The sequence below is a fragment of the Rana temporaria genome, chromosome 7 (genome assembly GCF_905171775.1).
Source record: "Rana temporaria chromosome 7, aRanTem1.1, whole genome shotgun sequence".
Classification (NCBI taxonomy): Eukaryota; Metazoa; Chordata; class Amphibia; order Anura; family Ranidae; genus Rana; species Rana temporaria.
The window spans coordinates 10113160-10165903 of NC_053495.1; the positions used below are offsets into that span (position 1 = coordinate 10113160).

The window sequence follows — 52744 nt, forward strand, 5'->3', positions numbered from 1 at the left end:
CATAGAATCAGTTACGCATAGATATCCTTAAGATCCGACAGGTGTAATTGTTTTACACTGTCGGATCTTAGGATGCAGTACCGCGGCCGCCGCTGGGGGGAGTTTGCGTCGTAAACCAGCGTCGGGTATGCAAATTAGGAGTTACGGCGGATCCACGATGGATTTTCGCGTTCGCTACGTCGCCGCTAGTCTAGTTTCCCGTCCCAAAGTTAGTCGTCGTTTTTGGTGCCCTAACTTTAGTCAGCAAATGTATTGCTGTCTAAAGTATGGCCGTCGTTCCCGCGTCACAATTTAAAAAATAACGTCGTTTGCGTAACACGTCCGGGAATACGGAATTACGCTACATTCGTCGCCGTTCGAAAAAATGACGTCACGGCGCGCAAAGCACGGCGGGAGTTAAGAAACGGAGCATGCGCAGTAGGTCCGGCGCGGGAGCGCGCCTAATTTAAATGGCACACGCCCATTTGAATTGGCCCGCCTTGCGCCGGAGGCCGCCGGCGTAGTTTTCATCGCAAGTGCTTTGTGAATCAGGCACTTGCGATGAAAACTTGCGGCGGTGTAACGTATCTACGATACGTTACGCCGCCGCAGTTCTATGTGAATCTGGCCCCTAATGCCTGGGAGGTCCAACTTGTATTGATTGGATCTCTGTTTTTGGATTGCCCAGATCTTTGGTAATCTTTGCTTGTGGTGTTAAAGTAGAGCTATAGGCAAAACGTTTTTTTTTATTTTTTTGGATGAAGTAAGAGAGGGTTATAACCCCTGGCAGATTTTTCTTCTCCATCTGTGTCCCATTGCTGAGATTATAAGGTCACCAGAACTAGCGTCCCCATTGAGGATGTCCCCTTTATTATTTTTGCATCTTTGGCGTCAGTAAAAGGAATAGTGTCCATCATTGGTATCAGTGGGTGGAATAGTGCCCCTTCATTGGTATCACTGAGAGGAATCGGGCCCTATTGTTGGTATCAGTGGGAGGAATAGTATAGGGTATGCAGTACCGCATGTGGCCAGAGGTGCGGGGGCACTGGTGAGTGGTGACGCTCGAAGACACTTGGAGACATTGAGAAACACTCAGGCCCGGATTCACAGACAGCGGCGCATATTTATGCTGCCGTAGCGTATCTCCTGTACGCTACGCCGACGCAGCGCAGAGAGGCAAGCACTGGATTCACAAAGCCGGGTGCTGCCAAATCTGCGCTGGGTTTCCTAGGCGTAAGTCGGCGTATGTGGAAGTGGGCGTGAGCCATGCAAATGAGGCGCGACCCCATGCAAATGATGGGCCGAGTCTCAGACAGATACGTATAACGAACGGCGCATGCGCCGTCCCGTGGGCACATCCCAGTGCGCATGCTCAGAATCACGTCGGAACTACTCCCTAAGATACGTCGGATCACTGCCTACGGCGTGAACGTAACCTACGCCTAGTCATATTCATGTCCAGCGTAAAATACGCCGGCTTGTGTTCCCTTTGCATGGATACTGCTGAGTTACACCTCCTTTATGGGGCATAACTTTGCGACGGACGTATGACTTTACGCGCACTGCGTCGCGGCGCACGTACGTTCGTGAATCGCCGTATCTCCCTCATTTGCATTTTTGAATAGAAAATTAATGGGAGCGCCAAATGCGTCCAGCGCAAATATGTGCCCACTCTACGCCGGCGTAGGCAAGTTACGTCGGTGGAATGAAGCCTATTTTTAGGCGTATCTTTGTTTGGGGGCCCGGCGCACAGATACGACGGCGCATATTTGCACTTACGCGGCTTTTTTGGAGATACGTCGGTGTAAGTGCTTTGTGAATCCGGGCCTCAGTTTCCGAGTGTCTCCTAGCGCCCCCCCCCCCCTACCTCTGGTCACATGCGGTACTGCATATGGAATGAATTATCTGAGCTTCCATTGATTCCTATGGGGAAAGTCGCTTTGATATACGAGTGCTTTGGATTACAAGCATGCTTCTGGAAGGAATGAAGCTCGTAATCCAAGCTACTCCTGTATTTGGTTCCTTTTTATGTTTTGGGAAGCTGTTTCGGGAGGTGGCACTGTACAGGGGTTTTTTTTCCCCATAAGATGATTGGTTGTTTCTTTTTTGGCGGAAAGTAATTTTCTTCTTTTTTTTTTTCTTCTCGGACATCAGGGAACTCTACAGAAATTCCTGGACGATCTGTTCCGGGCCATCCTCACCATCCGGGAGGACCGGCCGCCTCTCGCCATCAAATACTTCTTCGACTTCCTGGAGGAGCAGGCGGAAAAACGCGGCATCTCTGACCCGGACACCCTGCACATCTGGAAGACCAATAGGTACGAATGAATAATTCCTTCGTTATTTCCAGGATCGGTAGCAGCAGATATTCAAGGTTGGGGGCAGTGTTGGTGCGTCCATAAAAGGCGCAGGAGCGCCGCCCCCTCTCTCCTGTCACCCCTCTATCACCATAGATAGATTCATGCACTGCATGAATCGATCTATGGTCGCTGCTGCCGCCCCCTATTCAGGTGTCATGCCCCCTGTCGGGCACCAGTGTAGTGTAGTTGTCAGTCAAACAATCACAGCACTGAAAACTGAAACATGGCCTGGCAGTGAAGCGGCATCACAGGCTGGTCCTGAAGGGGTTAAAGTAGGGATCGTTGTGGACTAAATGGTTTCTTTGTACACATTATTATTATAATTTTTTTTATTTTTGGGTGGGTCCAATTGTTGCTCATTTGTTTCATTTTTATTTATTTTTTTCACCCTTCACCTCTCTCCCGCCACCTCTGCAGCCTTCCTCTGCGTTTCTGGGTGAATATCCTGAAGAACCCCGAGTTTGTCTTTGATATGGAGAAATCGGACCACATGGACGCCTGTCTGTCTGTCATCGCTCAGGCCTTCATAGACGCCTGCTCCATCTCCGACATGCAGCTTGGAAAGGTTTGTGATCATAGACACTTCTATCTCAAACAGGGGGACCACCCCACCCCCCTGGACCCTGCTGTACACCTACCTTCTGTGGGTGATTACCTGTCACTGGCCACCCCAGCTGGTGGCCAGTGACAGGTAATCACCCACAGAGGTAAGCTCTGCTCTTTCCTTAGGGCTTCTGGGATAGAGCAGAGCAATTTTGATTGGTCATGTGCAGGCACGTGACCACTTTGACCAATCGTTTGATCACTCCGATCCGTCATCAATGTGCTGTACAGAGAGTGGAGCTGTAGGAGGGGCCCAGCAGGCCCCACCCACTACAGTCTGCCTGTAGAAAAGTACAGGAGGGGGCGGAGACAAGACCAGTCACCCTGCACAAGGAGAGAGCGCAGAGCGGTGGGAGGGGCCCAGCAGGCCCCACCCACTACAGGCTGCCTGTAGAAAAGTACAGGAGGGGGCGGAGACAAGACCAGTCACCCTGCACAAGGAGAGAGAGCAGCAGTGATTGGTCTTTATTACAGGAAGTCTCACACTGGATTACGGCACAGATCTGGAAGAAATACACAAATCTCACCGAGATTCAGAAAGAAGACACACAAGGAATAGAATTAGATGATTTTTGCTTATCCAGGAGTTCAGCTTTAAAGGAACTGGAATGTAAATGGCCGTGTTCAGTATAGTTTCCTAATTTCTGAAATTGATGGAGTGACTCCGGGCAGAACAGGTCGTCCCGGCTTTTATTCCCACACAAGATAAAAAAAGACACATGCTGTACACAACACCAAATGTTTACATTTTTGTCCAAATACTTTCTGTGGGAAAATATTGATTCTGCCATTTCCCTTCTAAATGTATTCTATAAATCATAAAGCTGGGATCACATGAACACAGGGGTGAGAATCTCTGGGGTGCTGGAGTCACATGAACACAGGGGTGAGAATCTCTGGGGTGCTGGAGTCACAGGAACACAGGGGTGAGAATCTCTGGGGTGCTGGAGTCACGGAACACAGGAGTGAGAATCTCTGGGGTGCTGGAGTCACAGGAACACAGGAGTGAGGAATCTCTGGGGTGTTGGAGTCACGGGAACACAGGGTGAGAATCTCTGGGGTGCTGGAGTCACATGAAACACAAGGGGGGGAGCACCTGGGAATCACATGAACACAGAGTGGGAGCACTGGGGTGCTGGAGTCAAAGGAACACAGGGGTGAGAATCCTCGGGGTGCTGGAGTCACAGGAACACAGGGATGAGAATCTCTGGGGTGCTGGGGGTCACAATAACACAGGAATGAGAATCTCTGGCTACTGGAGTCACATTAACACAGGAGTGAGAATATCTGGGGTGCTGGAGTCACAGAACACAGGAGTGAGAAATCTCTGGGTGTTGGAGTCACAGAAACACAGGAGTGAGAATCTCTGGGGTGCTGGAGTCACAGGGAACACATGAGTGAGAATCTCTGGGGTGCTGGAGTCACATGAACACAGGAGTGAGAATCTCTTGGGGTGCTGGAGTCACAGGAACACAGGAGTGAGAATCTCTGGGTTGCTGGAGTCACAGGAACACAGGGGTGAGAATCTCTGGGGTGCTGGAGTCACAGGAACACAGGAGTGAGAATCTCTGGGGTGCTGGAGTCACATGAACACAGGAGTGAGAATCTCTGGGGTGCTGGAGTCACAGGGACACATAAGTGAGAATCTCTGGGGTGCTGGAGCCACAGGGACACATGAGTGAGAATCTCTGGGGTGCTGGAGTCACAGGAACACAGGGGTGAGGAATCTCTGGGCTACTGGAGTCACAGGAACACAGAAGTGAGAATCTCTGGGGTGCTGGAGTCACGGGAACACAGGGGTGAGAATCTCTGGGGTGCTGGAGTCACAGGAAACACAGGGGTGAGAATCTCTGGGCTCTGGAGTCACAGGAACACAGAAGTGAGAATCTCTGGGGTGCTGGAGTCACAGAACACAGGGTTGAGAATCTCTGCGGTGCTGGAGTCAACGGGAACACAGGAGTGAGAATCTCTGGGTGCTGGAGTCACAGGAACACAGGGGTGAGAATCTCTGAGGTGCCGAAGTCACAGGAAACACAGGTGTGAGAATCTCTGGGCTACTGGAGTCACAGGAACACAGGGGTGAGAATCTCTGGGGTGCTGGAGTCACAGGAGTGAGAATCTCTGGGGAGCTGGAGTCACAGGAACACAGGAGTGAGAATCTCTGGGTGCTGGAGTCACAGGAACACAGGAGTGAGAATATCTGGGGTGCTGGAGTCACAGGAGTGAGAATCTCTGGGGAGCTGGAGTCACAGGAACACAGGGGTGAGAATCTCTGGGCTACTGGAGTCACAGGAACACAGAAGTGAGAATCTCTGGGGTGCTGGAGTCCACGGAACACAGGGGTGAGAATCTCTGGGGTGCTGGAGTCACAGGAACACAGGGGTGAGAATCTCTGGGGTGCTGGAGTCACAGGAACACAGAAGTGAGAATCTCTGGGGTGCTGGAGTCACAGGAACAGAGGAGGGAGAATCTCTGGGGTGCTGGAGTCACAGGAAACACAGGGTTGAGAATCTCTGCGGTGCTGGAGTCACAGGAACAGAGGAGGGAGGAATCTCTGGGGTGCTGGAGTCACAGGAACACAGGGGTGAGAATCTCTGGGGTGCTGGGATCTGATACCCCATTGGTACGGGGTTATAGCGGCTCGCTCTGGTGCCCACTTCGCACCCTGTTTAGGTTTGTTGGCCGGCAGGGCTCGGCACACAGCTGGGAATGTTTCTGGTAATGGACGGTTCATCGACACCGTCCACCGACTCGCAGCAAACTGCCTTTAGGGGACAACTTCAAAGAGAGAGAAATGAACTGTACTAATGGGGCCACACACACAGCTTATCAGGGGGAGACGCTGAGAGCGAGGAGGAGTACAAGAGCATGTCAGCAACTGCGCCAAAACTCCTATTCAATGTCATGAAACAAATCACCTCCATTTTAAAAATGTCATTATAGCACAAGACTGGCCTGTGATTTTGTTTTTGAATTCCTTTTTTTTTTTTTTTAGGCTTAGAACTGCTGCCAGGATTGTATTGCTATCTGGGGCTCTGTTTGAGAGATTTTCCATTACTTCCTGTCAGAGCTTTTTTTCTCAGAAAATAGGTGCAGGAACTCAACCACGACCTGTTCAGATTTCACAAACAGTAGAAGGGTATCAAAGGGGCATTAAATACCAGGATGCATTACATACAGAGTGCAGAGTTCAGGGGGGGTTACACACATAGTGCAGAGCTGCCACTTGTAAACACAGAAAACCAGACTTCTTGTGTTTACAAGTGATTGTGGTGAGCAGGCACCAAAGGGTCTGAGCCAAAGGTGGTGGAACTGAGTTCCCCCAAGTTCCCCCTGAAACAAAGCCCTGCTTCCTGTCTGGTGACAACATTTAACATGACAGAAAGTGAGGGAAACTCTCCAAAAACCAGCACAAACCCAAATAAGAACACTCCTTTTTTCTTGGGAAGCCTAGAAACTTCCTGTTTTGGTAAAATAAATCTCAATACATTTCTATGGACGACATCATGTCTTACATCCAGCGTCTCTCTCCCTGCTGCTCCTGCCCACCTTGTTATTACCAGCTGTAAAAATGACAGCCAGGAATTGCTTTGTAGGACCCAGAAAGAAGCAAAAAGTCGCCGATCCTGTGTAAAACGACACCTGCAGATAGTCCACAAGTGTCAGTAAATACAACGTAGCAATCTATTGTTTTCATTATAGTTACTCTTTCATTCATTGGTGGATCAAAGGGCGACGACCTGTATATGACATTAGTTAAAAAAAAAACTTGTATGTTTATTTAACAGATGATAAAAAAAAAAGATGGAAAAAAAAAAAAAGCAATAAAATAAATAAAAAAATAAAAACTGTATTGCTTCTTTAACTGATGTCACTGCAGACGATAAAAAAAAAAGATGGAAAAAAAAAAGCAATAAAATAAATTTAAATAAAAAACGTTATTGTTTCTTTAACTGATGTCACTGCAGACGATAAAAAAAAAAAAAGATGAAAAAAAAAAAAGCAATAAAATAAAATTTAAATAAAAAACTTTATTGTTTCTTTAACTGATGTCACTGCGGCGATAAAAAAAAAAAAAAAAGCAATAAAATAAATAAATAAATAAAAAAACTGTATTGCTTCTTTAACTGATGTCATTGCAGATGATAAAATAAAAAAAAAAAAAAAAACATAAAAATGAGAAGGGGATGAAGGAGTTAATTAGGGCTGGTTATGGTTAATTAAATAATGGGTTAATTAGAATTAATTTTACCTAATCTTTTTTTCCCCATATAATTAATGTATTTATTATTGTATTTAAATATTTTTATTTTATTACTTTTTATTTTTTCATCTTTTTTTTATCGTCTGCAGGGACACAGTTAAAAAAAAACAAATACAAGTTTCTTTTAAATACAATTTTTTTTTTTTTATATTTTATTTTATTGCATATTCTTTTTTTCGTCTTTTTTTATCTTCTGCAGTGACACCAGTTAAAAAAACACGTTTTTTCAAATAGAATAAAAGTTTTTTTTTAAAATACGTATTATTTAACCCTTTATTTACCCTTAGTTAACCTTAATTGGCACTAATTAGCTCTATCACCCCTTAGATATTATTTGTCTGCTTGTTTTTCTTTTTTTTTTTTTACCATCAATACCAAATTTTTCATTTGCTTTGTTTATTTTTTCAGTGTCGACTAAGTTTTACTAAGCAATGTGCTTTGCAGGGAAAAAAAACAGCACATTGCCTGCCGTCAGAAGAGAGACCGGTGTTTGCTTACAAGGCTCTCTTCGGTAGTTACCGGAGCCGATCGGCGGGTGCACGCGACCAATCAGCAGCCGGCACCCGCTGATTGGTTTGTGCTGCAGCAAATTGGGGCGGCTAGTGAGCGCGCCACACCGCCTACCCTGGCGTGTGGATCACATACTAGGTACGTGATCCTGCGCAGAGCAGCCAGCGTGCCGCAAGTATATTTACGGTGGGCGGTTAAAGTCTACCCCGATTTCTAGATGGCGGAATGCAGCCTGTAAAGCCTGCTAGGAGGTAGTGACATCATCAAACCCTAAGAAGATAATTTGATCTCTATATTTATTTTATTTTCAGACTCCCCCACCAACAAGCTGCTGTACGCCAAGGAGATTCCGGAGTATCGGAAAATCGTGCAGAAATATTACCAGCAGATCAAGGAGATGAGCCCGCTGAGCGAGCAGGAATGAACGCCCACCTCGCGGAGGAGTCGCGGGGTAAGATGGCGCAGACAATACGCCCGCTATCACCAGCCTTACCTCCACCTCTACAGCAGGTGCAAGTCACTCCATCTTCTCTAACTTGTACATTTTTTTTTCCAGAAATACCAAAACAAAATCAACACCAACGTCGCTGTTGCAGGGATTACAAATACGCCAAAAAATATCGCTCGCAGGTAAGCATCGCTTTCCGCCAAATTCGATTAGAATCGATTAGAATCTTAAAGCAGCCATCCCCCCTAAATTAATTTTAACCACTTGAAGACCAGACCTTTACTGCACTTTTTGTTACAAGTTTAATCAGTATGTTTTTGCTAAAAAATTACTTATAACCCTTAAACATATTTATATATATATCCACATATTATTATTACAAAAAAAAATATATATATATATATATAATTATTATTACAAAATATATATATATAATATATATATATATATATAAAAATATATATATATATATATATATATATATATACACATTTATTATTACAAAAATATATATATATATATTATTATTATTACAAAAAAAAAAATATATATATATATATATATATAAAAATATATATTATATAAAACAATTTTTTTTTTCTGTAGAAACCCTAGGAACAAAATGGCAATTGTTGCAATTTTTTATGTCACACGGATATGCCCATCGGTTCTTTATAACGCAATTTTCGGGAAAACATTCTTGTAATGAATTGGAAAAAAAAAACACAATATATTCCCCCAATTTTTTGGTATAATATGACAGATGATGTTAGGCCGAGTAAATAGATACCTAATTTGTCACGCTTCAAAATTGCTCACGCTCTTGGAATGGGTGACAAACTACAGTCCTTAAAAATTTTCATTGGCGACGCTTTTAATGCCTTACAAGTTACCTGATTAGAGTTACAGAGGAGGTCTGGTGCTAGAATTATTGGGCCATATCCACAAAAGAGATACTCCGGCGTAAGCCGTCGTATCTCTGGTTCTAACTTTGGAACTGATCCTCAGAAGCAGTTTTCCTAAGTTAGGCAGAAGATACGACATCTGTAAGGGACTTACACTGCCGGATCTTAGGATGCAGTACCGCATCCGCCACTGGGGGCATTTTCGAGTCGAAATGCCTCTGCTAGTATGCAAATTAGCACTTAGGGCGATCCTCAAAGCTTTTGTGCCTAGTTTTTTCGCCGTAAGTGTTAGTTTGCCTGGTGTAAAACTAGGGCTGCTTTTACAAAGTGTAAAGTTAGTCACACCTGTAAAGGCCCATTCAAGCGACGGCATTTGGTATGCATTCCCGAGGGAGAACTCCACGGCAATTTGTAAAATCCAAACCGGCATGGGTTCCCCCCCAGGAGCATACCAGGCCCGTAGGTCTGTTATGGGTTGTAAGGAGACCCCCCTCCGCCGAAAAATTGACGTAGGGGGTCCCCCTACAATCCATACCAGACCCGTATCCAAAGCACGCTACCCGGCCGGTCAGAAATGGGAGTGGGGACGAGCGAGCGTCCCCCCCCCCTCCTGAGCCGTGCCAGGCCGCATGCCCTCAACATGGGGGGGTTGGGTGCTCTGGGGCAGGGGGGCGCACTGCGGGCCCCCCACCCCAGAGCACCCTGTCCCCATGTTGATGAGGACAGGACCTCTTCCCGACAACCCTTGCCGTTGGTTGTCGGGGTATGCGGGCGGGGGCTTATCGGAATCTGGGAGTCCCCTTTAATAAGGGGGCCCCCAGATACCGGCCCCCCACCCTAAGTGAATGGATATGGGGTACACACAACACAAGGGTTTTTAAAATAATTTATTATTCTGCTCCGGATGCCCCCCTGTCTTCGTTATTAGCTCAATTACCAGGGGGGGCTTCTTCTTCCACTCTCCGGGGGTCTTCTCCGCTCTCCGGGGGGGTTTCTTCTCCGCTCCTCCGGGGGGGGGGCTTCTCCGGACTCCGGGGGGCTTCTTCCATCTTCTCCCCTCTTCCGCTGTTGACTCGGCGAACCCCGGTTCTTCTGCAGCTCTCCGGTGCTTCTTCTTCAGCGCTGGCTGCCTGCTATGTTTGTGTGTTAGCTCAAATAGTAACAGGCAGCCGGCGCCGGTCTTCTGTGACGTCATCTTCTCTTCTGTTCTTCTCCCCTCTTCCGATGTTGACTCGTCGCCTGTTGTCGCTGTAATGATGGAAGCGCGCCTTGCATCACATTTATACCCACGTGGTGGGTGCCTACCCACGTGCACCCACCACAGTGGGTACCTACCGGAGCATGATGGGACGGGATGCCTATATAAATGTGATGCAAGGCGCGCTTCCATCATTACAGCGACAACAGGCGACGAGTCAACATCGGAAGAGGGGAGAAGAACAGAAGAGAAGATGACGTCACAGAAGACCGCGCCGGCTGCCTGTTACTAATTGAGCTAACACACAAACATAGCAGGCAGCCAGCGCTGAAGAAGAAGGCACCGGAGAGCTGCAGAAGAACCGGGGTTCGCCGAGTCAACAGCGGAAGAGGGGAGAAGATGGAAGAAGCCCCCCGAAGTCCGGAGAAGCCCCCCCCGGAGAGCGGAAGAAGAAACCCCCCCCGGAGAGCGGAGAAGACCCCCGGAGAGTGGAAGAAGAAGCCCCCCTGGTAATTGAGCTAATAACGAAGACAGGGGGGGCCTCCGGAGCAGAATAATAAAATATTTTAAAAAGCCTTGTGTTGTGTGTTATTAACTTTTACTTTTTGCCTCCAGGTGAATGGATAGGGGTACGATGTACCCCATATCCATTCACTTAGGGTGGGGGGGCTGGTATCTGGGGGCCCCCTTATTAAAGGGGACTCCCAGATTCCGATAAGCCCCCGCCCGCATACCCCGACAACCAACGGCAAGGGTTGTCGGGGAAGAGGTCCTGTCCTCATCAACATGGGGACAGGGTGCTCTGGGGTGGGGGGGCCCGCAGTGCGCCCCCCTGCCCCAGAGCACCCAACCCCCCCATGTTGAGGGCATGCGGCCTGGCACGGCTCAGGAGGGGGGGGGGGGCGCTCGCTCGTCCCCACTCCCATTCCTGACCGGCCGGGTAGCGTGCTTTGGATACGGGTCTGGTATGGATTGTAGGGGGACCCCCTACGTCGATTTTTTCGGCGGAGGGGGGTCTCCTTACAACCCATAACAGACCTAAGGGCCTGGTATGCTCCTGGGGGGGGAACCCATGCCGTTTTTTTCATTGAAAATTGGCATGGAGTTCTCCTCAGGAATGCATGGCCGAGCGACGCTGTCATTTTTTTTTTTAATTATTTTGTTTTCCGGCGCGTCTTTGTTTTCACCCGTCGCAACTTTAGTGTCCCGTCGCAATCCACAAAGCCGCCGGCGTCAATTACGTTCGCGCGATGCACGTCGGGAAAATTACGTCACACGCATGCGCAGTACGGCCGGCGCGGGGAGCGCGCCTCATTTAAATTGTAACGCCCCCCGGAGAGGAGGAACGCCTTACGACGGCGGCACTTAACTTACACGGGCTTGAAATTTTTACGTAAGTGCTTTGTGGATCAGGCACTTAGGTAAAAACTTTAAGTCAGTGTAACTTAACTGCTGAAAGTTAAGTTACGCCGCCTGGCTGAGGATTTGGCCCATTGCTCTCACTCTAATGTAAAACATTCCTTGTAATTAAAAATAAGTAAGACAGGTTCTCTTTATGAAGACATCTGGGGTCTAAAAAGACCCCAAAACTCTCCTTTACCTATAAAAGCAAAATATCCCCCCCAAAAAGTTTGTTGATCTTTTGCTTTAAAAAAATAAAAATATTGGTTGATTCTTTAGCCATAATCCCGGAAAGTGGTTTATCTAGCACTGTCCCCCACCCTCCTTCTCTGTGTTTGGGTATTAATTGAAAAAGTTTTATGAATTTTTTGTGCCTCTACTACAAGGGTGTCAAACTCAATTTTATCGTGGGCCGCATCAGCATTATGATTGCCCTCAAAAGGGCTGGTTGTATCCGGGGAAGGGCTGGCAGCCTTAGGCCAGGGGGACAAGTCCAGTCAAGTGGCCCATTGAACCGCCGAATAAGCTCACCATCCATGGCCCACCTGTTTTTTTAATGCAGCCTCACCAGTGCCCATCAGTGCAGCCAACTCCCAGTGCCCATCAATGCAGCCTGATCACTGGGGCAGGTTACATGGGGTGTATGGGGGGGGGTCAGCTAGGCGTGTCATGTCAGGGTCTCTCACCTCAGTGATCTTAGCTCAGCAGGTCCCTTGCACGCCATGGCCTCCTGGGGGGGGGGGGGTAATGCTCCTGGTCCCGGGGTCAAGTTGCAGCCAGCGCCCAGCCCTGCGTCCCGACTCCCTGGCACTGCCTCTGCCTGTTTCCAAGAAACCGGTCCCAGGGAGTTGTAGTTTCTTCTACACTGCTCTGTTTTCCCACCCACCGGGAGGGAGTTGTAGTTTCCTCTGCGCTGCTCTGTTTTCCACCCACCGGGAGCTTGAGCGTGGACTACAACTCCTGGAATGCAACAGCTAGTGGTCAGCCGCTGTGGCCTCCTAGCGCAGAATAAAAAAAAAGAAAATGGTAGAGGGCAGCGGCTGCCGGGCCATTTTTGAATATAAGTTAGAGCGGCCTGGGAGGCAATTTCCACCCTGCCCCCTGGCCCAGCCCTCCCCTGGTTGTATCTGTAACATTAGATGTCAAGAGCCACCCCACCATCAGAAGTTGAGTCCCCCACTCTCCCTTACATCACAGTGCACCCCCCTTACTTTATGCTGCTGCTGCTGGGAAGAAGATGGATGCATTGCTTGAAAGCAGAAAGTAAGGGTCTCAAAGAGGACCAGAGGAGGGCTGGAGCTCTCCGGCAGCTGCAGGAGAGGTGCGAGGGCCACATGAAATGGCCTGGAGGGACGGATTCGGCCCGCGGGCCTTGTGTTTGACACCTGTGGCTCTACTAAAAGTATTGATACTTGGTCTTAAAAAACTGGTATTAGCGCAAATGAAGTTCATTGTTGGGGACCTACCTGCATAAATGATTAATCAAATCTAAAAATCTGTCTCCATTTCAACAGATTGTCAGCGCTCTAGAAACCAACCCTGTCACCAGACGTGGCCAATTACAGCACAAGTTCGAGCAAATGATAATCCTGATGGAGGACGATATCTACACGTGTAGCAGCGAGGCCTAGCAGAGCCCGGGTGGGGGGAGCCTACAACAATTTAATTGGCTTAGAGAACTCTGAGTCGCCCCAGAAAGGCGGTCCTCCGAAAACGACATGAACCACAATTGCACTCTGCAAGCCAACGGACAGCTCAGCCTCCAAAAAAAATAAACTTGGCTGACCTAGATGGCTTGGGCGAGGATAGGACGCTGGGCGGCTTGTGGCTCCTTTTGTTACACCCAATGGGTCTTGGACGTTCTTTGGGTCAGTCGCAGGATTGGCCGACTGTAGTCATGCGACACATTTACCGCAGACGGGATTTTGCACTGTAGACGGAACTCCTTGTCCTGTTTAGAACTGGCATAGACCACGAACAGGACGGCACTGCATAGGGGACAACCACTTGCTAAAGATGAGTTAATGCGCTAGCTTGTCCGCCGCGAAGCTTGAATGCCGCGGCAGCACCCGGCTACACCGCCCACCGCTCTGCGAGTGCCTTAATACCAGCTGTCTCAGGATATTATAAGGGAGTACAGTGCTCTCTACAGAAACCTGCGTCTCCGTGGGGGAATTTTGAAACGCACGGAGTGCCGGGAGTGAGCGCATTTCGAGTCCATTCCAGAGAGTTCTAAAAAAAAAATGAAATATGTTTTTGTATAATGCACTTTTTTTCCTTTAAGTAATTAGACAATCCTTGGTATAGATTTGCCACCAATCCTCTGCTTCCTCATCAGCTTGCAAAACACGGTGGGGGCTTTAAACTAGCAGCATGTGATAGGAGAACCTGTCCTGATGGCAATACGGGTGCTGCCATCATCATGTTCATCACCTGGCGAGGCAATTAACCTGGAACAAGCATGTAGCCAGTGAAGATACCTCAGCTGCTATCAATTTCTTCAAAACATGGGCAATGGTAGTCATCCATGTGTCAGTCATGACAGGTTCTCACCTTCAAATGATCTAAACTGGGGAAATGTACAACCTCAGAGAGATTTAAAAGAGAACGCTAGAAAAAAAAAAAAATATTCATTTAAGATATCTCCAGCAAAGCTGTGCTTCTATACCTTGTTAACAACTAGCCTTTACACACAATGCAGTTCAGTCCAACAGCAGCCGACTGTAAAACCGTTGGCAGTAGCAGCACATAAAAGTGCAATTGACCTGCAGTTCTTTATTACGTTTTCTGAAGGTGGTAACCGACCTCAGAGTTACTTGAGGTCATCATAAATAATTACTGTGACAAGTATTAGGGCTCCTTCACACTTGTGCAGGACCATTAACATACTCGAGTATGTTAATGGAACTGATCCATGTGTGGGGTGTTCCAGTACCATTCATTGTGAAAGGCATCCCAATTCAGCGTAGAGGGCAAGGCATAAGGAACCTTAAGGTCACCGGCTTTTTGTTTACATTTAGTTTGGTGCATTGGGTGCCCACTCATAATGAGTGGACTGCATTCATTGGCCACCCATTTGGAATCAGTGGACTGCATTCATTGGCCACCCATTTAGAATGAGGGAACTGCCTATATTGGCTATCCGTTTAGAATGAGGGAACTCCCTATATTGGCCACCCATTTAGAATGGATGGACTGCCTCCAGTGGCTGCCCATTCGGCATGAATGGACTGCCTCCATTGGTCTACCGTTCGTAATGAGAGGACTGCTTCCGTTGGCCACCCTCTCGAAATGAGTGGACTGCCCCTGTTGGCCACCCGTTCGTAATGAGTGGACTGCCACTGTTGGCCACCCGTTCGAAATGAGTGGACTGCCTCCGTTGGCCACCCTTTCAGAATGAGTGGACTGCCCCCATTGGCCACCCCTTCGGAATGAGTGGACTGCCCCGTTGGCCACCCGTTCGGAATGAGTGGACTGCCCCCCGTTGGCCACCTGTTTGGAATGAGTGGACGCCCCTATTGGCCACCCGTTCGGAATGAGTGGACTGCCTCCGTTGGACGCCCATTCCTACTAGGTGGACTGTCTTCACTGACCACCCATTCCTAATGAGCAGATTGCCTCTGTTGGCCACCCTTTCAGAATGAGCAGATTGCCTCCATTAGCCGCTTGTTCAAAATAAGTAGACTGCCTTCCTCAGCCGCCCTTTCGGAACGAGTGGACTTCTTCGGTTGGCTGCCCATTCATAATGAGTAGACTGCCTTCGTCAGCTGCCCTTTCGCAATGAGTGGGCCTCCTCTCCTCTGTTGGCTCTTCCTTCAGAATTAGTGGATCTCCTCTCCCCTGTTAGTCCTCCTTTCAGAATACGTGGACCGCCTTCGTTGGCTGCCTGTTCAGAATGAGTGGACCTCCTCTCCTCTGTTAGTCCTCCTTTCAGAATGAGTGGACCGCCTTCGTTGGCTGCCTGTTTGGAATGAGCAGACTCCTCTGTTGGCCACCCATCCCAAGTATACTACCCTCGTCGGCCACCCATTCCTAATGAATGGACTGCTTTAATGCATATTAACACACACCACAGCTTGCATTAACACTCCACAACAGATTGCTTAAGTATGAATGTGCCCTTAAACTCCATGTGTTACTGAGGGAATCTATCACATGCCATCCGATTAGCTGTAAGTCACAGTGGCCACCTATAGAGTCACCTCTCTGCTCTGGACTGCAGAACAGAATTGCTTTTAACTTAATGACCATTTGCAGCTGGTGTGTTTTTTTGACTCGTTACCATAATAGTATGTTGGGGTAACCAATATCTGAAGAGTATGGGTGTCAAAGTAACAGGTAGCTGGCTACCACATACTTTATAGCCAACGCCGGCCACAAAGATGTAAATTTAATATATGATATATGACATAGTATGCAAAGCTGTGACTATCTGCTGAGCAGAAGCGTTAGATATTAAAGCCGTCCTGTCACCTACATACAGTTCAGTCAACATTTAGCAAGGTGAGCCAATGTTCGGAGAAGGCAGCCAATCAGTTCACTAGGAGCTAGTGACATCAGAGAGGCAGCCATTTTATCAGACAGGCCCATAGGCCACAGTGGACGTTCCTTTGCAGAACATTGGCCAATACAGTTCAGAATGCAATGTTGCACTGGCCTTTGGTGGGTCTCAAACCAAGAGTCAACGCCATAGGATTTCAGAGAATATGGACTCTTTGCAGTCAGATCATGGATCTGGGATTTAGCCAGCTGTAGCGATGAAACCATTTGCAGTTCAATATACTCTAGGTATCTACCACTATGAAAATTGTATCACCCTCGCTGTTCACCTGCCGTGGGAGATCCAAGCGTGAAATTCAGAACCAAACCCTTAAGCGCCTCTGATGGTAGAGGGGGCCCTCCCACACTCCCTATGAGAAGTGGAAGATGCACACTGTATGTAGATGTATATAAGTGAAATCTTGTTCCAATTGGGTTCATATGTTCTATTGTGAAATGTTTCATTTGTAATAAAATATATTTAAACTGTTGTGACTTGTTTGTGTGACCTTTCTGATGTATGCGGCTTCATTCAGACGAGGCGCACTCCGTTGCTACAGAGTCCACCTGCCCACCGAGTGGGGGGGGCTTGTCGAGCGCCGCTGTCTCCTATGGAGATGAAAACGGACACACTGTCCGTTTTCCTCAGCTCTCACCCCATCCGCCATGGTTGGATGGCAACGAATCGATTGATTTTAGCAGATGTCAGTGGAAACGTCACCGCTGACATTCAACGCTCCATAGGCCTACAAGGAGCGGCCGTTCAGGTACGCCGACAAAACTGACAGGTAGACCTGAACGGTCCGACCGTGTGAAAGGGGCCTGAAGGCTCCCCTTGAAAAAAAAAAAAGAAAGTCTTGTGCTTTATAGCCAGATAACAGTTAGTAGTTTTGCTAGCATTCATCATCTATGAAAGTAATGGATCTTATGAAATAAGGCTAAAATCCAATATTTGGTCTTGGATAGATCGGAGAGAGAAAGAAAGTTCCACTCCAGGTGGATTGTGTTAGGATGATCAGTATGGTCTCAGGAGATCAAGGGTGCTGGCAATGCACAAGGCAACAAATGGAAATGAAAATATGGACAGCTGCACTCAATAAACCTTGATGTTGTCTTTATTTAAAAAAGAAAAAAAATGCACTACAAGTCACAGCACACAACACGGGAGTAAAACAGCTGACACGTTTTGCACTATAAATTAGTGCTTATTCATAGCTGATTAAGCACTAACCATCAAGGTTTTTTGGAGTGCGGCTGTCCATATTTTCTTTTTCCATAGATCGGAGAGAGTTAGAAAAAGTTTGTTGCCCTTCTAAGGTGATTCATCCCAGGGGCCATTGACAAAATCCAAGGTTCTGATGTTGATACTTTAACAGTGGCTAAGGGGGAATCTTTGAAATGGACATACCCGTTTAACCAGCCATAAAAGATGGCATTTCGCCCGACTTGGAAGGATTTTCTGTTGTGCGACAAGGGAAATCTCTGCCGTGGATCCAACCATTTCATACGCTTAAGCCTAGTAAACACTACTAGTTTTCTCAGGTCGGAGCCACTGTACTAACAATCTGGTGTTTGGCACGGCAATCTGCTTTGCCATTGTGTTCTGACAGCGGGACAGCCCCCTTGCCAGAACACTCCAGTCAGTGCTCTCAGCCATTGGGTGAGTTCAGTTCAAGAAACTGTTTTTGGTCTTGACCCCTTTAACAGAGACCAGCATCCTTTAGATTGACTACTAAAAGGCCCATTTCAGTAAGAAGGCATTCATTCTTACCACATTCATCATGGAGACACAGGTCTAGATTGTAACACGTTATTGCATGCATGGAACCAGGGGAGTCTTCCATATTGATTGGACCCTGGGCAAACATTTTCTTGGCCACCTGCTCTGAGACATACAATAAGTAGCATCTAGATTCAAAAACAGCTTACTGCAATTGTTTGCCATTTCTGCTCACCGATTGGTTTCTAGAGCTCACTGCACATCATTACCAGTCACCAGGCAAAGAGACCACCAGTCCACCACTTAGTGCTTCCATTTCCCTGCATCTGTACTATGTGACAGGGAGAGAAGATTTAGGATGTTGAGACCCTCAATGAGGTTGCCCCTACCTTAAAGACATGCCCTGCATGGAAACACCACCACTTTCTGAAGCTCATGATCAGAGATAAAAGGCTCAAGATGCTGCCCGCCACCCAGATAGGAAAAGTGTCAGACTGGCAGTGCAAAGGGGGTGGCAGTTTGCTGCCGCCCCTGGAGAAAAAAAAAAAAAAAAACCCTCAACCAGCAACCACTGTGAATGACAAATGGACTTTAAGTGCCGGTTTACACAGGGGCAACCCGACTTGCAGCACAACTTCAAGTTGCCTCCAGGACAGTTGACTTTGGCCAATCACAGACTAACCAGCTCTGTGGGAGGGGGGTTTGCCTGAGTAAACCATTTTCTTTTCCAGTAAAGTTGCTTGAGTTAAGATGGAGATCCGACTTCCATTGAAATCTATGGGTACAAGTTGCCTTGAAGTAGTACAGGAACCTTTTCTGAAGTCAGAGCGACTTCAGTAGGGTATATTAAGATGGCTCTCATTGACCAACATGGGATTTCTGATGTCAAGCATTTTGGATCCCAAGTCGCTGTAGTGCGAACCGGCACTTAAAGCGGGGGTTCACCCTATCGACGGGAAAAAAACATTTTTTTTTCCTTTTACCTTTAAATCAGGCATTGTAGCGCGAGCTACAGTATGCCTGTCCCGAATTTTTTCCCCCCATACTCACCTTGTAGTCGTCCATCGAAGATACCGGGGAATGGGCGTGCCTCTGGAGACGGAGGATGATTGACGGCCGGCTCTGGCGCGTCAAGCTTCTCCGGAAATAGCCGAAATAGGCTTGGCTCTTCACGACGCGTGCGCATAGCCTGTGCGCACGCGCCGTGAAGAGCCGAGACCTACTCCGGCTGTCTTCGGGGAGAGTGACGTGCCAGGGCCGGCCGTCAATCATCCTCCCTCTCCATAGGCACGCCCATTCCCCGCGGGAGCCGGAATCTACGATGGACGACTACGAGGTGAGTACGGGGTTAAAAAAAATCGGGACAGGCATACTGTAGCTCGCGCTACAATGCCTGTCTCGATGGTAACATCAAGTACGAGAGGGTGAACTACCGCTTTAAGGTCGAGGTTTATTGTAATATTACAAATACTGGATTTTGTCATCTGTTGCAAGTATTTTGTGCTGGGACTCCAATAGAGGAATCTCTGGATGATGAGAGTTGCTGCGGGAAGAACACCAACTAACAATTCTCAAGCATTATTCCTACAACCATCACAACGTTGGTGCCGTGACTCTGATCACAGCACCAATATAGTTGTAGGGATTAGGATAATGCAAGTTATTTCTGCAACTCCGTTTATTCAGAGAGATACATTTGAGTCCCAGCACAGAATAAAGTCCACAAGATACTCAGACAAAATCCAACAGAGCTGTTTAAGGCTGAAGTTCAGTCCCATTTGACACTACAATCTAGCATGTGTCCAGTCTATAAACTGCACCTCAAACCCCCCCCCCTCCATGAAGCAGCCAGACATACTTTAAAAGACCAAGTTTTGTGCGCAACCCCCCCCCCCCCCCCCCCCCCTTTACAATCTTAAGGAAGGTTGTACAGTTACAACAATCTAAGGGTGGGATGAGTTGAAGGAAGAGATAAAGTTCAGTTAGCTAGGGGGGGCACAATAGGCTTCCCAGAAGACTGGAGTTTTCAGGGATCGGCTAAAGGTAGCCAGAGTATGGGGGGGGGATATTTATATATATATATATATATATATATATATATATATATATATATATATATTATATATATATATATTACACACGTTTAATTTTTGTCATCTCTCATCACACGGGAGAATGGTCACCTAGGCACTCTGAAAACTTCCAGTAGCTCACCCACATGCACTTTCAGATTTTCCAGAAAAGTCCAAGATAACAGTACATTTTAGTATTAAATACTTTATTCACATTAAAAATCCATTTTATAATTACATATATTTGCATTCCACAAACTTCTAGTAGCTCAGCCAAAAGCATCTGATGGGACCCAACACATTCATTTTTTTCCAGAAGAAAAAAAAAAGCCACATGATAAAAGTTAACTTTATTCCAAATAAATTAAAATACTTAATCTGTTGCCATATCAAGTCACTTCTTCGCTTTCTTGCTGGCTTTGGCAGCGCCATTTTCTTCAGAGTCCTTTAAGGATTTTGTTGGCCCCTCAGCTGCCTCCGCTTTTTCTTTCTTAGCTGGTTCTTTCTTGGATTTGGGCTCCCCATCTGCCTTCTTGGCTTTGGGCTCCCCATCTACCTTCTTGGCTTTGGGCTCCCCATCTACCTTCTTGGCTTTGGGCTTTTTGGCTGCTGCTGGGCCCTTTGACGGTGCCTCAGCATCTTTCTTGGGTTTAGAGGCCTTGGGCTTCACCTAAGATGGTAGAGAAAAAGACCAGTCAACAGGCTGCAGAGGCAATCAATGGACGCCAAGATCTTCTGGTACAGGCATTACGTGCAGCAATTTATCCCTTTCCATTGGTTCCCCCTCCCCAAATAAAAGTGGTATGAGAAATATGGACTGCAACTGCCAAGCCAAATTTTCTCATGCACAGGAGCTCTCAGAACCCTAGGATTCCTCCACATAGAAGCCCTATGACCTGTGTATGGTTGATCTCATCTGACCTCCCCCACCCCGGTCACCTGAAGCTCAGGAACCATATACATGTCTTACCTCAGCAGGTTTTTCCTTCTTGGTGGCCGCTTCTACTTTCTCGCCTGCAAAATAAGGCAGATTGAAGTAAGCTTTGGTTTTACACTACGAGGGAAAAAAAAAAAAAACAGTAGAGATCAACTTTGTAGAAGAGCCTTGAAGCTTGGTAGTCTTTACCCATCTTCAACTCTAGTGTTTAAACACGGACTTTAATTAATGTCAGGACAAGGTCATCCAGCACCCAGGGCAATGCAGCCAAACCCCTGAAAGTTGTTTGGGTACAGTGTTGCATGACCATGCATTTGTCAAAGTGCGATGGCACTGAATGCTGAAAAGTTGGCCTGGACAGGAAGAGGGGGTGAAAGGGTCCAGTAGGCAAGTGGTTAAAAAGTTAAAACACAATATATTGTATACATCAGTTCTTAAAGTAGATCTGTAAGCAAAACTCATTTAAGATACAAAGAATTATAACCAGACTTTTCCAGCCAAACAGGAAGCTAGGAAATCCCTACAAAATTAAGTGAATACCTTGAGGACCCCCAGAACTAATGTCCCCCACTTCTGGGGACAACCCAAAATTTGGGTTCCCTTTTACTCACTTCCAATGTGAATGGTAAATAAGACAGAGGGTGAATCTCCCCAATAGGGGCTAAAACAATAAAAGGCAGGCGTTTCAAACACCTGCAAGACAAAGGCATAATAAGCCAGTATGTATAACATACTAGCTCATTATGCAACATGCACCCGAGATCGAAGCCCTTGCTGCGGTGCCCAACAGCACCAGCCAGTGACATCACTCCTGGGGGTTACTTCCAGCCAGGGATGGACTGGCCATTGGGACTACAGGGAATTTTCTGGTGGGCCGATGGCTCAGTGGGCCGGCTTCCTACTCCAAGTAGAACGGCTAGTGAAGGGGGAGAGGGGGCCGGGAGGTGCAGGAGTTATCCGGCCGCCATGGGAGAGACCTGTCAAAGTGGGCCAGTCTGGATGAAGTCCAGGGCCAAATTTTTGTCCCAGTCCAGCCCTGCTTCCAGGTATCGCGGCTCTGGCGTCATGATTGGCTGGAGCCACGATGACATCACCCCTGCGCATTCACAGCTGGTAATGGTACATACGTACCATTGCTTCAGTGCCGACGACATTGGCAAATGCAGGAGATGGTTTAGGAGGTATCCCCTAAACCGTTCAGGTGATGAGGCTTGCCTGTAGCTACCATATTATAGGCTTGCCTGTAGCAAAAAGGTGTGTTGTAAGGGTTTACAACCACTTTAATGGGCGAGGGGAAAAAAAAAAAAAAAAAAAAAAAAAAAAACTACTTTGTGTATCCAGGTCAATTATACTTAGTTTTCCTGGATAAATTGGGCTCATGGTGATGCATGCAAAGAGAAAAAAAAAAAAAAAAAAAAAAGCCATCCATTCAGAGGAGAAAATGGGTGCTGCATGGTGACCGATAGCCAGAGATCTGGCAACTAGAAACCTGGAGTCCCAGGTCCCCATAGTTGGTATGAAACACAGTGGCTCTTGGCAAAAGCCCAGTCTCGGCTGGAAAAACCAGACTGTGTCCCCCACCGTGCTGCATGGGTGTAAAATTTTTTTTTTTTTTTTAATATATAAATATATATATATATATATATATATATATATATATATATATATATATATATCCCCCCACCCCCTTTTCTAAATGAACATTAACTCAACTAGGTTTACTTTGCTTCAGGTTTCTGAATGAACAGAAAGCCGCTCAGCACAGAGCACTTCCCATTCATTCCCTGTCCAGTGCAGCTGAGGCTGCAGAGAAAGGCATGCGTTTGAGCTTGGGGGGGGTGCTCACCCTAATGCACTAGGCTGTGTACCCCTATGATGTCAAGTACATGGGGCCACACAGATAAAGCCCAATTTCTGTAAGGATGCATACAGTCAGTACCAAGGGGTGGCTACATTAAGGTTATGCTCCACCCTCCCCCTGGAGAGAAGTGGTTTAGGATTAAAGAAAACCTTAGCTCCAAAACATTGAAGATTAGGGTTTTAAAACCACACAAAGCCAATAACTCTGCAGCAGAGGAAGACTGTGCAGAAGTTGGCCCATTGGATTTCTGATCGGACTTTTAGTCCACCTGAGCCACTTGCCTTTCGACGCTGTAGGCTTCACTTTCTTCACAGCCTCTTTCTTGGGCTTCTCCTTTGGCTGATCATTGGGGTCCACATTCTCAGATTCTGTACTTTTGCCACCCTCCTTGGCCTTTGGTAGAGGTTTTGCCAGCTGGGGGTAAAGAGTAAACAAATTTCACCAACCCCAACCATGAAACATTCAGTGGAATTTTATTTCTGACCTACAAACCCCCCCCCCCCCCCCCCCATCTATACCAGCAAGCCATAAACTGGCCCTGTAAGGTTTGAGAACCCATCACTTTACGCTGGAGTCAAATTAGTTTTATCAGGACAGTCTCCCTCCTTCTGGGAACCCACTAGTGTTGAACTTCAGAGTGCCATTTGCTTTCCCACTTTCCAGGAAAAAAAACAATTCAGACTTCTACACACCTTAAAGCGCCCAGTGGCTCCAGTAGCACTGGAGTTTGGTGGTCGGACAAGAATTCCCTTCTCTATCCCCTTGTTCAGAGCAGCCTTAAGAAGACCCTTAAGCCTCACAACATCCACAGTAGGATGGGCAGCCAGAATCCTAGCGCGTATGGCCGGCACAGAGGTCCCCTTCCTCTCAGAGTCCTTCTTCAGGGCCTCCACCACCATGGCCAATGTAGTAGGGTGACCCATAGTCTTCATCTGGGTTGGCTTTGGGGCCTTGGTTTCAGTAGCAGCTGCCAAGATATAAATTGTAAGGACATAAAAATTAAAAACACTAAGTGATGGTGGGGCAAAAACTTAGTTTCAGAGCATTACAACATACTAGCGCTTATACAGTTTCATGGTTACACACACGGCCCTGGACTTCATCCAGATTGGCCCACTTTGACAGGCGACAGGTCTCTTCCATGCCAGCTGGACAAACCCGTCCCTCTTCACTAGCCATGTTATATCATTTCTCGTATAGGCAGTACCAGTGGGGAAGCTAGACATTTCACCCCCCCCCCCCCCCCGTAATGGGACGAGATTAGGCAGGAAAGTGAGAAACTCCCAGGCCATAGCTGTTGGGTTAGCCGTCTGTCCCCACCCCCATGCTCCTTCTGGTCCACCCCACACTCCTCTCCCCGCCCCCCCTCATATGCTGCTCTGGTCTCCATATGCTTCTCTCCCCACCCTGGTCCCCCATATGCTCACCCCCCCCCCCCACAGACTTCTCTGGTCCCCCATATGCTAGTTTGCACCCAGCACTCCTCTCCCTGGCTTAGTTATGCAGCGTCGTAGTCCAAAAAATAAAATAACCCACCCCATTTTCATGACAGGAGATGCCCCCTTACCAAAAGGGACTAAAGCAGCAAGTCCCTAGGCAAGGTAGCAGCGCCCTCAGCCAATCGCCATTAACTGACTCAAGGCTGCAGTGAGCAGAGAAGCCACACAACTTGGTAATCTGGAGAAGCCAGTACAGATAATACGATTGCCTACAGTGCCAGTGGTCAAAGCTGTGCACCTGCCAGTTAAGGCAGGCGCTTTTAATACTGAAGTTAAAAATTAAATAGGGTCTTTGGTGCTCAGATGCAGTGAAGATCCACTTAATCAGAAGTGCGCATGCAACACCGGGTTGTTCGCTTTCATCTAACAAGCCATCCTTCACTGGTGATGGACCTCACTATACAGAGATGGAAGCCTTCAGCTGTGTAGTTTGTGGCCTTCAGCTCTAATGGGTAGGCTTTTGACCAAGAGTGAAGAACCATGGACCACCACCATTGCGCAATAACCACAGCCAGTACACGCATTTTTTTTTTTTTTTTTTAAATACAGAGTATAACAGAGAGGCACCTCTAAGTTTAGCAATATGTTGCTAAATGTTGTACCTTCATTAAATGTAACCATATTCTTACACTTAGAGGCTCCTCTCTTTTTTATATATACTCAGTTGTGACATGATGCTACTCTTATATCAAGACAATTGCTTGTATATCAAGGCAATATAGGGGGGTCTGCACTGAGGGGGGAGTGTATATACTGCTAGGGGGGGTCTGCACAGAGGCAGGGGTGTCTGCACTGAGGGGCAGGGGGGGGGGGTCGCACTGAGGCAGGGGTGTATGTACTGCTGGGGAGTATGTACTGCTGGGGGGGGGTCTGCACTGTGGTGGGGGGTACCTGTACTGCGGAAGGGGGGGGGGGGGGGTCTGTACTGAGGAAGGGGCATCTATACTGCGGGAGGGGGTCTGTAGTTAGTGGAGGGGGGGGGTGACACCATTTTTTTCTCACCGGGCGACACCAACCCTAGTGACGCCACTGCATGTATTGCTGCAAAACACATTTTATCTACAACATTGAGACTATAAAAATAAAAAAAGGGGGCAAGCTAAATTACACCCCATAATTCACAGTCCAGCCACTGATCTTACCGGGAACTTCTTCCTTGTCCTTGCTAGCTGCCGCAGCCTTCTTTGGAGCCATAACTAAATCAAATGATCAATTCCTGACCAAATCACAGACACTGACTATACCCAAGGACACCTCCTCATCAATGCTTTATACACCTGCTGATCCTCCTCCATAAGGTGTGTAACGAGGATCACCTGATCACATTGCCTGTCTATGGAGAGCCCCTGGTCTAAATGTTCCTCATTAACTCTCACCTGCCCTGGTAAAGCCAAAAGCTGGCCACAAATTTATACAATTTTCTTATTCAATTCCCTTTAAATGATTTACCTTCAACCATGTAGTGCAATGGCGTGCCCGATTACATACATGGTAAATCTTTTTTTTTTTCTTTTAATACTTTTTATTGAGTTTTCTTTAAAAAAAAAAAAAGGGGTTACATAAGAAAGCCTCTGGGCGTTCCCCGGATTATGGTTTTGGTAAATCGAAACAATTTTTTTTATAATACATGGGCAGCCTAAAGCTTGATTCAAACTTATGCATTTTTAGTGCTTTTTACATTTTGTAGATTTGCACTACAGTCCATTTATCATGGTTTCCTATGGAACACGTTCTGTAGTGCAAATCTGCAAAATGCAAAAAGCACACAAAAATACCATAGGTGTGAATCAAGCCTGACTCCATCTTTTCTTTCACTAATATAATAGTTTGGGCCAGCCGCCAGCTTGGTAAGCTGTGATTAAGACCCCATTCACACCTGAGCGACAGCCGCGATCGGCGGTAGCGGCGTATTTTGCCGCGGGTGTGAAACTTTCAATTTTTTTTTTTTTTTTTTAAAGTCTTCCCATTGCTGTCAATGGGAAAATGCCACTGTCGCCTGAAAAAAAGGGTCCGGGACTTTTTTTCAGGCGACAGGCGTTCGGCGTCTATGAGATGTGAACCACATAATGGCAGTAATGATCCGCCCCGTGCACCTCCGCTTGCTCAGCGGGGATCGCTCCGTTGATCCCCGCTGAGCCAACGGATGACAGACTGTGCAGGGACCGCCCTGTCTTTTCTCCGCTCCCCCCTATGGGGGGATCGGATGAACACGGACCGTATGTCCCCTGGCATTGGCATGTATTTTTATAGCCAGATTCATAGAGAGTTACGCCGGCCTATCAGTAGATACGCCGTCGTAACTCTGAATCTACCCCGGCGTTAATGTAAGCGTATTCTGGAAACCAGATACGCTTAAATTAGGCTAAGATACGAGCGGCGTAAGTCTCCTACGCCGTCGTATCTTAAAGTGTAATTTTTAGGCTGGCCGCTAGGTGGCGCTTCCGTTGAGTTTGGCGTAGAATATGTAAATGACTAGATACGCCGATTCACGAACGTACGTGCGCCCGTCGCAGTAAAGATACACCGTTTCCGTAAGAGATACGCCGCGTATAGATAAAGCTGCCCCCTAGGAGGCGTAGTCAATGTTAATTATGGCCGTCGTTCCCGCGTCGAAATTTGAAAATTTTACGTCGTTTGCGTAAGTCGTCCGTGAATAGGGCTGGACGTCATTTACGTTCACGTCAAAACCAATACGTCCTTGCGGCGTACTTTGGAGCAACGCACACTGGGATATGTACACGGACGTCAATCACGTCGGGTCACCCCCCATTAACATAAAACACGCCCCCTCATCCTCATTTGAATTAGGCACGCTTACGCCGGCCCCATTTACGCTACGCCGCCGTAAGTTAGGAGGCAAGTACTTTGTGAATACAGTACTTGCCTCTCTGACTTAAGGCGGCGTAGCGTAAATACGATACGCTGCGCCACCTTAAAGATACGCGCCCCTACCTGAATCCGGCTATTAATGCGTTACCGTGCATTGTTGGGCATTTGTTTTTTTTGTTTTTTTTTTTCATATCTGGTGCTAAAATACTTCATATCTTTTCCTAAAGTGCACTGTAATACATTTTCACTCTAGTAATGTAGTGTGTTGGTGAACCTATTAGAAACAATTGATCTCAGCTTGTGTTGGGCCTGTGTTGAGCAAGGCAGCCCAGTCATTGGCCCAGATTCAAGAAGCTATTGCGCCCGCGCAACCATAGGTTGCGTGGCGCAATAGCTGTTTTGCTCCCGCCTAGCGAATGCCCCTGATTCAGGAACATCGCTACGCGGACTGCAGCCTAGGATATGACAGACATAAGCCTCCTTATGCCTTCATATCTCAGGCTGCATTCTTGCGTTGGCCGCTAGGGGGCGCGGCCATTGTGATCGGCGTATAGTATGCAAATTTCATACTACCACCGATTCACAAAAGTTGCGCGGGCCCTGCGCACGCAAGGTACGGAGTTTCCGTACGGCGACTTTAGCGTAAGGCTGCTCCTACTCATAGTAGGAGCAGCCAATGCTAAAGTATAGCCGCCCTTCCCGCTCGTGAAATTTAAATTTCACGTCGTTTACGTAAGTGATTCGTGAATGGCGCTGGACGCCATTCACATTCACTTAGAAGCAAATGACGTCCTTGCGACGTCATTTGCCGCAATGCACGTCGGGAAAGTTTCCCGACGGAGCATGCGCTGTTCGCTCGGCACGGGAGCGCGCCTAATTTAAATGATTCCCGCCCCCGGCGGGATCATTTACATTAGGCGCCCTTACGCAGGGCTAATTAGCATAGCGCCCGCGCAATTTACGGAGCTACTGCTCCGTGAATCGCGGGCAAATCAAAATATTTGCGTGGGCGCAGAGAAAAATCTTTGCTCTTTGCCCACGCAAATATTGCGCGGATCTACCTGAATCTGGGCCATTGTATTTTTTTTTTTTTTGGAAAGAGGAAAGCCACCAGGAAAGGAAAATTTGGGTTAGCTGAGGCTCTGAAGACCAGCTGCTCTTCGATCCGCACATCGATCGTTGTTGGGATTTATACACAGCCTTTCTGACTTTTGGTGACATATGTCCCCCTAAGTCCACTCGGTCCGGTAAGCCTGCATTCTTTCCGGTGGTGGGAACATTGCACATGGAAGAAGTCATTTACTTGACACTTTGATGCCATTTTGACGTCATTTACTCTTTAAACGTCTATGGACTTTATGGCCCGGATTCAGAAACAATTTACGTCGGCGTATCTATTGATACGCCGCGTAAATTCTAGCATGCGCCGGCGTATCTTCTTTCTGTATCCAGAAAGCAAGATACGCCGGAATTTGGCTAAGATACGACTGACGTAAGTCTCTTACGCCGTCGTATCTTAGTTGCATATTTACGATGGCCGCTAGGTGGCGCTTCCGGAGATTTACGCGTAGAATATGCAAATTAGGTAGATACGCCGATTCAGAAACGTACGTCCGCCCGGCGCATTTTTTTACGTCGTTTACATAAGGCTTTTTCCGGCGTAAAGTTACCCCTGCTATTTAAGGCGTAGCCAATGTTAAGTATGGAAGTCGGGCCAGCGTCGAATTGTGCGTCGTTTACGTCGTTTGAGTAAGTCGTTCGCGAATAGGGCTTTGCGTAAGTTACGTTCACGTCGAAACCAATGAGGCTTTGCGGCGGAATTTGGAGCATGCACACTGGGATACGTCCACGGACGGTGCATGCGCCGTTCGTAAAAAAACGTCATTTACGTGGGGTCACACTGAAGTACCATAAAACACGCCCACATCTTCCTATTTTGAATTAGGCGGGCTTACGCCGGCCCTCATACGCTACGCCGCCGTAACTTAGGGCGCAGGTTCTTTCTGAATACAGAACCTGCCTCACTAGGTTACGGCGGCGTAGCGTATCTGAGATACGCTATGCCTGCACAAAGTAACACCGGGCTTTCTGAATCCAGGCCCAAATATGTATTATTTTATACATTTTTTATATGACACACAATTGACTATTTATATTTACATTGTGTTCACTGTGACGGTCTACATATATGTAATATTTTTCAATGCTTTCCGTTAGGATTAACATTGTCTAAGCGCTACACCTTTAGAAGCTGATATTTCTATTGGCAGCGCAGGTCATCCACACCCATGCTCACTGTGGACTGGTCTGGAGACAAGTTGTTAGATATCACAATGGTAAATTGATTGACAATGTTGCTGGATGTGGGCCTGTGCTGCAACTGTCTCTTTGTTGGATTGGGCTGTCTCTCGTTGCTAGATGGGGATGTCTCTTGGATTGGGCCATATCTTAGCTGGATTGGGATGTCCCTTTGCTGAACATATGGGGAGCAGGGCCGCCATCGGGGGGGGGGGGGTACAGGCAGTACACCTGTAAGGGGCCCGGATGTCAACACCCTTTTTTTTGTAAGGGGCCCGGAGGTCCCCAGGGCCCCAGATGGCAACCCCCCCCCTTTTTTTTTTATAAAAAAATGTTTTTAAATTTTTGTATATGTTTTTTTTCTTTGTTTTTATTAAAGGGCCCGGAGGTCGCCAGGGCCCTGGATGGCAACCCCCCCCCTTTTTTTATATTAAAAAAAACATTTATTTTTTTATATATTTTTTTTTTTTTTTATTAAAGGGCCCAGAGGTCCCCAGGGCCCCCGGATGGCTACCCCACTTTTTTTTGTAAGGGGCCCAGAGGTCCCCAGGGCAACCCCTCCCCAATTCGTGGCACCCCCCGCTTCTCAATTTTCTCAATTAGCGGCGGCAACCCCCCCCCCCCGCGCTTATTAATTTGAGGCGGCAGCACCCCTCCGGTTCTCTGCTCCAGGGGTTTTATGCCTGAAGCTGTGTAAGTTCCTGATGGTGGCCCTGATGGGGAGAGGCCTCCTTGCTGAATATATGGAACTCTCTCTTTGCTGGATTGGGATGTCTCTTTCCTGGGTTGGGCCATCTCTTTGCTGAATATATGGGGATGTCTCTTTTATTGGATTGGTTTCATTTTCATATAGTAATTTTCAGGAGTTTTAAAAGAAAAGTGGGTGCACTGAAGGACTCGGTGGGAATATATTATTAAAGGGCCCAGAGGTCCCCAGGGCCCCGGATGGCAACCCCCCTTTTTTTATATATATATATTTTTTATATATTATTTTATTTCTTTTTTTTCTTTTATATATATATATATATATAATTTTTTTTATATAAGGGCTCGGAGGTCCCCAGGGCCCCATGTGGCAAACCCCCTTTTTTTTATATAAATGTTTTTATTTTTTTATTTTTGTTTATATATATATATATATATAATTTTTTTCTTTTTTTTATTAAAGGGCACAGAGGTCCCCAGGGCCCTGGATGGCAACCCCCCTTTCTTTTTTTTTTCTTTTTTTTTTATAAATGTTTCTTTTCTTTTTTTTTTTATATATATATTTTTTTTATTTATTTTTATTAAAGGGCCCAGAGGTTTCTTTTTTTTTTATTATTATTATTATTATTATTATTATTATTATTATTATTAAAGGGCTCATAGGTCCCGGATGGCAACCCCCCTTTTTTGCAATTTTTTTTTTTTTAAAAATAATAATTTGTATGTATATATATATATATATATATATATATATATATATATATATATATATATATATATATATATATATATATATATATATATATATATATATATATTTATATATTTATTATTAAAGGGCCCAGAGGTCCCCAGGCCCCCCCCCCCCCCGGTTCTCTGCTCCAGGAGGGCCCATGCCTGAAGCTGTGTAAGGGGCCCCATAATTCCTGATGGCTGCCCTGCTCCCATGTGTCCATCGCAGACAACCCATTACAACCTCCCCCCTACTTCTTTCCAACTTTTGATCCCCCCGTTCTCCCCAACATGAAGACATATAAAAAGACACACGCTTAAGCAGGAAATGTTTTTATGTGGAAATATCTGCTATCTTATCGTACAGAAAATAAACAGCTACTATCAGGAAAGATTGCATTACATTGATCATCTTCCCACTGAGACACCATATGACCACACTCTTGTATACAGAGTATATACCTGCCTATACGTGTGCACGCATACATGTGAATACCAAGGTGCACACACATCTACATAAATCTTTATTCCTATGTACAAACAATATTGTCGGTACCGCAGAGTTCTGCAGGTTGGCTTTTTTCAGTCGGGGGGGAGGGCGCTTCGTGAAGGGGTGCAGAGCGGCCTACATCCCCCCTCTGCTCCCCGTTCAGTCGTTCCCTTGTGAAATAAAAGGAACCTGCCTCAGAAACTAAAATATCCATTTCCGCAGCTTAAATTGGTTAGAAAAAAAAGGTGTGTTTTGTGTTTTTTTTGTTATCTCACTGCCACAAACAATGCAGGTATTGTTGCGGGGGTGGGGGGGTGGGGGGGGGTACTAATACTATTCTAAAGACCTTCTGCCAGAAGTCCCTCACTGACATGCATTCTTCTGGCAGTCAAATTGATAACTCCTCAAATGATAAATTTGAAGGAAGAACCTCAATGGGGTGGAAGAGGAGGGTACCAATGGGGCAGAGGCGGCTCTAGGCTTTGTGAGGCCTTAGGAAAAACTTGACATGGGGCCCCACTCTAGCCCATGATGGGAAAAATAATTCAAGGACAAGAGCCTCTTCCCCACAACCCTGGCTGGTGGTTGTGGGGGTCTGCGGGCAGGGGGCTTATCGGAATCTGGAAGCCCCCCAGATCCTGCTCTTTAATAACTATGGGGCAGGGGGTGATTTCGCCCCCTTGTGACATCATTGACTGAGGGTATGCTGGGTCACCGATGTCACAAGGTGTCACCGATATTTACTTGTTGTTAGGGACGCTGGCGGCCCCGCTCCTGAGTCAGGGCTCTTGACAATAGCCTCTTCCCCACAACCCTGGCTGGTGGTTGTGGGAGTCTGTGGGCAGGGAGCTTATCTGAATCTGGAAGCCCCCCAGATCCTGCTCTTTAATAACTATGGGGCGGGGGGGTGATTTCGCCTGGTGAACCCGCCCTCTTGTGACATCATTGACTGAGGGTATGCTGGGTCACTGATGTCACAAGGTGTCACCGATATTCACTTGTTGTTAGGGACGCTGGCGGCCCCGCTCCTGAGTCAGGGCTCTTGACAAGAGCCTCTTCCCCACAACCCTGGCCGGTGGTTGTGGGGGTCTGTGGGCAGGGAGCTTATCGGAATCTGGAAGCCCCCTTTAACAAGGCAGCCCCCAGATCCCGCTCTTTAATAACTGAGGGGCGAGGGCCACCCGGTGATGTCACCTGGTGAACCCGTCCCTTGTGATAACATTGACTGAGGGCATGCTGGGTCATTGACGTAAAAGGGCTGGTGACACTGATATTCACTGGTTGTTAGGGACACTGGTGGCCCCGCTCCTAAGTCAGGGCTCTTAACGATGCCTGAGCACAGCAGCCTTAAGGTTCCCTGTCCCTCAAAACTGGGGCAATGCATCGGGTAAGTTAATTAAATTAAAGAGCCGCCTCTGCAATGGGGTAGATCAATGTTGACTTTGCCATATGGGAAGCCAAGGCCTTTTAAAGGTGTGCCAAACTTTACAATAGCTAGGATCAGTTGGTGTTAAAAGTTTAATTGCCTGAGAGGTTGCTGAGTTATCAACCACAAGACCAAAACTCTTTTCAACTGAATTGCATTTTTTTGTGTGTCTTTTTGTGTCCTCGGGAAGCCTCACTTGGCCATGAGCAGCAACAGAAGAATATGGAGAACGTCGCCAATGATGATAAATTTTTGGTGGCGCGCAGTTCTTTCTGGTCAGTACACAGTTTCGAGAGAGTTTGGGGTTGAAAAACATAAATAATAAGACAGTTAAAAATATTTTTTTTTGTATTTTTTTACTTGCAAAGTGCTCGTTATTACAGCTGTAGAGGGTCTGTCTAACCTCACTATCAGACGTTACCCAAAAGAAAGAAAATAAATAAATAAAATAAGCAGAAAACTGGAATTTTTATAACGTCTTACAAAAAAAAAACCCTCCATTGTATTACAAAGACAAATTTAGCAAGATGAACGGGCCAGACACTGCGTTGCGCCATTGGTATCGACACCCAAGGGCTCGCCGATTCTAGGACATTTGTTGCTTCAAGTCTCTTGTCTTTATTGGTAGCAGAAGGCGTTTTTTTTTGTTTTTTTTTTCCAGGCTAAACAGCTATTTCACGGCCTTGAGGTATTTACAACAATTCTGGGCAAAATGCTTGCCTTGTTTTTAGTTGGTGGAAAAAAACGAACCCCTTCGCTGCCATAATGGCTCCATCGCATTGCAAAAAGCAATTGGAATGCAGTCGGTTTTCAGCAGCGGAGGGGTTGGGAGAGGCTCTTGCCCCTTCTGGGCAAAATATGTTTCAGGTATTTAAAGGGGGATATGGCGGCATTCTTTGCCTTAACGAGGAGGAGGCGGAGACGGGGTAGCGGGAGCTGAGTGAGGCAGCGCACCCTGACACAGGCTTGGACGATGATCTTATGCAGGTGACACCTGGCTGGTAGAGACAGAGGTGGCTTCTGTCTTAGAAGTGGCGGCAGAGGAGGCATCGTCATCTCCAAAGGGATTTTTGCCACAGCACAGGGTGGTGATCATGCAGTTACGGAACTGTGGGGGAGAAAGAAAAGCAACCATTAGTGGAATAGAATGAGGCTGAGAATTCTAAGTACTTTTTTTTTCAACTTTATTTCTTTATTAAGGTATTTCTTATGTTTTACCATTTGCAACCATACAATCATCCCCACATGGCCCCCATCCCTCCTCCCTTTCTTCCCACTCCCCAAGGAAAAATTGTTAAATCGTTAATATCTTGAGTGGTTCCTGATTGGAGATTAAAGTCATGCAGGTAGACTTATCTAGTATTCCAGTTGGGTCTTCATTCCTACACATTCATTACCCTCTCTCAGGGCCGGCCCTACCATGGGACCCGATGGTACCATTGTACCAGGCGGCACTTTCAGGGGGGCGGCAAATTGCCCCCCGCCCGCCATCCCATTCCGTCAGCTCCGCTCTCCACTCCACTGTGGGGCTAATTGCCGCCCCACCGCTCCTGCCGTTCCGCTCTCCACTCCACTGTGGGGCTAATTGCCGCCCCACCGCTCCTCCCGTTCCGCTCTCCGCTCCACTGTGGGGCTAATTGCCGCCCCACCGCTCCTCCCGTTCCGCTCTCCGCTCCACTGTGGGGCTAATTGCCGCCCCACCGCTCCTCCCGTTCCGCTCTCCGCTCCACTGTGGGGCTAATTGCCGCCCCACCGCTCCTCCCATTCCGCTCTCCGCTCCACTGTGGGGCTAATTGCCGCCCCACCGCTCCTCCCGTTCCGCTCTCCACTCCACTGTGGGGCTAATTGCATGAATAGAGCCATAACAGGTCCTTTTTATACTCCTATACATGTAAACAACCATAACAGGTCCTCTTTATACTCCTATATACATGTATAGAGCCATGATAGGTCCACTTTAGTTATGATATAAAATAATGGATGTGGGGGCATTTTGGTGGGCGTAGTTTTTTTTGGGGGGGGTGGCATTTTCATTCTTGGTACCAGGCAGCACAATGTCTTGGGCCGGCACTGCCCCCTCTCATCCTCATCCCTTTCACACACTCGTCCAGTCTTCTGCACTCTCCTTTAGCTTAGTCTAGGTTCTAATAGGTCACTTCTCGTCATTTAAGTACTTTTCTACTCTGTTATTATTCAGTAGTTTCACATTGTTGCAGGCCTTGTTCCTTTTACTGGCTTATCCACATTATGTAGCTGCTCCTTCCACTGATAATTCCTATTTTGCAGCTTTGCATTCTTGAAAGCCCTGCGCCTACTACTGCCGAATTCCCATTTTGTATCTTTGCATACTTGATATGGAGGTAGCTCCTGCCCTTTTGTATGGGGCCCAGAACAGCAGGAGTGGGTGCAATTACTGGAACCGATCCCCCTGTGTTTACAATGTCTCCATTTGTAATTGAACAGGGAGCCTCTGTACAGAGAGCTCCTCTTCATTCACTCTGCAGCTGAGGCTGCAGAGAAAGGATTGAGGAATCTGTGTCCCTATGATTTCTTAACAGCAACCCTGCTTGGAGGGTCTGTTTCCTGTAATATTTAATTCTCGTTCTGTAGCATTGGTGCTTCTGTTCCTCCCAATATCTAAATCTGATTCTCTACTCCCTACTCCTTCTACTGCCCAATTCTCATTCTGTAGCTTCACATTGTTGGAAGTCCTGCTCCTTCCACTGGCTATATCTAATTTGACCCTATGCATTCTTAGAGATCCTGCTTGGAGGCCCTTCTTCTTCTAATATCTAAATCTAATTTTTAATTTTGTAGCTTTGCATTGTAGGAGGTCCTACTCTTTCCACTGCCTAATTTTCATTTTATAGCTTCACATTTTTGGAGGTCCTGCTCTTTCCACTGCCAAATTCTAATTTTTTCCCTTTGCATTCTTGGTGGTCCTGCTCCTTTCAATATCTAATTCTCATTCTGTAACTTCACATTGTTGGAGGTCCTTCTCCTTCCACTGCCTAATTCTCATTTTGTCCCTATGCATCCTTGGAGATCCTGCTTGGAGGTCCTCCTTCTTCTAATATCTAAATCTCATTTTGTAGCTTTGCATTGTAGGAGGTCCTACTCTTTCCATTGCCTAATTTTCATTCTATAGCTTTACATTTTTGGAGGTCCTGCTCCTTCCACTGCCTTATTATCATGTTGTCCTTTTGCATTCTCAGAGGTCCTGCTCTTTCCAATATCTAATTCTCATTCTGCAACTTTGCATTGTTGGAGGTCCTTCTCCTTCCACTGCCTAATTCTCATTTTGTCCCCTTGCATTGTTGGAAGTCCTGCTCCTTCCACTGCCTATATCTAATTTGACCGTATGCATCCTTGGAGATCCTGCTTGGAGGTCCTCCTTCTTCTAATATATAAATCTAATTTTGTAGCTTTGCATTGTAGGAGGTCCTACTCTTTCCACTGCCTAAGTTTAATTCTATAGCTTCACATTTTTGGAGGTCCTGCTCTTTCCACTGCCTTATTCTCATGTTGTCCTTTTGCATTCTTGGAGGCCCTTCTTCCAATATCTAATTCTCATTCTGTAACTTTTCATTGTTGGAGGTCCTGCTCCTTCCACTGCCTAATTCTCATGTGTCCCTTTGCATTTTTGGAGGCCCTGCTCCTTTCAATATCTAAATCAATTCTGTAGCTTTTCATTGTAGGAGCCCCTACTACTTCTACTGCCCATTTCTCATTCTGTAGCTTCACATTGTAGGAGGTCCTACTCTTTCCACTGCCTAATTTTCATTCTATAGCTTCACATTTTTGGATGTCCTGCTCCTTCCCCTGCCTTATTCTCATGTTGTCCTTTTGCATTCCTGGAGGTCCTGCTCTTTCCAATATCCAATTCTCATTCTGTAACTTTGCATTGTTGGAGGTCCTTCTCCTTCCACTGCCTAATTCTCATTTTGTCCCTTTGCATTCTTGGAGGCCCTGTTCCTTCCAATATCTAATTCTCATTCTGTAATGCTACATACCTTGCATTGTTGGAGGTCCTTCTTCCACTGCCTTATTCTCATTTTGTCCCTTTTGCATTTTTGGAGACCCTGCTCCTTCCAATATCTACCGTATTTATTGGCGTATAACACGCACAGGCGTATAACACGCACCCTTACTTTAAGAGGGAAGATTCAGGAAAAAAACTTTCCACAGCCCCCTGCGTATAACACGCAGGCACAGTTAAGTCTCTATTTTCGGGGTAAAAAAGTGAGTGTTATACGCCAATAAATACAGTAATTCTCATTCTGTAACTTTGCATTGTTGGAGGTCCTGCTCCTTCCACTGCCTATATCTAATTTGACCCTATGCATTCTTCTTGGAGGTCCTCCTTCTTCTAATATCTAAATCTCATTTTGTAGCTTTGCATTGTAGCGAGGTCCAACTCTTTCCACTGCCTAAGTTTCATTCTATAGCTTCACATTTTTGGAGGTCCTGCTCCTTCTACTGCCAAATTCTCATTTTGTCCCTTTCCATTCTTGGAGGCTCTTCTCCTTCCACTGCCTAATTCTCATTTTTCCCTTTGCATTTTTGGAGGCCCTGCTCCTTCCAATATCTAAATCAATTTTTCATTGTAGAAGCCCCTACTCCTTCTACTGCCCAATTCTCATTCTGTAGCTTCACATTGTAGGAGGTCCTGCTCCTTCCACTGCCTTATTCTCATGTTGTCCCTTTCCATTCCTGGAGGCCCTGTTCCTTCCAATATCTAATTCTCATTCTGTAATGCTACATACCTTGCATTGTTGGAGGTTCTTCATCCACTGCCTTATTCTCATTTTGTCCTTTTGCATTCCTGGAGGTCCTGCTCTTTCCAATATCTAATTCTCATTCTGTAACTTTGCATTGTTGGAGGTCCTTCTCCTTCCACTGCCTAATTCTAATTTTGTCCATTTGCATTCTTGGAGGCCCTGCTCCTTCCAATATCTAAATCAATTTTTCATTATAGAAGCCCCTACTCCTTCTACTGCCCAATTCTCATTCTGTAGCTTCACATTGTTGGAGGTCCTACTCTTTCCACTGCCTAATTCTCATTTTGTCCCTTTGCATTCTTGGAGGTCTTGCTCCTTCCAATATCTAATTCTCATTTTGTCCCTTTGCATTCTTGGAGGCCCTGTTCCTTCCAATATCTAATTCTCATTCTGTAATGCTACATACCTTGCATTGTTGGAGGTCCGTCTTCCACTGCCTTATTCTCATTTTGTCCCTTTGCATTCTTGGAGGTCTTGCTCCTTCCAATATCTAATTCTCATTCTGTAACTTTTCATTGTTGGTGGTCCTGCTCCTTCCACTGCCTATTTTTTCAATCTGTAGCTTCACATCCTTGGTGGTTCTGCTCCTTCCACTGCCTGATTCCTATTCTGTTGCTCTACTGTCTTGGAGGACTTTGTTCCTATCACATTTTATTATTTTCACTCTCGTCCTGCGCCATGGCAGTTCCCCATGACATGCAGCTCTGCCCTTTATACAATCATGAGAATGGATAGAGAGCTACCACCCTCCACATTAGCATACCTCCCATAATAACGCAATACTCTCCACTCCTATAAATATACATTTACTGAAAGTCTTTTTTTTTTTTCTCAACTATCTGTTTGTTAGAAGTACACACAGACAGGGAGGTGATAACATTTAAGCCGCTTTCACACTGAGGCGCTTTTCAGGTGCTTTCACGCTAAAAAAAGCGAATTAAAAGCTCACGAAAATTTATTTTCTATTCAAATCAATGAATGCTTTCACACTGGGGTAGCGCACTGGCAGGGAGGTGAAAGAACACCCCTCTCCATTGAAATGAATGGAAAGCTCTTCAAAAGCGCCTGAAAAGCTCTTCAAAAGCACTCAGTGTTTTACAGACAGTTCAGAAGCGCCTCAGTGTGAAAGGGGCCTAACACAGTAGGCATGCAGAGTAGCAATTAAGGCCAAAGAAGGTTGGAGTATCAGGAAGCAGACGTTGGAAATGGTGGAGAATCGGGGAAGACAAGCAAGGAAGGGATGATTGTGTAGGAGAAGATGATTATGCAAACAACCAACACACCTGTTTGTTCAGCATAATGTAGATGACGGGGTTGTAGATGGCAGAGCTCTTGGCAAAGAAAGCTGGCACGGTCATGAAAATCGGGCCGAACTCTGAGCCTTGGTTGCAGAAGATGTAGAAAGCGACATAGGCGTAGGGGACCCAGCAAATCAGGAAGAAAATGACCATAATGATAACCATTCGGGTGACTTCTTTCTCTGCCTTCTGGGTGGTGGCTGATTCCTGCTGCTGGGCTGCAGCCTGTGGAGGAGAAGAGGGTCAAGGGTGAGAAGGAGGAACCAAGGCCACTTACCTTCCCTGCCTTGTTAAAACGACTCCTATGTTTAGGGTGGAAAGGGTACTGGGAGGTGTTTCTACTGATATGGGACTTCAGTAAATAGTCTTCTTGGAAGTTCAGCTGGGGTGCTGGCGGATTGTCAGTAAGTAAAGGGAAATGCATAGTGCCTGATATCAAAGTTCTCCTGAGGAAGCCATATATATGGCGAAACATGTAGAGACCAATCAGCCTTGCCCCTATATCAGTGATTTATTTCTGAATGTTTATTCTGTGTATTCATTCTATATTAATTTTTTAATTCATTAAATTTATATTTTCTACATCGTTGTCTTCCTTGCGCCTTAAAAGTCCCACTTCTCCTGTTTATTCTAATTAGAACAGGTCAAGTGATTGACCATGGTAAGGAAGGGTGAACAATGAATGTAGAAGGTTTGTGGACCCCCCCCAGTAGGGTGACCACGTGTCCCTGGTTGCCCAGGACAGTCCCACATTTTGCAGTTCTGTCCCGGGCACCTTCATTCCAGGACAATACAGTGTCCCGGAATGAAACCGACACAGCCACCCGATGAGCCGACAGGTGGAAACTGTCTGTTTCCCAGCCCAGGGTGTTCGCCCCGCAATGCACTGCGCTCAACCAGGGCGCAGTAAAAGCTGGTAGTTAAGGAGCGGGGCTGGGAAGCCGAAATCTTTAACGACTGATGAGTCATCAGCTGTCAATGGGCTTACCCGCTGACAGCTGAATAATAAAAAAAGAAAGCTGCCAATAAAAAAAAAAAAAAAAGTGTGGGTTCCCCCTCCCCTAGTCCATTCCAGACCCTATGGGGGCTTCCAGATTCTGATAATCCCCCTGCCTGCATGCCACCACAACCACCAGCCAGGGTAAGATGGGGACAAGGTGCTTTGGGGTGGGGAAGGGGGGGGGGCAGAGCCCGAGAGGTCTGGTATGGACTAGGGGGAGGGGGCACTATGTTTTTTGTGCTTTTTGTTTTTTCAATAGCTGCAACTGACTTTTTTCTTTAGAAATTGGAATTTTTGCTGCAGCAGGTTCTATACATGGTACACATGCACCACTTTACAGGCAGACTAAGGGGACCCCCCAGGCACTATATTTAGAGGAATTGTTCATTTTTTATTGCTGCATAATGCTCCTGAACATTTTTAAAAACATTTTTTGCATTGATACAAGTGCCCCAAGGCAGTACCCGGATTCCCCATACCCCTATTATGGCCAATTACTTGCATATAAGCCTTTAAAATTGGAAAATTGTTGTGAAGGAGAGGGTGTCCCTGAATGGCAGTTTGGAAATGTGGTCACCCTACCCCCCAGAAGATAAGTGGTCCTGCCCTCAGCACCTACCTCTTTCACAGTGCACACCAGACGTCCGTAGCAGAAGGTAATGATGATCAGAGGGATGAGGAAGTGGACAACGAACATGTAGATGACAAAGGACTCATTGTTGATCTCGGGCTTCAGAGTGTAGTAGTCAACTCCGCATGAGCACTGCATTCCCTCAGGGATGTATCTGGAAGAAAACAGAGGAGATGGTCAGGAAGTCTGGGAAGAGTAGCCTTGTACCCTTAGGCCCATCATTGAAACAACCGAGATTAATGGATGAAAGGGGCAGGACAGGGACAGGAAAGGACTAGATCAGGGATCCTCAAACTACGGCCTTCCAGCTGTTGTAGAACTACACATCCCGTGTGGCATGATGGGAATTGTAGTTCCTGAACAGCTGGAGGACCGTAGTTTGAAGACCCAAGGACAAGATAATGCCGGTGTCTTTTCGATCAAGTTCCCCTATCGAGATGGTTCCCGCTGTGTGTTACAACTGGCGCCGCCCCTGCACCCACTGCCGCCCCGAGGCCTGGTCTCGGTGGCCTTGTCAGGAATCCGGCCCTGCATGTGGTGACTGCATTATTCTCAAGTGTATATAAAGAGCCTGTATTCCTTTCAATAAAGGTTCTGATTCCTGCTTGACCCTCAACACAGAGGCTCGTCTCGTACTTGGGGGAGAATTATTCGTATGCGTTTCTTGTTCGGTAGCTGCCTTTGTGTTCGGGAATGGAATGTCCTAAACGACTTTAACCCCTTTCATACGCGGGGTGTCGTTGCAGATGGGAATTCTGTTCACTTTGAACAATTTTCTTCCCAATTCTGTTGCGTACAAAAAGTTTGGGGAATTCTCCCCAGTGGGACGCAGAAGGCAGTTAAGTGTTTTTTTTTTTTTTTTTAACTCTTTCCTTCTTTTTCTAGAATTTATGGCTTTAACCACAATTTAAAGGTGATCTGCAGCCTCTTGATTCTAAATAAATCTGAAACAGCTCAAAAAGAGGAGATAGGGAGGTAATGATGGTAAATGAGGATGGGGGAGGAGTTAAGGTGGTTCAATTATATTTCATTGATTCTCACTGTGATGTACCTGGACCAGCCGAAGAGAGGAGGAACAGCGCAAGCCAAGGCCATGATCCAAGTGAATGCTACACCCATCATGGCGTGGTTCTCACCGAATCGGAAATTGCTCATGGGCTTGCAGACCACAATGTATCGCTCAATGGCCAACGCCACCAGGGACCAAAGGGCAATTTCACCTGTCAGACAGAAATGAGGATTATTCGTGATTCGAAACCAACAAGGTGCCCAGCAGCATCAATGTTACACTTAGATTCCTTCCTATACACCTCCCATATTGCGTAGGTAGCCAAAGCTTTTTAGCAATACTGTAGCCACCCTTTTCTTTGGATTTGGGCTTCCTCTAAATGTTTGCCCCTTTAAGTTTTTAAAGTTTTATGAGTTTTAAAAATGGGCTCCATTTACTTTGAGTACTCAGATACCAGCAAAATGTAATAGGAGCAATTGCACTAGTATCTCCAGGGCTTTTTTTCTCAAAAAATAGGTGCAGGAACTCCCTTCTTCCGAGTCACCTCTTGTGTCCACCCCTACCCACCTCCGAGCACCATTCCTTGGTTCCACCCCCTACCCACCTCCGAGCACCATTCCTTGGTCCCACCCCCTACCCACCTCTGAGCACCATTCCTTGGTTCCACCCATTACCCACCTCTAAGCACCATTCCTTGGTTCCACCCCCTACCCACCTCCGAGCACCATTCCTTGGTCCCACCCCCTACCCACCTCCGAGCACCATTCCTTGGTCCCACCCCCTACCCACCTCTGAGCACCATTCCTTGGTTCCACCCATTACCCACCTCTGAGCACCATTCCCTGGTTTCACCCCCTACCCTCCTCCGAGCACCATTCCTTGGTTCCACCCATTACCCACCTCTGAGCACCATTCCCTGGTTTCACCCCCTACCCTCCTCCGAGCACCATTCCTTGGTTCCAACCCCTATCCACCTCTGAGCACCTTTCTTTGGTTCCATCCCCTACCCATCTCTCAGCAATGGATACAGAACCAAGTATCAATTCATGCTCCTAAGTAATTTGTATGTAATTTGATAATGATAGGAAGTAAAACAGATCCCCTGTAGCCAGCAATAATGGCACACGCCCCAGCAACAATAGACTCTGAACAGCTAGTAACAATAGACCCCTCCCTCAACAGTTGTCTCCCAGCAACGATTGTCTCCAGTAGCATAAGAGCCCCCCAGCAACAATAGAACCCCCCTGTAAAAAGAGATCCCCCTCAGGCAACAATAGATCCCCCAGCAGCCTGCATTAATAGACCCTCCAATACACCCCAGCACTCCTTGCCATTACATATATTCAGAGCTGGAGGTGCCGGAACTGCGTTCCCCCGCGTTCCTGCTGAAAAAAAGCCCTGAGTATCTCACTATGACTATACCAACTAATGGGCAACTGATGAAGTCTGGATAATTTTGGTGGACTGGTCAAACTGGACTTTCACACTGGAGGTTAGGTCAGGCTGAGTGATGAATGCATAAAAAAAAACGCCTGTCACCCTTTGATGACTCAAGTCCTGTTTATTAGGCCCCTTTCACGCTGGGGCGCTTCTAAACTGCCAGTAAAACACTGAGCGCTTTTGAAGAGCTTTCCAGGCGCTTTTTAGGCGCCAGCTCCGCTACCCAAATAAAATTGATGTCCTTTTTTTCCCCCACAAATAGAGCTTTCTTTTGGTGATATTTGATCACCTCTGCGGTTTTTATTTTTTGTGCTATAAATACATATCTTTTTTAACTTTTTGCTATAATAAGTATCCCCAAAATTTAGAAAAATAAAAATGTTTCTTCAGTTTAGGCCAATATGTATTCTACATATTTTTGATACCAAAAAAAAAACACAATTAGCATACATTGATTAGTTTGCGCAAAAGACATTGTGGCCGGCAATTCACAGGTGCCTTTATACTCCTGGATACATGTATAGAGCCATGGCAGGTCCTTTTATACGCCTATATGCATGTATAGAGCCATGACAGGCCCTCTTTATAGATCTATAGAGCCATGACAGGCCCTCGTTATAGATCTATAGAGCCATGACAGGCCCTCGTTATACTCCTATATACATTTATAGAGCCATGACAGGTCCTCGTTATACTCCTATATACATGTATAGAGCCATGGCAGGTCCTTTTATACACCTATATGCATGTATAGAGCCATGACAGGTCCTCTTTATAGATCTATAGAGCCATGACAGGCCCTCGTTATATTCCTATATACATTTATAGAGCCATGACAGGTCCTCGTTATACTCCTATATACATTTATAGAGCCATGACAGGTCCTCGTTATACTCCTATATACATTTATAGAGCCATGACAGGTCCTCGTTATACTCCTATATACATTTATAGAGCCATGACAGGTCCTCTTTATATTCCTATATACATTTATAGAGCCATGACAGGTCCTCTTGATATTCCTTTACATGTAAAGAGTCTCGACAGGTCCTCTATATACATGTATAGAGCCATGACAGGTCCTCTTTATACTTCTTTATACATGTATAGAGCCATGACAGGTTCTCTTTATACATCTATAGAGCCATGACAGGCCCTCGTTATACTCCTTTATACAAGTATAGAGCCATGTCAAGTACTCTTTATAGTCCTATATACATTTATAGAGCCATGACAGGTCCTCTTTATACTCCTATACATGTATAGAGCAATGACAGGTCCTCTTTATACTCCTTTATACATGTATAGAGCAATGACAGGTCCTCTTTATACTCCTTTATACATGTATAGAGCCATGACAGGTCCCCTTTAGTTATCATGATATAAAATAATGAATGTGGGGGCCTTTTGGTTGGCGTGATTTTTTTTCTGGGGGGCGGGGGCAGCATTTCATTCTTGGTCCCAGGCAGCACAATGTCTTGGGCCGGCACTGCTTGGGACTACATCCCTACGGGGGAGACGTTTGGGGCGTCCCCCAACAGGGATGTAGTGCCAAGGGAGGGGGCGAGCACGCTGACTAACCCCCAGCCAGAACGGCTCGGATGATGGGGGCAAGCTTACTGAGGAGGAACAGGAAGTAAGAAATTCCGAAAAAGAAAAAAAAAATTTAAAAGGGAAATCGAAGGAAAAGGTAAGTGAACCAACAATGCACGAGCTTGAAGGAACCTATTTAGAAAATAAAAAACAAACCTTTACAACCTCTTTAACCACTTCAATACCCGCCCATTGTCATTTGACGTCCACAGATGGGATCTCCCATCCTGGGTGGACGTCAAATGACGTCCTGGGCTTTGCGAGTGGATATCTGAATGATGCCTGCAGCTAGAGGCATCATCCAGATATCCTTTTGTTCTGCCGGCGATTCTGCGCAGCATAAGAATGATCATAGCGGCGGTTTCGCCGCTTGATTGTTCTTACAGGTGGCGGGAGGGGACATCCCCCCCCCTCCCGCTGCCATCCGGTGCTTCTCCGGGCTCTCCCGTGCCATCGGGGGCCCGGAGAAAGAATCGTCCAGTGCTCGCAGGAAGCATAGAGATGACTGGTGACCAGATGGTCACCAGTCATCTCTATGACCGTCGGAGGACCCGGGCGCGATGTGATGACGTCACGCCCGGGTCCCCGTAAGTAAACAAAGCCGCGATTGCGGCTAGTAAGCAACAGTATTCATGAGATCGGTGAATTTTTTTTCACCGATCTCATGGTTTCCAGCCTGGAGGAGAGATGCAGGGTCTTATTGACCCCGCATCTCTCCATAAAGAGGACCTGTCACACACATTTCCTATTCCTTGTAATAGGAATAAAAGTTAAAAAAAAAATAGAAAAGAAGTGTAAAAAAAGAAAAAAATAAATAAAAAAATAAATAAAAGAATAAAAAATAAAATTAAAACGCCCCTGTCCCCGGTAGCTCGCGCGCAGTAGCGAATGCACACGTAAGTCCCGCCGACATATGTGAACGCCGTTTAAACCACATATGTGAGGTATCGCCGCGTGTGTTAGAGTGCCAGCAACAAATCTAGAACTAGATCTCCTCTGTAACTCTAAACTGGTAACCTGTAAAAAAAAATTAAAGCGTTGCCTATGGAGATTTTTAAGTACCGAAGTTTGGCGCCATTCCATGAGTATGCGCAATTTTAAAGCGTGACATGTTAGGTATCTATTTACTCGGTGTAACATAATCTTTCACATTATACAAAAAAATTGGGCTAACTTTACTGTTTTGTTATTTTTTTAATTCATGAAACATTTTTTTTCCAAAAAAAGGGCGTTTGAAAAATTATTGCGCGAATACCGTGCAAGATAAAACGTTGCAATGACCGTCGTTTTATTCCCCAGGGTGTCTGCTAAAAAAACATATATAATATTTGGGGGTTCTGCGTAATTTTCTAGCAAAAGAATAATGATTTTTACATGTAGGAGAGAAGTGCCAGAATAGGCCCGGTAATGAGGTGTGTATAAAAGCCCGGTATTGAAGTGGTTAAGGCGTCTTGATCTATTAGTAAACTAATCCAGAGCTTTCCCCTTCCCGACTCCTTGACTAACCTTTAAAAAGATATCTATCATGAAGCCCAATACCTATTTCAGACCCCAATCGAAATATCTACAGATTCAGCTTCACCGCCCTACTTTCCTGGCTACTTCCATCTAAGACAAATCTAGTCCTTCACACCAGATCCCCTTTCAAGGGACATGGATGGACTTACCACCAAGGGTAGCGAAGAAGCCTTCAAAGTAGCAACCAGACTGTCCGAATACAAAGTATCCATGGAGGGAGGTGTACAACGTGATGGTGAATCCACACAGGACCATGAAGTGGTTGGCAAAGGCCAGATTTAGCAGGATGTAGTTTAAGGGTGTTCGGAGCTTCTTGTGCTGGATGGTGACGTAGAGGGTCATGAAGTTGATTGGGAAACCGAGGAGGATGAGCAAGAACATGTAGGCGGCCAATATTGAATACTTCCATGGCTCTGCCAGGTAATACTGAGGGTATTCGAAGGGGCTTCGTACTACCCCAGTCTTGTTAGACATGGGGATGTAAAAATTGGGACCTTCTGTTCCGTTCATGGTGGCAGCTCTTGAAAGTTTTCACCCCCCTCGGGTTAGAAACCACTTCTTGTGCGTCTCTCCCTCCTCTCAGGAATCCCAAGAAAAACCTTTATGTTCCCAGCAAGAGCCGCTCTACAGAGTGACCGCGGGTACACCACTCTTTATAACGTGCCAACTTCCATAAGCCGCCACTGCCAATGTCAGCACCCAGGGATTTAGATCTCCATTAATCATTGTAATCCAAGCTAAGGTTGCAAAGTGTTAATTGGCTTCTCCTAAACGTATTAAGACTACACCTGTCTCACTGTTAAACACATTGGAGGAAAGTGTATTTAAAAGTGACAGCGAGAAATTCAGGTCAGGCTAATGAAAGCCCCCTTATCGCGGCATATCAAACAGATGATTAAAGCTGCAATGACGCACCCGCTGCAGAGGACGTCTATAAATTGTTAGCACTCTGCCCTTCCAAAGCTGGGGTCTGAGATGGGGCACCGCCTGCATGGAAGGGAAAGCACTCACATCGCCACATCCGTAAATTTGAGAGGGAACAAGAAAAGAGGGTACTCAAAAAGTAAGCATAGGCCTGACTTTAGAACAGTGGTTCTCAACCTGGGGGTCGGGACCCCCTCGGGGGTCGAATGATGATTTGCTAGGGGTCACCGAATCCTGGGCTGTCCCTGGAGCCCGCATTGCTCTCCCCAGTAGGGCTGTCCATAGAGCCCGCATTGCTCTCCCCAGTAGGGCTGTCCTTGTAGTCCGCATCGCTCTCCCCAGTAGGGCTGTCCCTTGAGCCCGCATCGCTCTCCCCAGTAGGGCTGTCCCTGGAGCCCGCATTGCTCTCCCCAGTAGGGCTGTTCCTGGAGCCCACATCGCTCTCCCCAATAGGGCTGTCCCTGGAGTCCGCATCGCTCTCCCCAGTAGGGCGGTCCTTGTAGTCCGCATCGCTCTCCCCAGTAGGGCTGTCCCTGGAGCCCACATCACTCTCCCCAGTAAGGCTGTCCTTGTAGTCCGCATCGCTCTCCCCAGTAGGGCTGTCCCTGGAGCCCGCATTGCTCTCCCCAGTAGGGCTGTCCCTGGAGCCCGCATCGATCTCCCCAGTAGGGCTGTCCTTGTCGTCCGCATCGCTCTCCCCAGTAGGGCTGTCCCTGGAGCCCGCATTGCTCTCCCCAGTAGGGCTGTTCTTGTAGTCCGCATCGCTCTCCCCAGTAGGGCTGTCCCTGGAGCCCGCATCGCTCTCCCCAGTAGGGCTGTCCCTGGAGCCCACATCGCTCTCCCCAATAGGGCTGTCCCTGGAGCCCGCATCGCTCTCCCCAGTAGGGCTGTCCCTGGAGCCCGCATTGCTCTCCCCAGTAGGGCTGTCCCTGGAGCCCGCATCGCTCTCCCCAGTAGGGCTGTCCTTGTAGTCCGCATCGCTCTCCCCAGTAGGGCTGTCCTTGGAGCCCGCATTGCTCTCCCCAGTAGGGCTGTCCCTGGAGCCCGCATCGCTCTCCCCAGTAGGGCTGTCCCTGGAGCCCACATCGCTCTCCCCAATAGGGCTGTCCCTGGAGCCCGCATCGCTCTCCCCAGTAGCCCCAGTAGTCCCACATCGCTCTCCCCAGTAGGGCTGTCCTTGGAGCCCGCATTGCTCTCCCCAGTAGGGCTGTCCCTGGAGCCCGCATTGCTCTCCCCAGTAGGGCTGTCCCTTGAGCCTGCATCGCTTTCCCCAGTAGGGCTGTCCCTGGTGCCTGCGGTTGTCCACTCAGCCTCTTCACAGTTGTCCATTCAGTTCACGGCATGGCTGGGGAGCAGAGACTAGAGATCAGCTGTCTGGTGAGGAATGTGAAGTGGAAGGGGCTGGAGGAGACCCTATCTCTTGATTTCGGTATAGGTGTCACTGCTGCGAGGCACCACAAATGCAGTGAGTAACACTACCTGTGATTAGAGTTGCCACTAAAATCCCCACTACTGTTATCAGATCAGCAGATGACCTTGATCAAGAGCTCCTAAGTTTTTAAATCATTTTACTGTTGGGGGTCCCCACAACTTGGGAAATCTTATCAAGGGGTCACGGCACTAGAAAGATTGAGAACCACTGCTTTAGAGGTATAGAAAACAATGGAGAAATAGAAAAAAATAACAGTATTTATTGAGAAAAATACATAGTTAAAAATCATATAAAATTATACAAATTGTACAGTGAGCCCTTGTGCGTCAACGCGTTTCACCGCTAGGCTTCATCAGGACACGCTCAAGGTTCAAAAGATAGCAAAAGAGAAAACGAATCTCACTGTCTGAAATAGAACATATTCGAAGTGTGAGACAGTCATCTGAGGACGTGTGAGGTGTCACCTGTGCTGCTGCACACTGCTGTTGGTGTCGCTGTGAGAGTCAATTTCATGTGTGTGCGCCACCCATTCTAATTTCTTGTCCTCCTGAGTCCAGCCCCTGAGCTACTTACTATATCGAAAATAAAATAAGAAATGTGTTTTTTGCCTTAATATCTACCTTCAATCACATTGCTAATTGCATCTTGTACTTGTTTGTAGTCTAAACACTGAAATTTGCACTTAAATCTGTAATTTTGTAACTTTTGGAAATTACAGTGAAAACTTGGCTGTGCCAGTAAATTTTGAGAAGCCTGAAATCAAAAAATAAATAAACGATCATGGCTTCCCAGCTGAGGCGGCGCTGTTTTTTTTAATGCAGGGGCCTGGTGCAGTGGCGTATCTAGGGTATGGCAGCCATGGCAAGTGCCATGGGCACCATGGGGAGGGGGGGCAGCAAAAAGCCCCCCCCCTGCATGAAAAAGACCCCACCCGTCCTCCCGCCGCCGCCTCCCGCACTAATGTAGCTCCCGACGCCGCGCCCACCCTGCTGAAGCGCAACGCAGGCACAGCAATGGCTAATATTTCTCCTTCTGCCTGGGGAGGGGAGTGACAGGTGCACCCAAGATGACCAATGACTGGCCAGACCGGATCCACATAGGGTAGTGGCTGCATTTGATGGGCACAGTGGCTGCAATTGATGTTTTTTTTTTTTAGTTTATTTGTGCCCCCCCCAAAAAATGTCAGCACCAGCCGCCAGTGGTCCCCAGTGTCCCTGGTTATCTGAAAGATGGGTTTCAAATGTTTTGACAAGGGAGCAGTTTCAGTGCTTGCCATAGGCGCCATTTTCACTAGATAAGCCTCTGGCCTGGTGTGACGTCATAACGTCGTGCCCGGCCTCCGACGATCATAGAGACTCCATCTGGACCACTGGAAATCTCTATGGTGGACATCCGGGGCCTGACGGATCCGTTCTCCGGCTCCCGTTCGCAGCGTTGAGTCGGTAGAAGCACCGGAAGGCGGCGGGAGAGGGAGGACATCCCCTCTCGCCGCCCGTAAAAACAATCAAGCGGCGGAATAGCCGCTATGATCATTCTTATAGTGTGGGAAATCGCCGGCTGGAAGAAGGATATCTGAATGACGCCTGTAGCTGTTGCACCCATCATTCAGATATCCGCGCTCAAAGTCAAGGACGGTCATATACGAACCTTGGGCGGGAAGTGGTTAAATCATAAGCACTGTCATGCAGGTCAGGTTTTCTGCGGCCTTAGGTGTATAAGATGTTAATAACACAAGGGCTGGATTCAGGTACATTTGCGCTTTTTTTGCGGAGGCGCAGGGTAACGTTTTTGCCCTGCGCCCCCACAAATTTACTGCGCTGCCCTTGATTCACGGAGCAGTAGCTCCGTAAATTGCGTGGGCGCGCCGGCAAAATGCCCGGCGTAAGCGCGCGCAATTTAAATGATCCCGTAGGGGGCGGGAATCATTTAAATTAGGCGCGCTCCCGCGCCGATCGTAGAGCGCATGCTCCGTCGGGAAACTTTCCCGACGTGCATTGCGGCAAATGACGTCGCAAGGACATCATTTGCTTCAAAGTGAACGGCGTCCAGCGCCATTCACGAATTACTTACGCAAACTACGTAAATTTGAAATTTTGCGACGCGGGAACGATGGGTATACGTAACATTGGCTGCCCCTGCTAATAGCAGGGGCAGCCTTACGCGAAAACCGCCGTACGGAAACGACGTAAACTGCGTACGCAGGGCTCGCGTAACGTTGCGAATCGGCGTTAGTATGCAATTTGCATACTATACGCTGAGCACAACGGGAACGCCACCTAGCGGCCATCACAAGAATGCAGCCTAAGATATGCGCGGCATAAGAGCCTTATGCCGCGCATATCTTAGGCTGCAGTCGGCGTAACGAGGTTTCCTGAATCAGGAGCATTTGTTACGCCGGGGCAAGTAAGCAATTGCGCCTGTGTAACTATGGTTACACAGGCGCAATTGCTTCTTGAATCCAGCCCACAATGTATTGGCAGATCTGGGACCTGTAAAGTCAATGCCTGTGTATTAGTTTAGAGAGAAGACTCATTAATCCCGTCAATCATTCAGGAAAGTGACATCGCTGCGTCCGACGCATGGCACCTCCTGCTCCCCTGCTCCGTCCGGGTCTACATTTATCATCATTTTGTCAGTAAGTTTTAATGACCAGCGTGCATGGAGCTCATAGGATCCCTCTGTATTAATGTCAGTTAGCGCTCCAGTTTACTCTCACAATCCAAACACAATCTGGTCAGTTAATCGGCTTCTGCCTAATTACTCCTTAGAGGGTGTGTATGAGACACAGAGACTGGTGTGAATGGCTCAGTATTCTCTGAGGTGTGACGGTGAAGGAATTGGGGTGATCTGAGGTGTGAAGGTGAAGGAATTGGGGTGATCTGAGGGGTGAAGGTGCAGGAATTGGGGTGATCTGAAGTGTGAAGGTGAAGGAATTGGGGTGACCTGAGGTGTGAAGGTGCAGGAATTGGGGTGATCTGAGGTATGAAGGTGCAGGAATCGGGGTGATCTGAGGTGTGAAGGTGAAGGAATTGGGGTGATCTGAGGGGTGAAGGTGAAGGAATTGGGGTGATCTGAGGGGTGAAGGTGAAGGAATTGGGGTGATCTGAGGGGTGAAGGTGAAGGAATTGGGGTGATCTGAGGGGTGAAGGTGAAGGAATTGGGGTGATCTGAGGGGTGAAGGTGAAGGAATTGGGGTGATCTGAGGGGTGAAGGTGCAGGAATTGGGGTGATCTGAGGGGTGAAGGTGCAGGAATTGGGGTGATCTGAGGGGTGAAGGTGCGGGAATTGGGGTGATCTGAGGTGTGAAGGAATTGGGGTGGTCTGAGGTGTGAAGGTGCAGGAATTGGGGTGATCTGAGGTGTGAAGGAATTGGGGTGGTCTGAGGTGTGAAGGTGAAGGAATTGGGGTGATCTGAGGTATGAAGGTGAAGGAATTGTGGTGATCTGAGGGGTGAAGGAATTGTGGTGATCTGAGGGGTGAAGGAATTGGGGTGATCTGAGGGTGAAGGTGAAGGAATTGGGGTGATCTGAGGGGTGAAGGAATTGCGGTGATCTGAGGGGTGAAGGAATTGGGGTGATCTGAGGTGTGAAGGTGCAGGAATTAGGGTGATCTGAGGGGTGAAGGAATTGGGGTGATCTGAGGGGTGAAGGTGAAGGAATTGGGGTGATCTGAGGGGTGATCTGAGGGGTGAAGGAATTGGGGTGATCTGAGGGGTGCAGGAATTGGGGTGATCTGAGGGGTGAAGGTGAAGGAATTGGGGTGATCTGAGGGGTGAAGGAATTGGGGTGATCTGAGGGGTGAAGGTGAAGGAATTGGGGTGATCTGAGGGGTGATCTGAGGGGTGAAGGAATTGGGGTGATCTGAGGGGTGCAGGAATTGGGGTGATCTGAGAGGTGAAGGTGAAGGAATTGGGGTGATCTGAGGGGTGAAGGAATTGGGGTGATCTGAGGGGTGAAGGTGAAGGAATTGGGGTGATCTGAGGGGTGAAGGTGACGGAATTGGGTGATCTGAGGTGAGAAGGAATTGGGGTGATCTGAGGGGTGACGGTGCAGGAATTGGGGTGATCTGAGGGGTGAAGGAATTGGGGTGATCTGAGGGGTGAAGGTGAAGGAATTGGGGTGATCTGAGGGGTGAAGGTGACGGAATTGGGTGATCTGAGGTGAGAAGGAATTGGGGTGATCTGAGGGGTGAAGGTGAAGGAATTGGGGTGATCTGAGGGGTGAAGGTGACGGAATTGGGTGATCTGAGGTGAGAAGGAATTGGGGTGATCTGAGGGGTGACGGTGCAGGAATTGGGGTGATCTGAGGGGTGAAGGAATTGGGGTGATCTGAGGGGTGAAGGT

General features: G+C 47.2%; 3 protein-coding genes and 1 long non-coding RNA gene across 4 annotated transcripts; 2 read left to right on the forward strand and 2 right to left on the reverse strand.

Moving 5' to 3' along the window:
• Window positions 1-1001: 1001 nt before the first annotated feature.
• On the forward strand, window positions 1002-8166 carry LOC120946166 (plexin-D1-like). Its single transcript, XM_040360977.1, has 4 exons — window positions 1002-1027; window positions 2097-2297; window positions 2757-2905; window positions 8028-8166. The coding sequence occupies exons 1-4, from the start codon at window positions 1002-1004 to the stop codon at window positions 8138-8140; spliced, it is 489 nt and encodes a 162-aa protein (XP_040216911.1). The 3' UTR covers window positions 8141-8166.
• Window positions 8167-8256: 90 nt separating this feature from the next.
• Window positions 8257-16698, forward strand: LOC120945028. The gene is made up of 2 exons (XR_005750533.1): window positions 8257-8346; window positions 13183-16698. It is a non-coding gene; the product is annotated as an uncharacterized LOC120945028 (long non-coding RNA).
• A 3486-nt stretch (window positions 16699-20184) lies between these two features.
• Window positions 20185-25548, reverse strand: LOC120945029 (protein B4). Its single transcript, XM_040358858.1, has 5 exons — window positions 25439-25548; window positions 23490-23764; window positions 23079-23211; window positions 20970-21013; window positions 20185-20669 (listed from the first exon to the last, which is right to left on the reverse strand). Exons 1-5 carry the CDS (start codon window positions 25488-25490, stop codon window positions 20394-20396), a joined length of 780 nt encoding a protein of 259 aa, XP_040214792.1. The 5' UTR covers window positions 25491-25548; the 3' UTR covers window positions 20185-20393.
• A 7391-nt stretch (window positions 25549-32939) lies between these two features.
• On the reverse strand, window positions 32940-46691 carry RHO (rhodopsin). Its single transcript, XM_040358859.1, has 5 exons — window positions 46196-46691; window positions 41538-41706; window positions 40475-40640; window positions 38841-39080; window positions 32940-33884 (listed from the first exon to the last, which is right to left on the reverse strand). Exons 1-5 carry the CDS (start codon window positions 46554-46556, stop codon window positions 33756-33758), a joined length of 1065 nt encoding a protein of 354 aa, XP_040214793.1. The 5' UTR covers window positions 46557-46691; the 3' UTR covers window positions 32940-33755.
• Window positions 46692-52744: the final 6053 nt, after the last annotated feature.

Coding starts and splice junctions, on each gene's coding strand:
- LOC120946166 (XM_040360977.1), top strand. CDS start 1,002: ATGTGGCCAGAGGTGCGGGGGCACTG. Junction 1,028..2,096: donor CCAGAGGTGCGGGGGCACTG/GTGAGTGGTGAC, acceptor TTTGGCGGAAAG/TAATTTTCTTCTTTTTTTTT. Junction 2,298..2,756: donor CACATCTGGAAGACCAATAG/GTACGAATGAAT, acceptor CCACCTCTGCAG/CCTTCCTCTGCGTTTCTGGG.
- LOC120945029 (XM_040358858.1), bottom strand. CDS start 25,490: ATGGCTCCAAAGAAGGCTGCGGCAGCTAGCAAGGACAAGGAAGAAGTT. Junction 23,212..23,489: donor GAGCCACTGGGCGCTTTAAG/GTGTGTAGAAGT, acceptor CTTTACCCCCAG/CTGGCAAAACCTCTACCAAA. Junction 21,014..23,078: donor GAAGCCTACAGCGTCGAAAG/GCAAGTGGCTCA, acceptor CTTATTTTGCAG/GCGAGAAAGTAGAAGCGGCC.
- RHO (XM_040358859.1), bottom strand. CDS start 46,556: ATGAACGGAACAGAAGGTCCCAATTTTTACATCCCCATGTCTAACAAG. Junction 41,707..46,195: donor CTTCTTCGCTACCCTTGGTG/GTAAGTCCATCC, acceptor TCTGTCTGACAG/GTGAAATTGCCCTTTGGTCC. Junction 40,641..41,537: donor CCTCTCTTCGGCTGGTCCAG/GTACATCACAGT, acceptor GTTTTCTTCCAG/ATACATCCCTGAGGGAATGC.